Source organism: Enhydra lutris, unplaced genomic scaffold (genome assembly GCF_002288905.1).
Source record: "Enhydra lutris kenyoni isolate GAN:26980312 unplaced genomic scaffold, ASM228890v2 scaffoldscaffold11, whole genome shotgun sequence".
In the NCBI taxonomy this organism is placed as follows: domain Eukaryota; kingdom Metazoa; phylum Chordata; class Mammalia; order Carnivora; family Mustelidae; genus Enhydra; species Enhydra lutris.
This window is the reverse complement of record NW_019154095.1, coordinates 9,847,214-9,919,302: the sequence shown is the minus strand read 5'-3', so window position 1 is coordinate 9,919,302 and position 72,089 is coordinate 9,847,214. Positions and strand designations below refer to the sequence as shown.

At 34.5% G+C, this 72,089-nt stretch overlaps 1 pseudogene; it reads right to left on the bottom strand.

Moving 5' to 3' along the window:
• Positions 1-50,878: 50,878 nt before the first annotated feature.
• On the bottom strand, positions 50,879-51,358 carry LOC111144633 (annotated as a pseudogene).
• Between the last annotated feature and the right edge of the window lie 20,731 nt (positions 51,359-72,089).

The following is a 72,089-nucleotide window of genomic DNA, read 5'->3' as shown; positions in this document are numbered from 1 at the left end:
AAGTCAATGATATCCTCAAACCAATTCTTTTTTTTTTTAAAGATTTTATTTATTTGACAGAGAGAGAGAGATCACAAGTAGGCAGAGAGGCAGACAGAGAGAGAGAGGGAAGGAAGCAGGCTCCCTGCTGAGCAGAGAGCCCGATGTGGGGCTAGATCCCAGGACCCTGGGATCATGATCTGAGCCAAAGGCAGAGGCTTTAACCCACTGAGCCACCCAGGCGCCCCTCCTCAAACCAATTCTATTCAGCATTGTCTTTGAGGACCTACTCACTGCAATATTGCAAGAAAAAGAATTAAAAACTGTAAAGCTACACACATATTCTATTTGCCAAATTCCCCAAACTGACAACACCCAATGCTGGTGGGGGTATGGAGTAACATGAATTTTCATACATTGCTAGAGGGAGTGCAATGTTGTGCAGTCACTTTGGAAGATAGACAGGCAGTTTCTTGCAAAATATAACCATGCAGTCTTGACAAAACTCTTGCCATAAAATCTAGTGATTACACTCCTTGATATTTACTTAAACGAGTTGAAAATTATGTCCACACACACAAAAAAATGAATGTTTATATCAGCTTTAATTCATAATTGTCAACACTTGGAAGAAAATGAGATATCCTTTAATAGTTGTACTAATAAACTTTGCTACAGCCATACAATGGGACATTATTTAGTGATAAAAAATGAGTTATAAAAGTAAGAAGGACAAGGGAGAACTTTAAATTGCATATTTCTAAGTGAAATAAGCTAATCTGAAAAGGCTAAATACTCTATGATTCCAACTGTCTGACATCCTGAAAAGGTCAAAACTATAAACACAGCCAAAAGATCAGTGGCCAGCAGAGGTTCCAGCAGAAGGGGAGAGGGATGAATAGGGAGAGCACAGGGATTTTTAATGCAATGAAATTATTTTAGACAATACTGTAATGGCAGAGACATGTCACTATACATTTGTAAAAACACAGAATGTACTACATAAAAGGTAAACCCAAATGCAAACTACAAAACTTGTTTAATAGTAATGTATCAATATTGGCTCATCAAATGTAATGAATATACCACACTAATACCAGATGTTAATAATAAGGGGAACTGAGGGTGTAGAAGGCAATGTTTGTACAGGAACTCTGTAATTTCCACTCAGTTTTTCTGTCAAACTAAAACTGTTCAAAAAATTTTATTAATTTAAAAAATAAATATTTTAGTAAAAGAAATACACCTATCTATGTTAACAGGTGACAGGATTTGACATGCAGAAAATTCCTAAAGGTGTATAAAAAGGCATCTTAAACTAACAAGAGAGTTTAGCAAGATCACATGATGCAAAGTCAATAATAGTCAATTGCATTTTTTTATTATTATGTCATGTTAGTCACCATACAATACATCATTAGTTTTTGATGTAGTGTTCCGTGATTCACTGCCAGTGCTCCATGCAATCTGTGCCCTCCTTAATAACCATCACCAGCCTCATCCATCCCCCAACCCCCTCCCTTCTAAAACCCTCAGTTTGTTTCCCAGAGTCCATAGTCTCTCATGGTTTGTCTCCCCCTCCTATATCACCCTTCATTTTTTCCTTCCTTCTCTTAATGTCCTCCATGCTATTCTTTACGTTCCACAGATAAGTGAAACCATATGATAATTGACTTTCTTTGCTTGACTTATTTCACTTAGCATAATCTCCTCCGTCCCATCCATATTGATGCAAAAGTTGGGTATTCATCCTTTCTGATGGCTGAGTAATATTCCATTGTGTATATGGACCACATCTTCTTTATTCATTCGTCTGTTGAAGGCCATCTTGGCTCTTTCCACAGTTTAGCTGTTGTGGACATCGCTGCTCTGAACACTGGGGTGCATATGGCCCTTCTTTTCACTACATCTGTATCTTTGGGATAAATACCCCATCTTGCAATTACTGGATCATAGGGTAGCTCTATTTTTAATTTTTTGAGGAACCTCCACACTGTTTTCCAAAGTGGCTGCACTAACTTGCATTCCCACCAATAGTGTAAGAAGGTTCCCCTTTCTCCACAACCTCTCCAACATTTGTTGTTTTTTGCTTTGCCAATTTTTGCCATTCTAATGAGTGTAAGGTGGTATCTGAATGTGGTTTTGATTTTAATTTCCCTGATGGCTAATGATGATGAACATTTTTACATGTGTCTGTTAGGCATTTGTCTGTCTTCTTTGGGGAAGTGTCTGTCCAACAAAGAGGTGACCCATGAATAGGAGAAGATATTTGCAAATGACACTACAGATAAAGGACTGATTTCCAAGATCTATAAAGAACTTCTCAAACTCAACATCCAAAAAGCAAATAATAAATCAAAATATGGGCAGTCAATTGTGCTCTTATTTAAAAGCAATGAACAATTTGAGTTTGAAACGTATACACACACACACACACACACACAGATATATATATATATCTGTGTGTGTATACATTTCAAACTCAAATTTGAAAAAAAAAATATATATCCTTTACAATAGCACCAAAAGAAAAGGATTCATTTTGGTGTGTATCTAACAAAATATGTAGAGGATGAGTATGCAAAAAACTAAAAGTTGCTGGTAACAGAAACTAAAGGTCTCAATAAATGGTATGATATGCAATGTTAATGTTGGAAGTCTACATTTTTCCAGTTGGATCTACAGATTCAAGATAATCCCATTCAGAATCATAGCAAGCATTTTGCAGACATTGAGAAGCTGACTCTGAAGTTTATAAAGAAAGGTAAAGGAACTAAAAGAGCCAAAAAATTCTGGAAAACAATTCTAATAAAGAAGAACAAAGTGGGACTAACTCTACATGATTTTTGGTATTCCTATAAAGACAAAGTAAATACTATGTACAGTGTGGCTTTGATGAAGGAAAAGAGAAAAAGGTCAATGGAGTAATAGGCATAGCTCAGAAAAAGACAAACTTGAAAGACATCAATTTTTTTATAAAGTGAAAAAATATGCTTCAAGAAATAGTGCTGGAAAAATTGGATGTGTATATTCAAAAAAATCAATATAGACATATATACCAAACATTATATAAAGTTGAACTTAGATTATAGATGTAAAAGTTAAATATAGGGGCGCCTGGGTGGCTCAGTGGGTTAAAGCCTCTTCTTTTGGCTCAGGTCATGATCTCGGGGTCCTGGGATCAAGCCCTGCATCAGGCTTTCTGCTCAGCAGGGAGCCTGCTTCCTCCTTTCTCTCTGCCTGCCTCTCTGCCTACTTGTGATCTCTGTCTGTCAAATAAATAAATAAAATCTTAAAAAAAATTTAAATATAAAATCATAACACTTCTAGAAGAACAAAGATCTTTCAGAGAAAAAGACCAAAGGATAGAAAATAAGCATATGAAAAGATGCTCAATACCATTAATCAGGAAAATGCAAATTAAAACCACAATGAAGAACTATTACACCTCTATTAGAATTTTATATATATATTATATATAATATGTATAATATATATTTTATTATATGTATATATTATAAAATCTGAAAGTACCAAATGCTACCAAATGCTAGTGAACGTCAGAGTAACTGGAAATATTATTCATTGTTGAGGGGAATGCAAAATAGTACAGATACTATGCAAAATAGTACAGATACTTTGCAAAATAGCCTTGGAGATTTTTTTTTTTTTGGCAAAAATCAAGCATATGTTTAGCATAATACGCAGCAACTCCAGTCCCAGAAATTCACCTAAGTGAGTCAAAACCCCTTACCTGAAGACCTGTTCAAGAATGTTTATGGTAGCGTTATTCATAATTGCCCAAATTGGGATTAACAAAGTAGTCTTCAACAGGTGAATGGAAAACAAACTCTGGTTCATCCATACAACAGAGTCTGCTGAACAGTGGCAAGGAATAAAATACTGATTCTCATAACCAAATGGAGAATCTTGAGTGAAGGTTGCTAAGGGAAATGAGCCCCAAACCTACAGACTACAGTTGTATGATTTCATTTATATGTTATTCTTGAAATGACAAAGTATATGGATAAAAACAAGTCAGTCAGTTACCAGTAGCTGGGGAAATGATGTGGGAATTACTATAAAAGGCCAGACAAGGGAATTTTAGGATGATGGGGTAGTTCTGTGTGTCACTGTGACAATGAATACATGATTTTCTATATTTGACCATTATACTACAAAGTGGGAACTTTAGTATATTAAAAAACAATGTAAAAAACAAAAACCTCAAGCAGAATTCTGTCAAATATCAGTATGTATTGCAACTCTTATGCATGAGTCTAGCTCTATTTCAAATGTGACTTCAGCCGCACTGAGGGGAGTAAGAAAGGAAAGAGCTCACCAATGTGTATTTGGAAAACAGTGTTTTAGCTATGTCTGTAAGAATAAAGATAAAAGTATTACATGCATGTCCTCTACTTTAGTGGATATATATTTTTTCCTTACACAGATAAGGTAATTAATTGTGTAACTTCTTCAAAAATAGAAAGTGAACAATGAATCAATATTTCATAGCAAATGAGAGCTAGGTTTCTCACTATCAGGGAAAGAAGTTATAAATTACAGATTACAAGATATGGAGATGTGAATTCTGCAATTGTGTTTTAGATATTAAAATGTATATATACACATGGCATATATGTGTGTATATGTGATCTATATGTATATATATGTCATGTGTGTATATACTGTGTATGTGCATATGAACTGTATGTATTTCTTAACTGTCCTCTGAGAGTACCTAAAAGCAGTGACACCTGGTAACAAGGAGTATATCCATGACCAAATCTTCATTTATACATATAATTATTCAAAGAAAAAGGAATGAGCTCTCGTTGGTAAAATGCTGATTCTAGAGCTAAGACTGGGATGGATGAGTGTAGAGCATCTTGTGGTATCAGAAAATAAAGAAGAGTTAAAAACAAAATCAATGGAGCATGCCAAATGAACACAGGATCCAATCTGAAAGTGCTTTTAATGACCAAAGTTAAAACAATTAAAAAACAAATAGTGATATTGGTTTATAAAACAAAGAATAAAAGAAATATCCATGATTCCAGAAAAAGTAAATGGCAAAGAAGAAATAAATCCTCTTTATAGAAGAATCTCAAGTAACAAATACAGTAGCAATGAAAGAAATACACGAAAATCACCATTACAATATCAAAGCAAAAGAGGATTGAGAATTTTTATTTTTTTAGAAGAACAGTTTTACATAGCATGAAATATTAGGCATAACCAACAAGAAATAAGCAAGAACTCTATGTTGAAACTATCATTGATGAAAACAAGGACATGCATAATGGAAAGATGGACTGTTTTCATAGGTTGGACAACTTAATATTGTGGAGAAGTTAATTTTTTAAAGTTCATCTGCCAGTTATATGGAAGCAGAAGCAGAATTAGAAAAGCTAACATTATTGAAGAACCAAAATTTCAGATATACTTTGGTGGTTTGAAGTGTGCCAGAACAGGTACATTTTTTTTTTTAAGATTTTATTTATTTATTTGACAGAGATCACAAGTAGGCAGAGAAGTGGGGAGAGAGAGATGGGGGAAGCAGGGTCCCCGCTGAGCAGAAAGCCCTATGTGGGGTTTGATCCCAGGACCTTGGGATCATGACCTGAGCTGAAGGCAGAGGCTTTAACCCACTGAGCCACCCAGGTGCCCCAGGTACATTTATTTTTTGACGTAGGTTTGTAATTTGGTATAACATATGCTTGAGATCTATTTGGCAAATCTTGAAAAATAAATACATAGCACTTTTGATTGAACAGGTACACATCTAAAAGATCATGCCTCTAATATACTTATTACATGTGTGTACACAACAGGCTTGTAATGATGTCTGTTACAGTCTTGAAAGGAGAAAAAAGTCTAAGAATACCCAAAATGTCCATCAGTAGAAAATGATTAAATTATTAGTGCATATACATGCAGTTGAACATAAAACAGTCATTAAATTCATGGGGCACTATTATATGACTTGATATGAATGATTAGCCACATATAGTAGTAAATAAAAAAGAGAAATGGGAAAGAGTTTATTTTGATCAACATATATGTTATAAGAAAGGATAGGGACACCTGGAGGCTCAGTGAGTTAAGCATCCAACTCTTGATTTTGACTCAGGGCATGATCAAGGAATCCTGAGATCAAGCCTTGCATTGAACTGCCACTCAATGTGGAGTGTGGAGTGGGCTTGGGATTCTCTCTCTCCTTCTCCCTCTACCCTTACCCCTACTCACAAACTCTCTCCATAAATAAATAAGCATAAATCTTTAAAAAAATGAAAGAATACACTGGGCATAGAGTTTTCGTAAATCCCTTTGGGATACTATATATATTTATATTATGTATATATATTATCAATATATATGTTTATATTCGTATGTTTAGTAACATGCTTAAGTATATATTGATCAAAATAAGCAATTCATTATTTTTTGTTATGAGTGATCTTTCACTGTTTGTGCTTACGTCAGAGATTTGCAAACCCTCTCAGTTCACCATGGACTGGGAACGTGAAACAACCAGTTTGTCTCTGGAAATATAATTACAGATTCATTGAAAACAGAGATTAAAGGGTATAGAAATGGGAAATTTTTTAAAATGTTTTTCTTCTTCTATCTATGGTATCAAAGGAATAGATCCATATTTTCTACATCCAGCTCACCTTCCACCAGTTGACTTTCATAACAGTGGGAAGCATATTTCTAACTTCAGTCTCCTCATAAAATTAGCATCCTCTGCTATGTACACATAACTCATGCTTATGAGTGTTAGTAGCCTGAAATTTAAGTAGAATTTGGAATAACAATGTTCGGCAATATTCTTGAACTTCAGCTCCACTAACCGAAGGACATGGGTTTTAGAATATAGATGTAAATTCTCTGGTCTCCATGTTATTGCCCAAATTACAACATTGTTTTCCCCTCTCAACCCCTCAATTTGTGTGTGTGTGTGTGTGTGTGTGTGTGTGTGTTTTAAGATTTTATTTATTTATTTGACAGACAGAGATCACAAGTAGGCAGAGAGGTAGCCAGAGAGAGAGGAAGGGAAGCAGGCTCCCTGCTGAGCAGAGAGCCCGATGCGGGGCTCGATCCCAGGATCCTGGGACCAAGACCTGAGCCGAAGGAAAGCAGAGGCTTTAACCCACAGAGCCACCCAGGCGCCCCTCAATTTTTTTTTTAATTGATATAATCATCACATGGAGTGCAGAACTTGGGATCAAGTTTATTGGCTATGGAAGTAAGGAAAAGTAAAGGGAAAATACGCAGCTATCATTAGTCGTTCTGATAATTTTTGAGCTTTCAGGTTTTGATTCTTTCATAGTCCTGCAGGCCCTTCGTGTCCTCAACATTCTAGTGCATCCATCAACAGCCTTTCTTACATCCAACGGTAATTTATTTCTCCGATAACCCCACATTCACTTATAATTTATGATACTAGCCCACCGAACCACCTGGAATCACTATTCTATCCTCTTAAACACCAAATTCTCTATGTATTCATATCTTAATAATTTTCTAAGTAACAAGAATAGTAGTATTCATTTATTAATTGAACTTATCTTAGGATTCAACATCTTTATGGTACAGTGCTAGATGCTGGAGCAATGCTAACACACACACACACACACACACACACACACACACACACACACGTATGCACAATGTCGATGCCTTTATGTTATTCTAAATGGAAGCACCAGAGTCCTTGTCTTGAATATATACTTTCAACAGGTCGCCATGCCCCTAGGGGGAAGGATTTGAAGTATTTTGACAGATATCATGTGCCTCTCACTCAGATTTTATTCTGTCTGCTACCTCCATCCCACAAACCGCCCAATTCAGTGATTTTATGCATGAACACTCTGGGCTGCAGTTATTTGATGTTATGATCTGTGATCTCTTAGAAGATGAAAAATTCAAATGGGAAATAAATTAATGAGAAATTCCAACTATTAGGAAAATCTCAAAGGAAAGTACATGGGACTATGAAGATGATAACAGATGTGTCAGAGATTTCTTATAGAAGAGATTTTGTAAGTTCCATTTGAAAACGTGTCTGAGATTTCCTAGGTAGATTGGGCGATTGAAGTAGAGCAAGAGAAACAGAATAAACGTGAAAATTCTTCTCATGCAGTTTCTCAAAATGTGGTGTGTGGATCTGGAAGGGTCCCTGACAGTTTCCCAGGGCTTCTGTGAGGTCGAAACTAGGTTGTTTCACTGTGTTGAGGTTTGCAACTGATCATGCAAAAGCAATAATCGTGGAAAATATTACCAGCACCCCATACAAATCAAAGACAGGATGCCAAATTGTATTAGTAGGCATTTGATTCTTCACTATCACTTGCATAAAGAAAGTAAAAATGCCTCTTTCACTTAAGAATCTCCAGTACTTGACTTTTTGTTATTCTGTGAGACAAACTGAAGCCACTCAAAAAGCTCTTCTGTTGAAAGTAGAGTTCTGGGGCGCCTGGGTGGCTCAGTGGGGTAAGCCTCTACCTTCAGCTCAGGTCATGATCTTAGGGTCCTGGGATGGATCCCTGCATCGGGCTCTCGCTCAGCAGGGAGCCTGCTCCCCCCGCCCGCCCCTCTGCTTGCCTCTCTGCCTACTTGTGATCTCTCTCTGTCAAATAAATAAGTGAAATCTTAAAAAAAAGAAGAAGAAGAAAGCACAGTGCTTATGTTGAGAAACAACATTTACATGATCTTTTCTGTTGAGAATGCAACTAGCTACATTTTTAACCTACTTATAAGTAACAATGTGGTTAAAAGGAAGTAGAAATGGTTGGTAAGGGACAGTTTGCAAAGGACCTACATTAGACATGGTGCTCTTTCACATGAGAAGGAACAGAAGCCATTACCTGCAATAATTACAAAAAATAATTGACCAATTTCACTTAAAATGAATTATTTCAAGCTGAAAATTAGGCCTCAATAATACCCTTACGTCCAATATGTTTCTCTACCAAAGTTATTCCCCACTCCATTAGCTAACATTTGCTACCTTGTTTGATATTCTTATGTTTCCCAAGTGTTTCCCATATAGATGCCTACCTTTATTCAGATTTTTGACTGATAATCTCACTTGTACCCCAGTAAAAAATAATCCATCAGATAGCACTTCTTTGTCATATTAAGAATATAGTAGTGGTTCTGTAGAAACTATCTCTATACTCCTTTACAGATGAGGAAACTATAGGCCTAATTGCCTGCATTATTTAGTTGCAGATTTGAAAACCAGATCTAGGGAAACCTGGGCGGCTCGGTTGGTTAAACGTCTCCCTTTGGCTCAGATCAGGATCCCAGAGTCCTGGGATCATGCTGGAGTTGGGCTCCCTGCTCAGTGGGGAGCCTGTTTCTCCCCCTGTTCCTGTGTCCTCACTCACTCTCTCTCTTTCAAATAAATAAATAAATCTTTAAAAGCCAGATTTACTGTTTTCTAACTTAGCAACATTTGTGCCAAATATATTATAAAAATACTATTTTTATTCCAAGATATTTTTAATCCATAACTAACAAAAATATTTATGAACACACATTGAAAACTAGGAAGAAATATATTATCATTGTATTTTGAAAATCAGTTCTGTAGATAGTGTTTTTTCCCTCTCTAAACAATTTTGTCTTCGATGCCATTCCTAGCCTAGAGCTCATAGACCATTTAGAGACAGATGACACCTGACCAGGCCATTTAATAGATATATTTAATATCTCTCTGTATATATATGACTCCATTAATAAAGATGTTTTCCTTCAACAAAATTCTAGCCTAGAACTTTTTAAAGCCATCCCAATCAACTAGAGGGAAAAACATCTTCAGTCCTGCAGGGAAGTCAAGATAAAATTCTTCTTTGCCATCAATTATTACTGTTAAAAGTTACTCCTAACTTTCTCTTTACAGTACTTGAAGGTTTTATTTTCCTCATCTAATAATTTTTGTTACTAAACTGCATCAGACGACCCTGAAGACTTTCCTCTAACATGTTGCTGAAAGAAATCACATGCAATCTCCATATGAATGCCCATTTTATGTCTAGATAAAGGAAAAACACAGATGGATGGATATATGGTTTATCCCACAGAGGTCAAGTGGAAGATTTGTAAGGGACTTTGAGTCAGATTTGAATCAAGAAGCTCCTTTATGCTCTACACCCATTCTCAGGGATAAACACAGAATTGAAAGAAGCACTTCATGAAGCTTTTCATTGAAAATGAGCACAGTACCTGTGTGCACCATGGATTCATAATTTTGTACATCCTGATACCATAGCTAGAGTAAGGTATATATACTGTTTTCTATATATTTTTGTGTTAAAGATATTTATTTGATATATATAAACATTTCAGATATGTTTGGTATTGCCTTTTTTTTTTCAGTCCTTCATTTTTCTAACGTACCTGAAGCAGATGTAACTCTGAAAGTGTCAGTCTCTGAGAACCTCAGGTTGATAAATACACAAGGAAGAATCCTCAGTCCCATTTAAACTACTAGAATCTATGAGGTCAGTGAGAATTAAACATAATTTGGAAATTATAGCAGCATGAAATCAATAATCCAATATGTTTATCATAGCTATTTCTCCCATTTTTTTTCTAATGGAAAATTCTTCTGTTTCCGGCTGTGTTAAGTTTCAAAAACTGAGCAACTATTTCACTTCTTTCTTATCTATACACTTTACAACATGACTTGGCATTTCCTCCCACTGAGAGGTGGAATCTAGTACTCTTTCCCTTAAATCTGGTATATCCTAATTGTCTTTGTCTAATGGAACTTACCAGAATTAATGGTGTTGCAGTACTAAGCCTGGTTTGCTTCCACTCTGCATCTTTGGAATTCTGGCTCCCATGTGAGCTTCCTGGGCTGACCTGCTATACATAAAATGAGAGACGGATAACAAGAACCACATTGTTTCAATTAATGCATCCAAGGCTCCAGAAATGTAAGCGAGAGGTGTTAAGATCTGTAAAGCCAACACACAGCTGATATGCATTTGACAACAGAAAAATGAGAAAATCTAGCCTCAGCCAGAAAAACCGCCAAGCTGAACTCAGCCAGAAAATTCACAGAATCACAACCTAAATAAATCATTAGCCGTTAAATTTTGAAATGCTGTGTTATGGTATTATGTAGTACAATTAACTTATACCAAAACCCATATTGAAATGTGTTAACTCAAATGCAAGAATATTTTGCAAATTAATGTTTAACTACTAAAGCTGATGATCTTTTCATTTTACTTCAAGGAAAGTAGCTAAGATAGATACAATTAGAAAATCTGCAAATTATCTTATTTTCCTTGTATTATTATTTTTAGCATTTTTATTTTTACATGATTATATTTACAAAAAATATTCTTATTGTATTCTTATTGTAAGCATGAATAGATTCCATTACTTTAGATAGAAACCATTGACTATTTTATACAAATTAAGTGAACAAAATATTATTTCATATAAATATTTAAAAGTTTGTATTTATTTTGCATATTTATTATAAAATTCCATTAGTCATATAATTTATCTTTGCTTAGTTGCAAATGGATTTACCAATAAATGGTATAAATTTAATAAAAGTACATTAAACATTCATCTGTTGCAAATTGAGGCATACAGTGTACAATTATTAAATAGCTAACTTCTGTAAAGCTGTATTGTTTGCTTTAAAAATGAAATACAATAAAATACAGTTAAAATGTAACTTTAGATATTAGGTATTACTCCATTAATCTGCACTACTTTGGAAAGCCTAAAATCTGACAAAATAAAATTTATACAACTGAATAAAATGGCTTTTGTTCTGAAAACTTGGATTTTCCCTCAGCACTTATTTCAGTTACATGAATGTTGGGTAGAACTGACATTATTTAAGTTACATATGTCATATAAATTATCGTGCTTTTAATTTTTACTAAGAAATTCTTATTAGAGTATATAATGTATCCTATAATACTACATATTATAGTATACTATAGTATACTGTAGTATAGTATAGTATATAAATATTGGATTGCATACGTACCTAAGTATATGTACATGAGTCTTTATGTGCAATTTTTAAAAAGAATGCGGTATATGATGTTTACAACATATTCTCTTTAAAATTGCATAGAAACATTGAACTTCATATAGTTCCTATAAAAAGAATTTAATTTGGTGTTGTGTTCATAAATCATCTGGTGTCAAGTATGTAAAAGTGTAATAGATTCAAATAACATGAAGAGATATTTGCTTATACTTCAATTTATGCTAAAATTCCTGGTCATAGATACTCTTTGAGTGGAGAGAGTTCATCATATGTACCCTGTGTATAATTGTTTTCCTTTTGAGAAAGTTTCCTGATTTATAATCTGCATTTCAATTTGTTAAATATTTAATGCCACAAGATGGTGCTTGATTTAGCGAGAAGAGGGAAATTATAGCATAGAATGAAATTCATAGATCTCAGGGTTTCAGCCCATAATTAAAAACATTATGTCCATTTTAAAAATAAACTGGAATCCACTTTGCTCTAAGGCATAATTTATATTTTATCTTATTTTGTGACTAACATAATGACTTTTAGGTTCTATGTGTAATTTTTTGAAAATTAATATTTTTATTGTATTACACAAATAAAGATATAAGGATGGGGTGATAAATAACAATGCAGCAATATCACAAAGACTTGTTTTAATCTGAATAAAGCCAGAACATTTCTATCAGTGAATATCAATGCTAACAGTTTTTGATTTATTCTTGAGAACAATGCTATATTTTCCATTTTGGTTTCATGGTATATATTTATGCATTATATTGAAATGAGAAGGTATATTTAAAATATTTGTGATCAATGGCATTTTCTTTAATATGAGCTAAATAAAATGCTGGCATTTATTTTTTTAATTGAGATATCAATGACATATACCATTATATTAATTTAAGGTATACAATATAATGCTTTATATATGTATATCCTGCAAAATGATTACCACAATAAATTTAATTAACATCCATCATCACACATAATTATGTTTTTTGTGATAAGAACTTCTAGGATCTGCTTTCTTAGCAACTGTTAAATATAGAATTGTTAATAGCTACCATATTATACACTATATTCCTAGAACTTATTCATCTTATAAATAGATGTTTGTACATTTTTGCAGTCTTTCCCCATCCCATCCACCACTTACTTGCCCAACACCTACCTCTGGCAACCACCAGTCTACTCTGTTATCTATTTGTTTTTTGTTTGGGTTTGGTTTAGAATCCATATATAAGTGAGAACATACAGTATTTGTCTATATGTGCCTGACTTATTTCACTTAGTGAAATGTCCTCAAGTTCTATCCATGTTGTTGCAAATGGCAAGATTTCTTTCTTTTTTCTGGCTGAATAGTATATCTCACAACTTCTTTGTCCATTCATATTTGAAAATGCTATATCCTCTTGTAAGATTGACCCCATTTTCATTATGTAAAATTACTTTCCTTTTATCTAATTATCTTCTTTGTCTTAAGATGCTGAACTTATTGTAGGATTATAATATTTAAACAAAATTACTTAATTCGGTATAATTAATATGAAAGGATTACACACTATAATTAGAAAGAACATTATATGATATATCAAAAACATATTCTAAATCCCAGAATGTATAATTACTAATAAGTTTTACTTTTGATTTTGTTTTTTTCTATATCCTTTTCCATTTTCTTCTTTTTTCATTTATTTTTTTTCTCACCATAGTACATACCCTCCCCAGTGACCATCACCCAACCACCCCGTCCCTCCTCCCCTCTTCCTCTCCTCCCCTCCAACAATCTTCAGTTTGTTTCTTGAGATAAAGAGTCTCCTATGGTTTGTCTCCCTCTCTGGTTTCATTTGTTTCATTTTCCTCTCCCTTCCCCTATGATTCTCTGTCTTGTTTCTCAAATTCCTCATATCAGTGAGATCACATGATAATTATCCTTTTCTGATTGACTTATTTTGCTTAGCATAAAACCCTCTAGTTCCATCCATGTCATTGCAAATGGCAAGATTTCATTTTTTGATGGCCACTTAGTATTCCATTGTGTATATATATTTATAAATATATATAATATATATGGTGTATATATATATATTATATATATTAATTGGTATAATTATGTTATAATTAGGTATAGTAATATTTATATATAATATATGTTATATAATTTTAATATATATATCCTCTTCTTTATCCATTTATCTGTTGATGGACATCTAGGTTCTTTCCATAGTTTAGCTATTATGGACATTGCTGCTATAAACATTCAGATACACGTGCCCCTTTGGATCACTACATTTGTGTCTTTAGTGTACATACCCAGTAGTGCAATTGCTAGGTTATAGGGTAGCTCTATATATTTCAAAATTTTGAGGAACCTCCATGCTGTTTGCCAGAGTGGTTGCACCAGCTTGCATTCCCACCAACAGTATAGGAGGGTTCCCCTTTCCCCGCATTCTCACCAACACCTGTTGTTTCCTGACTTGTTAATTTTAGTGATTCTGACCAGTGTGAGGTGGTATTTCACTGTGGTTTTGATTTGTATTTCCCTGATGCCGAGTGAAGTTGAACACTTTTTTCAGGTGTCTGTTGGCCATCTGGATGTCTTCTTTGTAGAAATATCTGTTCATGTCTTCTGCCCATTTCTTGATTGGATTATTTGTTGAGTTTGAGTTTGATAAGTTCTTTATAGATTTTGGATACTAGCCCTCTTTCTGATATGTCATTTGCAAACATCTTCACCCATTCTGTCAGTTGTCTTTTGGTTTTGTTGACTGTTTCCTTTGCTGTACAAAAGCTTTTGATCTTGATAAAGTCCCAATAGTTCATTTTTGCCCCTGTTCCCTTTGCCAGGTCTCTGTGGATAGGTCTGCTGCCAATGTAGTATTTCTACCATTGTTGGTTACAGACCTCTTGTCCTGAGCTGCTTTCAGGATTTTCTCATTGTCACTAAGACTTGTAAGTTTTATTATTAGATGATGGGGCAAGACTTATTTTTATTGATTTTTGAGGAAGTTTCTCTGTGCCTACTGGATTTTGATGTTTATTTCCTTCCCCAAACTAGGGAAATTCTTTGCTATAATTTGCTCCAATATACCTTCTTCCCCTCTCTTTCTTCTTTTTCTGGGATCCCTATTATTCTAATATTGTTTTGTCTTATGGTATCACTTATCTCTTGAATTCTCCCCTAGTGGTCCAGTAGTTGTTTATTTCTCTTTTTCTCAGCATCTTCATTCTCCATCATTTGGTCTTCTGTATCACTAATTCTCTCTTCTGCCTCATTTATCCTAGCAGTAAGAGCCTCCATTTTTTATTATACCTCAGTAATAACTTTTTTGATTTCAACTTGGTTAGGTTTAATTTTTTTTATTTCTCCAGAAAGGAATTTTATTTCTCTAGAAAGGGATTCTCTAATATTTTCTATGCTCTTTTCAAGCCAAGCTAGCATCTTTATAATTGTCATTCTGAATGCTAGTTCTGACATCTTACTAATGTCTGTATTGATTAGGTCCCCAGCAGTCGGTACTGCCTCTTGTTCTTTTTTTGGATGAGGTTTGTTCTGCCGTGTCATTTTGTCCAGAGAAGAATAGATGAATGACAAAACAAAATGCTAAAAGGGTATAAATGACCCCAGAAAAATGCACACTAACCAAATCAGAAGAGACTGGGGCTGGGGTGGGGGGGATAATTAAATAAATAAAGATAAAAATAAAATAAAAAATATGATAGGCTGGTGAATAGAATAGAGCCACACACTTGATTTTTGGTGTATTCTGGTCTGTTAGAAGAAACTGCCTCCCAAAATTTTAAAGAAAGAAACACACACACACACACACACACACATTAAAATAAAGGTAAACATGATGAAGGGATAGAATATGACTGTAAAGATGAAAATTAAAAAAGATTTGAAAAAAGAATAAGATAAGAAGTTGGTTGAAAACAGAAAAAAAAAAAGAGAATATGATCAGGCTGGAGACTAGAACAAAGCTATATGCTAGATTTAGGGTATATTTTGTTCTGTTAGAAGAAACTATATCCCAAATGTTAAAGAAAGAAAAACTTATATGTACATAAAACATAAGGTTAACTACAATTAAGGGATAGAATATGATTATAAACATGAAAATTGAAGATTTTTAAAAGATACTGATAAGATAAAATAGGTTAAAATAGGAAAGAGGAAACATTCCAAAAAATAGAGAAAAAATAACAAAATTTAAAAAAATTTAACTTTGAAAGATTAAAGAACCATGGGGAAAAACCATGAATTCTATGTGTTGCTTTCCCCTAGCTTTGAAGTTCCGCAGTTCTCATTGATTCGTGTACTTGGTCTTGGCCGGATGTTCTTGCTAATCTTCTGGGGTAGAGGCCGGTTGCCGTGATTCTGAAGTGTCTTTCCGGAGGCGGAACTGCCCCGCCCTTGCCTGGCGCTGGGCTAAGTAATCCACTCAGTTTTGCTCTCGGAGCTTTTGTTCCCTGAGCGCTTTCCGTAGAGCTCCAGGGAACGGGAACGAAGATGGCGGCCGCCCAGTCTCCAGCTGGAGGAGCTGAGAGCTCTGTCCCGCTCCTCAATACACTCTCGGAGAAAAGCCGTCAGTCCCTCCCATCTCTTTCGTCTCCGGCCTCCCTCCGAGCTCACCGGCCTGTGACTGAGCGTCTCTGTCTGTCTCTGGCACTCGGCCCCGTTTGGAGTCTCCAAACCCAGCAGATTCCTGCTGTGCTCCCGCGCTGCTCTTCCCAGAGGAGGAGGAGGGTCTCTCCGGATCTGCCCCCTGTGGGGTCCGTGCCTGAAGAGCAGTCCCCGACTGTGCTTGGCTCACGGTTTAAGGTAAGCCCCAGCTGAGAGCTCACTCCTTGTTTCCGTCTCTGCCGCCGGCTTCCCAGCTCCGACCCCTGGCAGCTCTGCCACACTCAGACACCCCCATCTTTCTGTGACCCCGCGGGACCTGAGACCACACTCTCCCAGCAAGGGCTCCACCCCCATTCAGCCTCCGGAGCTATGTCTTTCCATGGAGCAGACTTCTATTAGTTCGGATTTTGTGCTCACTGCACTCTTGCTTCCCAGGAGCCAGCCCCTCCCCCGCGGTCTGTCTTGTCGCATATCACCTCGAATTCACTTCTCCGCACGTCCTACCTTCCAGACAGGGGTCACTTTTCTGTTCCTAGAATCGCTGCTTTTCTTCTCTTTGATCTCCTGTTGAGTTTGTAGGTGTTCAGAATAGTTTGATATCTAGCTGAACTCCCGGGATCTGATAAAATTTAGGTCTCCTACGGCTCTGCTGTTGTACTCTGGCATCTATACTAGTAACTAGTTTTTAATGTCAGCTGTATTCCAGGCACATGTTTGTTGGTTCACAACCTCAGGAGTTCCCTGGGTAAAACTGGATATTCACCTGCAAGCACAGAGGGGAGGGAGAGACTGAAGAAAGAAGCTGACCACTCCAAATGGGTTGGTGGCATTTTTAATAAGCAAAGAAATTTAGCTATGATGCTTGCCTTGGGTGCCCACAAGATGAGAAGATTTCAGCACCCACTCAATAGAAACGTAACAGTTTATACAGAGACTTTACTGGAGTTCAGTCATATATCTGGCCCAACGGTGTCAACAACCCATTACTTTGTTCAGGCTATTTCCTTAAAATGCCTGTGAGTGTGGAAGTAGTAGGCGGAACATATATTCCAGGGACAGAGGAGGGGGTAAAGAGCCTTGAGTTGCCCGGGCTGAGCTCGTGAGTCAACACACACGCACACCATCACACACACACTCAAAAACAGAAACGGAGAGAAAGGTTAAATCTATATAAAATTTAAATTATAAAATTTATTCACAATGAAAGGGTAGAACATTATACCATTGTGCATTTTTCTTTATAACATTCTAACCAAGGATTAGGTGTACATTGATACCTAAAAGGTACCACAATAATCATCTAGTTTTTCGTCATTTCACACAATCGTCATTTCACACAATAAATTAATTTACTGGAATAATAGAATCACTATCTAAGATTCTCTGTTGAGACTCTGGATATAGACATAAATGCTAGTTTTAGGGGGAAGATCTGTGAATTACTTATTTTATTTATAAATCTCAACTGCATGAACATTTTCACTTTTAAGTTTTAATGGTATGTTGGGGCACTGGGGTGGCTCAGTTGTTAAGTTTTAATGTTACGTTTAAGCCATATGTTTTGCTGGTTTTTTATCTGTAGATAGAAATATGATTAATATGTATATAATCTAATGGTTAAAACAAGGCAAGTGCTCGATGAAACTAAAAAAGTCACTTGTCTATGTTGATCATCCACAAAGGCATCCTGAAAAGTTAAACATTTCAAAGGGCGCTGCAGGTGAGAGAAACAATGTTAGAGGATAAAAATGAAGACGCAAAGCCAACGGATATGATGTTTTATGCTGTTAGTACAATGTTAAAAATAAGTAAGGCACTAACATGTAAACTGTTTTAAGTAGACACACTTGTTTAACCAATAGAGCCACCCAGGTATCCTGTTTGTTTGTTTTTTTCAAGATTTTATGTATTTATCTGTATTTAGACACACTTGTAATGATAGTTGAATAAGCACCCACTTAAGTCAAAGATATTGCATAGCATCTTTGCTATTTTTTACATGATTGATGAAATATATTGGTGGTGTTAATATTTTTAAAAAGAGTACAGGAGAATGAATGTGAATGATTTGAGAGTCTGAAACGTTTCTCAACATGTTTAGCATTTGAGAGACGTAGATATTAGCTGACTCTATAAGCCAAGATATGTAGCTCTCTGGTCGCTGAGATGGTCTGTGTCATGCTGGGTCAGTTTATTCATTCATAACATCAACTGATTTGTGTCAATCGACAAAGATACTAAGGGGCAGTACACAAAACAACCAAGTTGCTGCTTTTAAAAAGAATGCATTTTAATGGGAGGTACAAGTAATTAAAAAAAAAAAACATAGCAATTGTAAGGAAAAAAAAAAGGTGTACCAACTGTGAAACCTAACTTAATGGTACAAATTATGAAGATAATGAATAATGTGATAGAAAGTGATACCAGGGAAGTGCTATTTTAGATACAACTACCTCTCCAAAATATGACTTTTTGCATAGAGACCTGAGTGATGGGATGGCGTGAACCATAAGAATTCCTAAATAAAAGGCACTGCAGCCAAAAACTTTATCCAAGGTAGATGTCTCTGGTGGGAAAGCTCTCCGAAGTGGATGGAACAGATCTGTCCACAACCAAAGGAAAGGAGTAGGTCAGAGTAAGGGCACTGGACCCTGTGGAATCTTAAAGCCAAGAAATGGATTATTTTATTCCAAAAAAGGTTGGAAAACACGAAGAGAGCTAACATTATGACACAGTTATATGAATATATTACAAGGGTCAATCTAGCTGGTGTCTACATAACAGAATAGTGGGGTGTAAACTTGGAAATAATTTTGACAGTTGCAAGGCTATTGAAATGAGTTGATATGAGAGACGAGATGTTGGAGACTATAGTGCGAGCAGTGGAGGTATTGAGAAGCAGGTGTTCCTGGGTATAATTTAAGACAGAGCACAAGGGTGCTTGTGAAGGAGAAAGAGGGGGGAGGGGGGAGGAGGGGGAGGGGGGAAGAGGGGGAGGAGGAGGAGAAAAAGAAAGAAAGAAAGAAAGAAAAAGGACTTTGGCTAGAAACTGGAAAAATTAGGTTACTTTTCATGAAGATGTTCAGTACTACAAAAGATGTCAATTTGAAGGTGAATATCAAACTTTATACATGTGAATTTAGAAGGGCCTGTTAGAAATACTGGAAATGCTATAATGCTATCAAGCAGGGAGTTAGTTGGGTATTTGAATTTTCAGTCCAAATATGTAGTCAGGATAAGGGGTAAAAATTTAGGAGTCATAATAATACATATATTTACTAGCTTTACTAGATGCAATGGACATACAATAAAGAGCACATATTTGAAGTGTTCAATTTCATATTTTTCTATATATAGACCCACCAATCCATTGTTGTAATTAAGATAATGAGCATATACATATACATACCAACCCCTTAAAGGTTTCTCATGGCACATTGTAATTCTTCCCTCTCACTAAAAACATTCAGTACACAGGGAAGAAACTCCCTTTTCTCCCCCCAAAAGAATTATTTGGACCAATGTCAATAGTGCTGCGGTTAAGAAATTCTGGTCTACATTCAAGGGAATATTATAGGACATCAAATACAGAATAAGAACCTTACTACAGTGTGCTTCCGTTTTCTCCTTCCAGCCTTTGCTCAGTGTTATTATACATTTACTTCATCTGTATTACAAGCACTGCCTTGCAAATGTCATTATTTTTGCCTTAAATATCCAGCTACTTTTTAAAAATCTATTATGGAGAGCACAGATTACATGGAGACCTGGGTTTATATGCAGGCAATGAATATATCAAAAACTAATGATGTACCATATGGTGACTAACACAACACAATAAAAGAAGAAAATAAATTTAAAAATCTATAAATAATAACAAGAAAGTATCCTTAGGGATGCCTGGGTGGCTCAGTTGGTTAAGTGTCTGCCTTCAGCTCAGGTCATGGTCCCAGGGTCCTGGGATTGAGTCCCACATCAGGATCCTTGCCTGGCTGGGAGCTTACTTCTCCCTCTGTCTACTCCCCTGCTTGCTCTCTTTCTCTCTCTCTCACTTTCTTGCTCTCTCTGACAAATAAATAAATAAAAAATAAATAAATCTTAAAAAAAAAGAAAATATCTCTAAGTTTTTAGTCATCCTAGGAATTTTGTGTATAGACATTCCCAGCTGCATATAGGGATTTCTCTTTATAACTCTTTTTAGTAATATGATTATGATATGCCACAGTGTGTGTCTTTTTCTTTTCTGGTTATCTTTCTTTCTTATAGGTATTTTTTGTTTTGTTTTTGTTTTTCTTTTATTTATTTATTTATTTTTTAAAGATTTCTTTATTTATTTGCCAGAGGAAGAGAAAGAGTGCATACATAAGTAGGGGGAACAGGAGGGAGAGGGAGAAGCAGGCTCCTTGTCAAGCAAGTAACCCAATGCTAGACTCCATCCCAAGACCCTGGAATTATGATCTGAGCTGGAGGCAGACAGTTAACTGACCAGGCCACCCAGGTGTCCCTCTTTTTGCCTACTCTTGGTTGATATTTTAAACCACATTGGGGAAGAGTTTGGCCATTATACTGAAATAATACTTTTTCCCTTACATCATTTATTCTGGATCTCAATTACATGTATGGTACACCACTTGATATCATCCTACAAATCACTGTAATTCTGCTTTTAAAAAATCTTTATTTGTCTGAATTAAATTTTTAACAGTTTCTATTGCTGTCTGCAAGATCGCTGATTTATTGTCTTACCCATTATAGTTATCAATCACCCTGGGTAAGATTTTAATTTCAGATGTTAATTTTGTCTCTAAAATTCTCATTTAGTTCTTTATTTGAATATAATTCTCTTTACATTGTGAGGAACATGTCAAACATTAAAATGTGTTGAAAATATCTATAATAGCTTTCAAAGGTTCCTTGTGTGGTAATTCATTATTTCTGTCATTTATGATTGTGTTAGTATTGGCCAGTTTTTTAGCTTTGTAAAGATGTTCTAGATTGGTCATTACTCCACAGTGTACTTATTTTACAGCTAGATCAAAACTTTGGGTGTTTTACTGAATGCTCTAGTTGTGTGACAGGGATTGTCAACGTCAGTAAGTCACATCAGGGATATGTCTCCCTCAAAAGTGAGACAAGAGTTGCTGCTCCTTGAGTTGGTCTTTAAGAAACTTGTCCTTCAGGGCACCTGGGTTACTCAGGTGGTTGAAAGTCAGACTTTTGATTTCAGCTCAGGTCATGATCTCAGGATTATGTGACTGGATGAAGCCCTGTGTCTGGCTTCCTGCTCAGTTCGGTGTCAGCTTGTCCCTCTCCCTTTCCCTCTGTCCCTCCTCCTGATCAAGCTCTCTTTTTCTCTCTCTAAAACAAATAATTCTTTAAAAATATATTTAAAAAAAAGAAACTATGTCTTTCAATAGATGAATGGATAAACATACCATATTATAAAATAATATTCACTAATAAATGATCTATGGAGTCACATAACAACACAAATGAATCTTAAATGGATTTTGTTAAGTGAAACAAGCAAAATTCAAAAGGCTATGTGCTGTAAGATTCAATTACTATGAAATTCTAGAAACTGCAAAATTTACAGATAGAACACGGAGCATGATTGCTTGTGGTTGAAGTAACATGGAAGGGCTAACTACAAAGGTGGTTCTGGGGATATTTTGAAGTAAGGAAACTGTTCTCTGTGGTATTGGTATAGCGGGTACATTACATGATGAGTTTTTTAACATCGGCAGAACTGAGTAGGCAAAGTGAAATTTAATGCATGTAAATTTTTTAAAAATTCATCCAGAAAGTCAGAGGATCCCATGATGAAGTATAGACTGTGACAAGTGAATCTAATACTGTTAAAAAATTTAAGATTAACCTCAGTGAACTGGTGGGAGAAAAAAGCAAGCTGACCTAAATAACTTTACAAAATAATATTTTAACTATAAACTCTAAGAATAAAGGCCTTAGAATAAACAAAAATAAAAAGAAGAATAGTACTTAAACACTATATTATTGTTTGTAATTTTGTTTTTCAAAATAATCTGGATTAACATATTGAGATCAATTTACATATATTGTTAGACTGAAAGACAAGTAAACGTGGAAGAAAATAGGGATCAGGGTTTTCACTCTCAGAGAAATTGCAAGCAGCCCAACTAAAGACAAAAATGAACTTTGTGGTTTGAATTAGAGTGGTAACATCAATGTGGATTCATGTTTATATTTACAGACATGCGCACGTGGAGAAACAGAAAGACAGAGGAAGATATATACACAAATAAACATACGCACATATGTGTGTGTTCCTGTCTCTGTGAGTGTGTGAGTAAAGCTGGCTCTGTAAACTGATAGTCCTTGGATACACTGAGACCCTAGCAGTAATGAGAATGAACAAAGCCCAGATTTGGGTTTCTATATGCCATTCTTTATTAAAAGGCACCAGGGCTTCTTTCAGAAATGGGTGATGCTAGAGCTCAGAGAGGGAAAATACAAGATGAGCCTGGAACATCATGCATTGCTATAAAGTAAGGAAGTGTTGAAGACCAAACTAATGGAGATACATCAAAGTGATACAAGAGTCAGCCTAAAAGAGTTCACAATGGCCAAAATTGGAATAATTTGAGCAATGCAATAGAAAATGCAGTATTGGATTGAAACCTAAATTGTGAAATTAATATCATTCGGTCATTATTTAGTATGTAAATAAATGGGAGAGATAGGAAAGCTTCTTTATTCAATAATTCCAAATGGTATATTGATGTGTGTTTCTTTCCCTTCCAAAAGATTTGCCTCTTCTCAAAGATTGGTTGGCATGAGTGATATTTTTCTGAAGAATGCAATATGAAAATGGGAAAATAGTAACATACAATGGAGAAATCTTACAAACATTATCCTTACCAAGTGATCAGGGTTAATTCCCTCAACAACAATAAGCCATTTTGATATCAAACATTTTGATACTGGACATATTGTGGTGGTAAGGGCACCTCTGTGACATTCTTCCTCAAAATTCATAACCAAGTGCATTGATGGGAAAAAAAAAAAAAGAGAGAGAGAGACATGTCCAAATTGAGAGACTTTCTATAACTCTTCAAAACTGTCAAAATCATGAAAAAAAAAAAAAAAGGCTGAACAACTGTCACTGAACAGTAGAGAAAGGACACATGACAACTAGATCTAATGTGGCATCTCTGCCTGGATTCTGGTGCAGAAAAGACATTAATGGAAAAACTAGTGAGATCCATACAAAACCTCAAGTTTAGTTAATAGTAATGCAACAGCACTAATTTTTAGTGTTGTCAAATGTGCTATACATAAGGTGTTACACTAGGAGAAAATGAGTGATACATACGTTGAAACTCTTGGTGTTATCTTTAAATCTTTTTTTATAAAGCTAAAATTACCCCTAAATTTTATATGTATAGATATAGATATATATCATGTATGAAAAAACATGGAAGAAAACATGAGAGAGACTTCATAATCACAGGCCATAAAGGATTCAAAACTTGCAAAATAAAAATTTTCATGGCTGCGTCAGAAGAACGTCATTCAACCAACATGTTGGTAGACACAGTGGGAGAAAAATGACATAGATGCTATAAGAAGGAAGTTAGGACAATTCAGGGCGGATCCAGGACAATTTATGAATTATTACCCTAGCAGCTATATTTTATGTGAATTAATATTTTTTTACTCTCTTCCTTCCTCCATATACTTTATTTGAAGCTTGTTTTTATTTTGAAAGTGAGACTATAACATAATTAAAATCGTGCTTAATAATACAATGTCTGATGCAAATTCATGGTTTTGCTGCCTTGGGATAAAAGTTTTTCATTCAGACAAATGAATGGAAAAGAGGCCAGCTGTGCTAAATGGATGTATACTTTCACAGCTACACTTGACCCTGGGACTTTGATGGTGGACTGTGTTGACCAGACTCCTTTATCACTTCTGTTTGACTTCAGCTAGGGAATGAGAAGGCAAAAGGAAAGTAAAATGGTAATTGGTAATGACTACAAAAGGCTCCTGTTGGGCAGTTTTCTCCTATAGGTCAGTTTTCTAAAGCTTCAAGCAACTACTCCCTGCTCTAGGTTTGAATTGTGTCTCTCCCCAGTTCATATGCCAAAGTCCTAAATCCCAGTACCTTGAACTGTGACTGTATTGGAAGCAAAACTGTTTAAACTGATGATTAAGATTAAATGAGCTCCTTGGGTTGGGCCCTAATCCAATATGACTGGTGTCCTTATAAAAAGAGGAGATTAAGACACAGACATCCACAGAGGAAAGACCATGTGAAGACACAAGTAAGACTATAAAGTATGGAAGTGTTGAAAACCAAATTAATGGAGATACATCTAAGCCAAAGAAAGAAGCCTCAAAATGAAACTACCTCTGCCAATACCTGATTTTGGACTTTTATCCTCCAGAATTATGAGAAAATAATCATCTGTTGTATAAGCCACCAGTCTGTTGTAATTTGTTGTGCAGCCCCAGTGAACAAATGCACTTGCAAATCTTTCTCTTTTAGACATAATGACTTCTTACCACTGTTGCTACCTCTGAGATCTTTGCCATCCTTATGGGTTTCCCTTATCCCTGAAAAATTGTATAAGTTGTTTTTAATCACTGTTTTAGTATATTTTAAATAAATGTTGTCCATGAAACACACCTCTTCAAATGATGAAACTACCAAAAGAGTAAGACAACATTTCTTTGCCCAATGTGTCAACTTGATTTTGAAACTTATTTGGAATCACCATTTTAAGTCAAACATAATCATTCTTAGTATTGTGTATTATATCTTGCTTTTGAAAAAAAAATGATCTTCACCTGGATTACTCTATTAAAAAAAATGAGTCCTACTGTCTTCCAGTGATGATGATTTGTCATCACAGGAGACTGTAAAAGAGAAAATCTTCTAGGAATGTCTAAAATTAAATTTAAAAGAAGTGTGTCAAACTGGCTATATTCAGAGAAAGTGATGTCATCAGGATGGTAACATAGGTCGTTTCTTGACTTTGCTCCTACTTATAAACAACTAACATCTATTCAAGAATAAGACACCGACTGAGAAAATGTTAGAACACAGGGGTGAAGACGAAGCATGCCCTTGCACCTCAGAGACCAATAAGACAGACTGTATTAGAAGGTTAAAAGAAATACCTGGGATGCCTGGATGGCTCACTTACTTGGGAGGTTGCCTTCAGCTCAAGTCGTGATCCTGGAGTCCCAGAATTGAGTCCTGCATTGGGCTCCCTGTTCAGCAGGGATTCTGCTTCTCCCTATTCTCCCTGGTTTCTCCATCACCCCTCTCATGCTCTCTCTCTCTTACATAAAGAAATGAAACCTTAAAAAAAAAAAGAAAGAAAGAAAGAAAGAAATGGATACACAGCATCATATGGAGAGATCCCCTCTGAACCTCCATGACCTCCAATAGGAAGGGTGAGGGGCAGCCAGCCTTTCCCAAATTCATGGACCACATTGTGGGCCCCAGATCTGATCTTACACCACAGGGACAGCAGGCAATTCTATAGGGCTCAGCTGGGAGTCTGGCTTTGACAGAGATGGGAGAGGAGTCTACAACAACCAGCAGATAAATCTTGGCAGACCCAGGACATGCCTGCAGTGCCCAAGTAGTAATCCCAAATAGTGGCTTTGCTCATCTGCAAGTCCAAGTTGGGACCACACTCTGGCCAAGAAACTCAGCAAGGTGCAGAATTGCTTGATCTGGATCCTCAAACAGAGAGTTTTCCCGCCAATATAGTATTAGTGGTACATAATTTACAACTCCAGTTTAAAAATTAAAAAAACTAATAATAATAGTAATCATAAATAGGGGATACCTGGGTGGTTCAGTAGGTTAAGCAGAAAACTCCTGATTTCAGTTCAGGCCATGATCTCAGGGTCATGGGATCAAGCCTCATGTTGGGCTCTATGCTCAGTATGGAGTCTGAGTCTCTCCTCCCCCCTCCCTTAGTCCCTCCCTATCCCCCCAACACACTCTCTGTCAAATAAATAAGTCTTTAAAAAATAACCACAGATACAATAAACCTACTATTATTTACTCAATATTAAAGACATGTAGATTAAAACAGTAATTACCTAAAATATGAGGAGGAAGAGAAATAAAAATGAAAACATACAGGCTCTACAGAAGTTAAGTTGTTACCAATTTGAAAAGGAGTGTGAATAAGTTTCAGATGTTTTATGTAAATTTCACGCTTACCACAGAGGGAAATTCTGTAATAATCACACAAAAAATATGATAAAAAAAATCAAACCAAAGGACATCAAAACGTGCAGATATGCACGCATGTACACACACACACAAAGACAGCAGAGTAACAAGAACAATGGATCTACAAAACACAAGAAAATAATTAACAAAATGGCAATAGTAAATAATTAATTATCAATAATTAAATATAGATTAAATTCTCCAATCAAAAGATGTAAAGTGCCCCAAGGGATTAAAGAAAATAAGATCTCAAAATATGCTGCCTACAAGAGACTCACTTTACTTTTAAAGACACATATAGTCTGGGGGTGAAAGAATAGAAAAAGACATTTCAAATACATAGTAACCCAAAAATTTCAGGGGTAGTTGTACGTAGATCATACAATACAGACATTAAACTAAAAATGGTAAAAGGTGACAGAAAAGGTAATTATATAATGATAAAAATGTCAATATATAAAAAATATCTAACATTATAAATAAATATTTATGTGCCCCACATCAGAGCACTTAAATACATAAGGCAAAAATTAACAGAGCGAAAATGAGGAATAAACATTAAAAATGAGAGTTATGGACTTTAATACCCACTATCAATGATGGATAGATCATCCAGACAATCAAAATGAAACTGGATTTGCACAGCACTGTAGACCAAATGGACATAAAGATATATATGTAGAATATTGCACCCAAACAACAGCAGAGTACACATTGTTATATGAACATAAAACATTTTCTAGAATAGACCATGTATTAGTCACAAAACAACTGAGTCCAAGGAGATTGACATCATATCAAGTGTCTTCTCAAATCACAATGGTATGAAACAATACCAATAACCTCAATAACAATACCAAGTTCCTTAATAACAAGAGGAAAACTAGGACTTCATGAACATGTGGAAATAAAACAACACTCTTCTGAACACTCCTCTAAGAAGGAAGTTAATAGCAATAAGCACTTACATTAAGAAGAAAGAAAGTGCCCAAGTAAGCTACTTAACATTATGCTTTAAATAATGAGCAAAAGCAGAACAAATGGAGCCCAAAGTTAGCAGAAGAAAGGAAATAATATAGATTAGAGGAGAAATAATTAAAATAAAGAAGAGAAAAAAGCAATAGAAAAAATTAACCAAACTAAGAGTTAGTTCTTTGAAACAATAAATAAAATTGGCAAACCATTAGCCTAACTAACCAAGAGAAAAGATCCAAATAAATAAAATTGTAAATGAAAAAGGAGATATTATAATAGATACCACAAACATTCAAAGGATCATAAGAAGTTACTATGAACAGTTATATGCCAAACAGCTGGGCAACCTAGAAGACCTGAAAAAAGCCTAAGAAGCATAAACCTTACCAAGACTGAATCAGGAAGAAATGGGGACTCTAAATCGATCAATTACTTTTAAGGATATTGAGTTAGTAATAAAAAAAATTCCCAATAAAGAAAAGCCCAAGATGAGATGGCTTCACTGTTGAATTTTACCAATCATTTAAGGAGAATTAACACCAATCTTTAATCTTGCTATCACTCTTCCAAAGAATTGAAGAGGAGAGAGCACTCCCAAACTCATTCCATGAGGACAGCATTGTTTGATACTAAAACCAGAAAGAGGTGCTACTTGAAAAGAAAACTACAGACCAATATTCCTGATAAATACAGGTGCAATTTTTTTCAGTAAAATACTAACAAATCCAATTCAGTGGCAAATTTAAAGAATAATTCACCATGATCAAGTGGAATTTACCCCTGGGCTGTAAGGATGATTTTAGATATGCATATCAATCAATGTAATATATCAACCTAATGGACTAAATGAGAAGAATCATATGATCTTCTCAATAGATGCTAGAAAAGCTATTTAACAATATTCTACACCCACTCATGATAAAAACTCAGCAAATTAAGCACATAAGGACAATATCTCAATATAATAAGAGCCATGTATGTCAAACCCACAGATAAAATTATACTCAATAGTGAAAGGATGAAAACTTTTCCTCTAACATTAGAAACAAAAGAATGTTCACTTTCTCCACTCCTATTCGAAGTAGTACTGAAATCTTAGCTAGAGGAATCAGGCAAGAAAAAGAAAAAAAAAAGGTATTGAATTAGAAATAAAGAAGTAAAATTGTTACCATTTTCAGATGACAGGATTTTCAATAAAGAAAATCCTATAGATTCAGTAAAAAAAAACAAAAAAACAAAACAAAAAAAACTGCTGGATTTAATCAATGAATTCAATCAAGTTTCAAGATACAAAATTAACATACAAAAGTCAATGGCGTTTCTAAACACTAACAGATTTTGTGAAAAAGAAATCAAGAAATTGATCCCATTAACAATAGAATAAAAAATAGAAATAAATTTAGCTAAGGAGGTGAAAGATCTTTGTGCCGAAAACCACAAGACATTGATGAAAGAAATGGAAGACAGAAATTGATGCAAGATCATCCCATGTTTATGGATTGAAAGCATTAATATTGATAAAATGTTAATACTACTGAAAACCATTTATAGATTCAATGCAATTCCTATCATGATTCCAATGGAATTTTTTACAGAAGTTAAGAAAACACTCCTAAAATTGATATGAAACCACAAAAGATTGTGTATAGCCAAAGACAATCTGAGAAAGAACAAAGCAGGAGGCTTCACCCTCCCTGATTTCAAGCTATACTATAAATGCATAGTCATCAAAACAGTATGGCGCTGGCATAAAAACAGACAAATAGAGCAGAAGAACAGAATAGGGACCTCAGAAAGGAACCCTAGCATATACAGGCAACTACTATTTCGCAAAGGAGCCAAGAATACTCAATGTAGAAAAAAGTCTTCAGCAAATGTTGGTGGGATATTCCTCTATAAAAGAATAAAACTAAACCCAGTTCTTAATACTGCTTACAAAAATTTACTTGAAATGGATTAAAGACTTAAGTATAAGACATGAAACCATGAAATTCCTAAAAGAAAACATAAGAACAAAGACTCTTGATGTAAGTCTTGGTAATTTTTTTTTTTTTGAAATTTAAAACACAAATCTAAACACAAGCAACAAAATATAAATAAATCAATAAATCAATAAATGGAAGTACATCAAACTAAAAAGCTGCACAGCAAAAGAAACCATAAATGTGAAAGTCAGTCTATGAAATGGAAAAAAAATTTGCAAACCATATATCTGAGGAAGAGTTAATACACAAAACATATAAAGAACTCATACAACTCAAAAACAATAAAACAACTTAGTTAAAAACATGGGCAAAGAAACTGAATAAATAAATAAATTTTAATAATTAATTTAATATTAATTTTAATTTAACATTTTAAATTTATAAATATATTTATTATAAAAAATAATTTAAAATTTAATAATAAATTTAATAATAAAAAGCTAAATAAAATATTTTTTAAAAAAGTAAATCCTAAGAGTTCTCATCACAAGAACAAAATTATTTTTTCCTTTATTCTTTTATATCTTTTCTTTTTATTGTATCAATTCAAGAAGATGGATTTTAGCTGAATCTATTATGATGGATGTTAGCAATCATATTACAATATATGTCAATCAAACCATCATGCTATAGGTCTTAAACTTGTACAGTGATGTCTGTCAATTATTTCTCAATAAAACTGAAAAAAACAGATTATATTCAAAAAATCATTTTAGATTAAGTATATTATATAGCCTGATTATTCTAAACTACTGCTTATTTATATTTATAAATTTATATGTATTTTTACATTATTATTTTCAGTGTCATCAGAATATATTTTACTCTATGTTCTATTTGTTTTATTTTAATTAAAAATAATTTTTAAGTAGGCTTCAGGCCCAACATGAGGCTTGACTTCATGACCCTGAGACCAAGAGTTGGATGTTCTACCAACTGAGCCAGTTAGACACCACTATGTTTACTTTAAAGAAACATGGATTAAGTACTGACAAAACCTGGGTTAAAAAGAAATGTTCTTTATATAAAGAAAGGAAAGAAAAACATAATTAATTTTTTTAAAAATATTTAATTTATTTATTTTAGAGAGTAGAGAGTGTGAGCAGGGAGTGGAGTAGAGAGAGAGAGAGAGAGTCCCCAAGCAGAATCCCCTGAGTGTGGAGCTCCTCACAGGACGTGATGTGAGGATCCTACGATCACAACCCGAACTGAAATCAAGAGTTGCCGCTCAGGCAGCCCGCATAATTAATTTTTCTAATAAATTCAAAATTTTGAGAATCTAGTATTGGCTTATTTAGGCAGCATATTTTTCATGTATTTATATAAAGCATTTTTTATATATAGAATGTTTGACATCTTCAAAGAAATTACTACACGTTTTCACTTGGATCTTGCCAAATATTATGGATATGTGGACAAGTCTTTGTAATTAACATGATTAAAGTTGATTTATATGCCTAGAATATATACTTTTCCTATGGCCCCACATTAAAGAATGCACACCTCCTGAATCTTCCATAAATATTCACTAGCCATTATTGCTTCCAATTTTAGAGAGAGAAAAAATTATTTCCATTCTTTTTTTTTTTTTTAAATATTTTATTTATTTATTTGACAAGCAGAGACCACAAGTAGGCAGAGAGGCAGGCAGAGAGAAAGGAGGAAGCAGGCTCCCCGCTGAGCAGAGAGCCCGATGCGGGGCCGGATCCCAGGACCCCAGGATCATGACCTGAGCCAAAGGCAGAAGCTTTAACCCACTGAGCCACCCAGGCACCCCTCCGTTCTTTTTATGAAAACACTGTTCATCAGGTTGCATTTAGTTAGAATGGTACAAAAAGGGTGCCTGGATGGCTCAGTCAGTTGTGTCTGCCTTTGGCTTAAGTCATGATATTAAGGGTCTAGGAATTGAGCCCCGCATCAGGCTCCCTGCTCAGTGGGGAGCCTGCTTCTCCCTCTCCCCTTTCTCCTCCCCCTGCTCATGCTGTCTGTCTCTCTGTCAAATAAATAAATAAAATCTTAAAAAAAAAAAAAACTACAAAAAAATGCATCTGAGGGGAAAAAAACAAGTCTGTCAATTAGATTAAAATGGATACACTACATTTCAAAAAGAATCAAAAAGACACAATTGGGGGTGCCTGAGTGGCTCAGTTGGTAGTGCACATGACTTAATCTTAGGGTCATGAGTTGGAGTCCCATGTTGGGTATAGGGTTTACTTAAAAATAAAATCTTAAAAAAAAAAAAAGAAGATATAATTTCCCAGCGGATTGTAGGACAAATCAGTGAAGCGTCTTACAACACGTGCTGAAAGTTAAGTGTTTGCTTATATAAAGCCTGACTTATATTCACAGCCATCATTCAGAGGGGTCCTGACCAGTATAAAACCCACTGTTCATAGATGAACATAGATGAACACAAACACCAGAGACTAGTGTTGTATTTTCAAAAAGCTCACTTTTTTCTCTTGCACCTCTGAAAGATTAGCAAATAATGCCGTATTCATTTTCAGATTCCAGGACATAGATTAAATCATTTTGATGATCTCAAATAACTATATATATATATATATATATATATATATATATATATATATACACACACACACACACACACACACCAAGCTTTATATGTATAGGTAATAATGATATTTATATTGCTTAGCAATGAATAGCCTTCTTGATTCCTGTCTTTAAGTTGTAGAGTTAAAAAGATACTGAAAAAAAGAGGGAAAGATTGAGAGCCTGGCCATCATCTTTACTGAAGATTTCCATGTGGCTGGTTTGTGCAAAGGGGCCACAATTAGTCACACATGGGCCTCTCCAAACTCCATTTACAATTTTCTCTGGTCTTTAAATTTAACTCTATTTCACTTCTATTCCATCACCTAACAGAAATAGATATATTTTAGGAAGGTTATAAAAGTCGTCTTTTAGATTTACGTGTCCTGATAAGTGTATCTTAATAAGATCTACCTGGAAATGTAGGATTAAATTAATTATATCTGAAATGTACTTAGTGTCTGACACATATTAAGAAATAAATATTACCTATTATCATCATTACCACCACCATCATTATCAAAAGAGTAATTTAGTTAGCAAGAGAGGATTATAGACATCTACTTTGCTTCATATTCAAAGTAATGCAGTAGCTTATTAACCGACAGGATAACCTAAAATTTGATTCCTGAGTGATTTGAGCCCTTGATATTTGGGTCTTCCTCAGAGGAATTATCAGAGGATCTTCTAGAGAATTCTCTGGACTCCAGATACCTTTGTCTTTGCACCTAAGTTGTCAGCATCCCTATTAATCTTGATAGTTAAGATTAATCATCTCACCCATCAAGATAACTTACTACTGCCTACTAGTTAAAAAAACCTTATCTTATTAAAGGAATCCACATGTGTACACCAATGAAATACTTTTCACTCTTAGAACAAAAATTCTAAACTAAATAATTCAAGTAAGCCAGGTTGGGGTGGGGGGAAGCAGAAATGTTTTTCCCAGTAAATCATCAGATGTAATAGTAAAAAAAAAATAGGATTCCTTTTTCCATCTATTTTTTCCCCCTTTCTCTCTTGTTTCTGTTTTTTGTTCTGTTTTTGTTTTTGTTTTTTAGCTCTCCTTTCTGAGAGAGGAGACACCATTATGTGTTGGTACTTTATACCTTCAAGTCTTCAACTGATCCCTGAATATACTATCACCCAACTGGCTTCATTACTAAATTTTCAATATGTCATTTTATATAATATGGGCCAGTGTTCCAATGTGATAGGGAATATGATAAGCCCAATAAAGAGGTTTTTTTTTTTTAAAAATGTATTTATCATATAAATATGAACATTCTCAAGATTCTGATAGAGAAATGAAGATAGTATTAAGTATGCCACAAAAATTGGTCAAATCCAGGACTATCTCAGACAAACCTGGATTTAAATCCATGGACCTCAACTCATCATATTAAATATATGTTTGTACAGTGAATTATTTGCATAAAATCACTAATTACTTGCCATTTTAAGGTTTTCATGATTTGTATAAGACATTAAGCAATCCCAAGTATGCTCAGACTGAAAGTTAAGTAAGAAAGAGAAATCCACATCCCAAATAACCATTGTTTCAAATGAGAAAATATTATATTATTCCAGATGTAATCAACTTTCATGATGTGTCTGTTTTGCATCCGAAGATCCTTCCTTGCTTTTATTTCTACGTGATGAAAGATGGTCAGATAAGCACACCAAATGTGTTTTTTCTTTTTATGTCTGTGTCTGTGTCTCTTCCTCACTTTGGATATGGTTATTTTACATGTAGTACACAAGGCTGACAGAAATTTTATTTAATGACAGACACCTCATTTTTATAGAATTAATCTCCTACATTATGCCCCCCATAATTCTTAACAACATTTATTATACCTAATATCCTAGGTTCTCTATCCTAGGTTCTCTATATGCTATCAGCAGGAAGAGATAAGAAATTTATGCCATAATGCCCTATAGAATGTTAGACAATTAAAGCCCTTTTATTCTATCTTGTTTTATAGAGCCAAATGATGACTACAACCCAATGTGATAAAATGAACATATACTGTTACCTCTGCTTTCGAGTTCTGGAATTCTCTAACTACTGGAATAGGAAGGCAAAAACCCACATTTGGCAGTTTAATTGTTGTTTATCAGATCCTAAATTTGTATTGGCTTGTTCAGTTAAAGAGCACATGCCAGATAATTTCTCTGAATTTGAAACTGCCAATTGATAGTCTATGCTTCTATCTTCTTCCCCAAACCACCTGACTTCTTTTAAGAGTAAAGAGAGGATCATATTTTATGTCTTTGATGGTGAAACTAATCTCTGTGATTCCCCAGGTGAAGTAGTATTGCCTTTGATTTATTATTTTAGAAGAAAAATACTTCAAATTTGTCCCTCATGTTCAAATAATCATATAAGAATTAGAGCTGACATGAGAATTCTGTCAAGTGCCATTATAAATATGTTTTTAAAAAACAGTAAAATAATTTTAGGTGAGATTAAAAGACTTGCTAAGTAAAATATTTATCACTTGACAAAGTAAGCTTCACTCTGAGCAGTGTACCACAGAGGTATTCAGTTTGCCCAGATGTCATGATTGGGCTCAGAGCCAGGTTCAAACAGTTTCTGTAAAGTTAACGTCTAGGTATTTTTTTGTTTCTTTGTACCTATTTATTCTGAAAAAAAAAAAAAAATTAGCAGCAATTACATTTGAGGAATTCTAGTAACAAGATTTAGGGAATATGGCTGTGATGTTTTATGAAATGCTTTTTCTCATTTTGTTATCATGGGAATCCAGAAATTCCAGTTGAACTCAGAAAGTCCATTTAATTGAAGTGTCTCCCTACAGAGAACAATTAATCTACAACCACTTTTTAAAGACCATGATGGTCCCTCTTTAGTGGTTTTCATAATGATTTGTTGAGTGAAGTCAACTCTGAGACCATTCAGAGGGCGTTGTTTGGGGGAACTGAGTCTCTTACATCTGATAAATCTACTGAAAATTTTTATTACTTTATGTTCTTAAAGTCTATTCCCTCCATTGTAACCAGGAGCTTCTGGTGTCTCAAATTTGGTTTTCATGGCCCACTACTAAATTCAAATGTGTCAACTAAACAACAAGAGTGACTATAGACACTCCTATGTCTGTTTGATCTAGCACAGTGCATGCAGAATATCTGCCAAATGCACTTTTTAAAAATATTTATTTATTTGACAGAGAAAGAGAGATAGTGAGAGCAGGAATACAAGTGGGGAAAGTGGGAGAGGGAGAAGCAGACTTCCCAGGGAGCAGGAAGCCCTATGAGGGGCTTGATCCCAGGACCCTGGGATCATGACCTGAGCTGAAGGCAGACACTGAATGACTGAGCCACCCAGGTATCCCTGCCAAATGCACTCCTATTCATAAGTTCAGATCAGGCTAAAATTTTGCCTCACCCTAATTTAATACAGCTTTCAGAAATTATGCACAGGGATACTTATCATGATTTTATCCTAACTAATAGAAATTAGAACTAATTTATGTTCTTATATGTAAGTCTTCTGCTCCTAGGTTTGACTTTGTAATTGATCCACAGAGCATAATCTAATCTAGTTCTGGAGAAAAGAGAGAATGTGAGATTGATGCTTGAACATTTCTTTCTCCTTGCAAATTCATCTTGTAGGAGAGGTTGCTAGAGGATATTCAGAAAGGAAAGGAAGAAGTGATTCTGCCAGCTAGGGAGACTCTTCATTATAAGATAACTTTCATGATGGAGTAGTGTTGTTTTCTTCAGTGTCTACAGTAAGGTGTAACACATAATAAACTCTCAAAAAAATTTGTTGAATGAATGAATGAATCTAAACTTTCAGATGTGTGCTCTTCAACACATTCTTATTCAATCACTTTCCAAATGTGACATAGAAAACTAAGAGGATATGAATTCAAATAAGACAACAGAGGATGCAAAATTTGAATTTTTGGTCAGTTATTTTAGCTTTATGCCTAAAATAGGTAAGACATTCTTTTAGCATGATCATGGAATGTTTCTGGAATGTAGTCCAATCAGAGAATTTGGAAATGTGAAGTTTATATCCTTTTTATTTAAGCAAATTATTTGAAAGGATCATCTTTCCTCTATAGTCTTCGAAATAATTAAATAGAAATACGTTTTCCCCATGTTTTTATGTCATTTATCCATTCAATACAAAATAATTGTTGAGCATCCATTCTCTTCCAGGCACTGTCCTAGGCTAGAGGGATACAGCAGTGAGTAAAAGATATATCTCTGTGCTATGAAGCTAGTATTTTAATAAAATGAAACAAGTAATAAATTGAGTGAATGTATGACATGTCCATTGATGATGTATGCTATGGAAAGAAAGAAAATAGATTAAGTGGGATAAGAGTGCTGCCAGGGAGTGTGGGTTACTACAGAGTCCATTTTCCAGGTGATAATAGCAGAAGATTTCATGAATTGCTTGATCACTGCGCTCTTTCAACTATGATAGGTCATCCCTTATTTCTGACTGGATCTTCACTACTTTCAATCTCCAGTCCAGAGTTCTTCCCTCAGATTTGCTCAGATAGCCTACTTGTTTTTTTGTTTTTTTGGGGTTTTTTTGCCTATAATTACTTTATGCACCCATTGCTCTATCATGTTTTGTTGTGGAATAGAAATGTAAAAAATACTGTCAAATTCAAGGAAAATAAAAGTACTAGAAAGTATTTGGTAGATCAATGAAAGCCCAACATTGTTAGAAAAATAAGAATATGGTTACCCAGTTGGGGATGATACCCAAAATAATAATACAAAATGAGTCTATTGTGACGTCTCACAGCAACAGTACACTGCAGTTTCTGCCCAAATTTCACAGTGGTGGGATGCTAGATACTGCTACCAAAACTTACTACCGCTACATCTAAAAATAGCGCCACTACCACAACCCTTGCAAAAACTGAAATCTTCGGATTCTGTTCACATGAGTGGATGTGTTTATCTCATTTATTCACATATGACACGACTGTGACCTAGCTTCAAGGAAGCTAAAAATTGCGGCCTTTCTTGGTCAGGGTTTGGTCAGAGGATAGACTCAACTAAGATACTTAATTCTGAAGATTATAAATACAGAGGATTAGAAGCTTACCGGATTAAAGTGGAGAAGGCATGCCGTGTAAGAAGTGCTCTAGAGCTGCAGGACCTGTAGGAAGCCACGTGAATGGTTTCAGCTGCCTGATGCAATGAAAGGGCTCGTTCATAAGGAAGACCCATGAGGCTTGTGTAAAAATATCTCACTGGCTATCTGCCATAGGTCACACAAGGTTTCTTTGTATATTCGAACCACTCTTCTCAGATGTAACTGATATGTAAAAAGCTACAACTGTTTAATATGTACAAATGATGAGTTTGGACATATGGAAACACTTGGGACACCATTAGTGCAATCAAGATGGTAGATACATCTGAAACCTCCCATAGTTTCCTGTGTCTCATTGTGGGTTTTCTTTATTTTTGGGGAGGGATATGAGGGTTCGTGGTCTAGTTTTGTGGTAAGAATACTTGTTGTGAGATTTACCTTCTTAACAAATTTTGAGGTGCACAATACCATACTGTTAGCTACAGGCACCGTGTTGTACGGCAGATCTCTAGCACTTGATCATCTAGCGTAACTGAAAATCTAAGGCTCAGGCCTGGTTTAATACTGGGTTGGAAGTCCACACACTTTCTATCACTGTAAAGGAGTAGCAGATTCGCCTCTTATTTGGGTATGTAAATTTCAAAGCAGTGATTTTCATTGGTAAAATCTAACTGACTGTTGTGGCTGTAAACAATGTTAGAGACTACTGTTCTAAAGTTTCCAGACATTTTGATGAGGAAAGAACATAGAAAACACTGTGACTGGAACACAGATGACAAGAGGCAGTCCAGGAGATTCACATAATCAGTCTCTTTGAAAGCACATTTACTCTCTCTGTATGTCATTTTTAACTTAAAAAAAAAAAAGTAATTATGTAGGGGCACCTGGGTGGCTCAGTTATTAAGCATTTGCCTTCAGCTCAGGTCATGATCCCAGGGTCCTGGGATCCAGCCCTGCATCAGGCTCCCTGCTCAGTGGGAAGCCTGCTCTCCCTCCCTGACTCCCCCTGCTTGTGTTCTTGCTCTCACTCTGTCTCTCTCTGTCAAATAAGTAAATAAAATCTTTTAAAAAGTAGTTATGTAATCACTGTTATAAAGAAGAGCATAAAGAGGAACTCTAAAAATCGAGGGAATTAAGATTAAAATGGAATATGAAAACTAAACTGATGGATCTCAGGAAAGAGTAAAAGAAGGAAAAAAAATGATAGACTCTAGGTGAACATGAAAGCAGCATAAAAACATGTAGCACTATTAACATGGCAAGAAACATAAGAGGCACAATCAAGAGCAGTGAGTGAAAGGAAACAAAAAATTAGAAAGTGTTAGAAAAATTCTGAATGAAATAGTAGAAATAGAAGGCAGAAAAGGAGATCCAATATCTGCCTTGGTATCCTTGAGGAAAGAATTAAGACAATAGATTAAAAAAAATAGAATATTGAATACAGTGAAAATTCTAAAAAATAAAAAATAATATTTACACATGCAAATTAAAGAAACATATCTTTTCTAACAAGATAAAGATTTGGCATAGAATAATCAATAATTAAAAGTAGTAAAATTTTCTAATATAAATAATTCTTGAAACAGAGAAGCAAATATTTATAGTAATCTATACTGAGAAATGTTGGTCTTCTATCCTGCTTCTCCATTGCTACATCTAATGGCAGAAAATAGTACAACAGTGAGATATTACTTTAAGAAGCTCTAGTAAACTTTATTATAGTATTATCTAGTATTACTTTATTATAGTAAAATACAAACTGTTTGGAGTAAACAAACTATTGTTCAAGAAAAACCAGTAGTGGAAAACGTGTTTGATTATATAAAAATTACTTCCCCTAAGTGCTTCTTTTAGAAAGTACTAATACTGATATTAAAACAAGTCGGAAATTGAGGCGCCTGGTTGGCATCTGACTTGCTCAGGTCATGATCTCAAGGTCCTGGGATCAAACCCCTACCTTGGGCTCCCCATTTAACAGGGAGTCTACTTCTCCCTCTCCCTCTGCCTCCTACCCCCCCACTCCACATCATGCTCTCTCTCTCTCTTAAATAAATAAATAAGATCTTTTTAAAAAGCAAGAAATTAATGAAGTGATTTTGCCAAAAAGCTTAGAGGTGACCATTGAGTCTATTTCCATAGGAATAATAAATACGGTTGCAAACAAGCGTTTTAACAATATAAATTTGCATAGGCAGAAATAATGTAAAGTCTATGAATAAAGAAAATATATGCAGAAAATCATGAAACGATGATGAAAAACATTTGTGAAAATCTAAATACATGAAAACACAATTCCTGGGGCACCTGGGTGGCTCAGTGGGTTAAGCCTCTGCTTTTGGCTCAGGTCATGATCTCAGAGTCCTAGGATCGAGTCCTGCATCCGGCTCTCTGCTCAGCGGGGAGTCTGCTTCCCCTCCCCCTCTGCCTGCCTCTCTGCCTACTTGTGATCTCTCTCTTGGTCAAATAAATAAAATCTTTATTAAAAAAAAAAAAAGGAGAGCATAATTCCTGTATGTGGACTGGAAGGCTCCATATTACTATATGTTAATTTTTCCCAACGTTATGCACAGAATTGGTATAATAAAAAAAAAATCTCAGCAAGTAATTCCGTGGATATAAAAAAACTGATTCTAAATTTTACCACGAACATAAAAAAAAAAGACAAAAAAAACTAGAATATCAACACAATTTTGAAGAAGAAGAGCATTCACATTACCTGATTTCAAGCCTTACTTTGCACCAATGTGGCATTTGCAAAAGGAAATATAGACAGATCATGTATACGTGTGTGTGTATGTGTGTGTATTATCTCCCAGAAATAGATCTACAAAAAATACAGTCAACTGCTATTTGATAAAGAAGCAAATTTTTTAAAAAAGGAAATTAAGGAAACAATTTCATTAATCATTTAAATTATTAACTTCCAGGAATTGGTAGTTTTCTCATATAAAAGCCTCAGATAGAAAGATACATCAAAATAAAGACCCACTAGCAGTTGTCAAAACTATTCACATCTCTAGGTATAAACTCAATATGAAATGAGCTTGATCTATGTGAAAAAATATTTAAAATATTATTCAAAGACCAAAGATGGCATAAACAAATACAATATATATCATGTTCTGCATAGTAATACTCAAAATAATACAAATGCCATTTCTCCATATGTTTATCCATAAATATAAAATTCCAATAAAAATAAAAATGGTATTTTGTGGGAAGGAGCTAAAATAGCAGATCTGGTTTTAAAGGTCATGAGAAAAAAGTTGGAATGATCAGCCAAGAACTTTCTAAAAAATAGATTAATAGTGATAGGGCAGAGGGGGTTAACCCTGCCAGATATTAAAGCATAATATAAAGGTGCATAGATCAAAGTCAAAACTCTAGAAATAGGGGCGCCTGGGTGGCTCAGTGGGTTAAGCCTCTGCCTTCAGCTCGGGTCATGATCTCAGGGTCCTGGGATCGAGCCCCGCATCGGGCTCTCTGCTCAGTGGGGAGCCTGCTTCCTCCTCTCTCTCTCTCTCTCTCTCTCTGCCTGCCTCTCTGCCTACATGTGATCTCTGTCTGTCAAATAAATAGATAAAATCTTTAAAAACAACAACAACAACAACAAAAAAACCTCTAGAAATAGCCTCTGCACAATTCCAGGATTTAGCATGTACATTTAAAATCAATGGGAAGAAGAGATGGATGATTTCATAAACTATGATGAGGAGACTGGACTGTCAGATGGAAAGAGAAGTTTTTTTTTTTAAACGGATGATTTTCAGCTTTTTCTTTTTAAAGAAAATATTCACCATGTGTAATTGATAAAGGTAAAACATATAGGTTATGCTTATAAACATAATTTATATAAAACTTATATCATTACAAGAATTTTTAAATTTATATATGTTAAAAAGACTATTACATTATATTTGGCCTAGAAACTAGACATATTTTAAAGTTTAGACAGAAATGTAATACTATATTGCAGGCTCAGAAACTGAGCAGACTTCTTGCATGATCTGATGTTTGGATAGTTTTTGCATTTTCCAGTCTATAAATTCATCAGTAAAGTTGCTTGTATAATTTCCATTTTAGTTATAAATGATGCAGTGAGAGGAGGGTATATGACTTCAATTTGTGAGATGTTTTTCAGCAATGCAGTTTGATGATGAGAATTTATTAGCAATTAATAGTCCTATTGAATGTTAGTCACTACATTTTCTCACCCTAATATTGATTTTTAAAGTTTTTGAAACATTTAATGTTGCTACATAAAAGTATTGATCAAACAAATACGAGTTATATACCTCTAAATCTTAAAATAATCTATAGAATAATTAAAATACTGGTTTTCCTCATTAACTTCTACTTTGACATAATGTCACTTATTTCTGGTTTGTCTATATGTCAATTTTGGACAGAATTAAATAATATACAATACAAATAAAAACAAATTACAATAGTCTACTAGTTAAAACTACCATGATAAAATTGAGACATTTACGTGAAAATTAAAAGAAAAAAAATGTGTTTCACACATTGAGTGAATTCAGTTAAGTGCTTATTAAAAAAAAGTAGAAATCAATGGTCTTCTAATATAGAAGCAAACACCAGTTAGCTGATAAGGCCTAGATATATCAACTAGTTGAATCCTAAGCAATTGATCTGATCCTAACTAATCTTTACATGAGCTTACTCAGTACGTGTTCAGAAATTCTTAAATGTTTCATTTTTAAATTTTAAATTTCTTAAGGGTTTCTTTTTTTAAAGATTTGCAAATTATCATATTGCTAAGGAAATAGAAATTTGATACCTAGGCCACTATTACCTTAACAAAAGAGCCCCTTTTAACATTAGCTTTATGCCTAAAATAGGTAAGACATTCTTTTAGCATGATCATGGAATGTTTCTGGAATGTAGTCCAATCAGAGAATTTGGAAATGTGAAGTTTATATCCTTTTTATTTAAGCAAATTATTTGAAAGGATCATCTTTCCTCTATAGTCTTCGAAATAATTAAATAGAAATACGTTTTCCCCATGTTTTTATGTCATTTATCCATTCAATACAAAATAATTGTTGAGCATCCATTCTCTTCCAGGCACTGTCCTAGGCTAGAGGGATACAGCAGTGAGTAAAAGATATATCTCTGTGCTATGAAGCTAGTATTTTAATAAAATGAAACAAGTAATAAATTGAGTGAATGTATGACATGTCCATTGATGATGTATGCTATGGAAAGAAAGAAAATAGATTAAGTGGGATAAGAGTGCTGCCAGGGAGTGTGGGTTACTACAGAGTCCATTTTCCAGGTGATAATAGCGGAAGATTTCATGAATTGCTTGATCACTGCGCTCTTTCAACTATGATAGGTCATCCCTTATTTCTGACCGGATCTTCACTACTTTCAATCTCCAGTCCAGAGTTCTTCCCTCAGATTTGCTCAGAGAGCCTACTTGTTTTTTTGTTTTTTTGGGTTTTTTTGCCTATAATTACTTTATGCACCCATTGCTCTATCATGTTTTGTTGTGGAATAGAAATGTAAAAAATACTGTCAAATTCAAGGAAAATAAAAGTACTAGAAAGTATTTGGTAGATCAATGAAAGCCCAACATTGTTAGAAAAATAAGAATATGGTTACCCAGTTGGGGATGATACCCAAAATAATAATACAAAATGAGTCTATTGTGACGTCTCACAGCAACAGTACACTGCAGTTTCTGCCCAAATTTCACAGTGGTGGGATGCTAGATACTGCTACCAAAACTTACTACCGCTACATCTAAAAATAGCGCCACTACCACAACCCTTGCAAAAACTGAAATCTTCGGATTCTGTTCACATGAGTGGATGTGTTTATCTCATTTATTCACATATGACACGACTGTGACCTAGCTTCAAGGAAGCTAAAAATTGCGGCCTTTCTTGGTCAGGGTTTGGTCAGAGGATAGACTCAACTAAGATACTTAATTCTGAAGATTATAAATACAGAGGATTAGAAGCTTACCGGATTAAAGTGGAGAAGGCATGCCGTGTAAGAAGTGCTCTAGAGCTGCAGGACCTGTAGGAAGCCACGTGAATGGTTTCAGCTGCCTGATGCAATGAAAGGGCTCGTTCATAAGGAAGACCCATGAGGCTTGTGTAAAAATATCTCACTGGCTATCTGCCATAGGTCACACAAGGTTTCTTTGTATATTCGAACCACTCTTCTCAGATGTAACTGATATGTAAAAAGCTACAACTGTTTAATATGTACAAATGATGAGTTTGGACATATGGAAACACTTGGGACACCATTAGTGCAATCAAGATGGTAGATACATCTGAAACCTCCCATAGTTTCCTGTGTCTCGTTGTGGGTTTTCTTTATTTTTGGGGAGGGATATGAGGGTTCGTGGTCTAGTTTTGTGGTAAGAATACTTGTTGTGAGATTTACCTTCTTAACAAATTTTGAGGTGCACAATACCATACTGTTAGCTACAGACACCGTGTTGTACGGCAGATCTCTAGCACTTGATCATCTAGTGTAACTGAAAATCTAAGGCTCAGGCCTGGTTTAATACTGGGTTGGAAGTCCACACACTTTCTATCACTGTAAAGGAGTAGCAGATTCGCCTCTTATTTGGGTATGTAAATTTCAAAGCAGTGATTTTCATTGGTAAAATCTAACTGACTGTTGTGGCTGTAAACAATGTTAGAGACTACTGTTCTAAAGTTTCCAGACATTTTGATGAGGAAAGAACATAGAAAACACTGTGACTGGAACACAGATGACAAGAGGCAGTCCAGGAGATTCACATAATCAGTCTCTTTGAAAGCACATTTACTCTCTCTGTATGTCATTTTTAACTTAAAAAAAAAAAAGTAATTATGTAGGGGCACCTGGGTGGCTCAGTTATTAAGCATTTGCCTTCAGCTCAGGTCATGATCCCAGGGTCCTGGGATCCAGCCCTGCATCAGGCTCCCTGCTCAGTGGGAAGCCTGCTCTCCCTCCCTGACTCCCCCTGCTTGTGTTCTTGCTCTCACTCTGTCTCTCTCTGTCAAATAAGTAAATAAAATCTTTTAAAAAGTAGTTATGTAATCACTGTTATAAAGAAGAGCATAAAGAGGAACTCTAAAAATCGAGGGAATTAAGATTAAAATGGAATATGAAAACTAAACTGATGGATCTCAGGAAAGAGTAAAAGAAGGAAAAAAAATGATAGACTCTAGGTGAACATGAAAGCAGCATAAAAACATGTAGCACTATTAACATGGCAAGAAACATAAGAGGCACAATCAAGAGCAGTGAGTGAAAGGAAACAAAAAATTAGAAAGTGTTAGAAAAATTCTGAATGAAATAGTAGAAATAGAAGGCAGAAAAGGAGATCCAATATCTGCCTTGGTATCCTTGAGGAAAGAATTAAGACAATAGATTAAAAAAAATAGAATATTGAATACAGTGAAAATTCTAAAAAATAAAAAATAATATTTACACATGCAAATTAAAGAAACATATCTTTTCTAACAAGATAAAGATTTGGCATAGAATAATCAATAATTAAAAGTAGTAAAATTTTCTAATATAAATAATTCTTGAAACAGAGAAGCAAATATTTATAGTAATCTATACTGAGAAATGTTGGTCTTCTATCCTGCTTCTCCATTGCTACATCTAATGGCAGAAAATAGTACAACAGTGAGATATTACTTTAAGAAGCTCTAGTAAACTTTATTATAGTATTATCTAGTATTACTTTATTATAGTAAAATACAAACTGTTTGGAGTAAACAAACTATTGTTCAAGAAAAACCAGTAGTGGAAAACGTGTTTGATTATATAAAAATTACTTCCCCTAAGTGCTTCTTTTAGAAAGTACTAATACTGATATTAAAACAAGTCGGAAATTGAGGCGCCTGGTTGGCATCTGACTTGCTCAGGTCATGATCTCAAGGTCCTGGGATCAAACCCCTACCTTGGGCTCCCCATTTAACAGGGAGTCTACTTCTCCCTCTCCCTCTGCCTCCTACCCCCCCACTCCACATCATGCTCTCTCTCTCTCTTAAATAAATAAATAAGATCTTTTTAAAAAGCAAGAAATTAATGAAGTGATTTTGCCAAAAAGCTTAGAGGTGACCATTGAGTCTATTTCCATAGGAATAATAAATACGGTTGCAAACAAGCGTTTTAACAATATAAATTTGCATAGGCAGAAATAATGTAAAGTCTATGAATAAAGAAAATATATGCAGAAAATCATGAAACGATGATGAAAAACATTTGTGAAAATCTAAATACATGAAAACACAATTCCTGGGGCACCTGGGTGGCTCAGTGGCTTAAGCCTCTGCCTTTGGCTCAGGTCATGATCTCAGAGTCCTAGGATCGAGTCCTGCATCCGGCTCTCTGCTCAGCGGGGAGTCTGCTTCCCCTCCCCCTCTGCCTGCCTCTCTGCCTACTTGTGATCTCTCTCTTGGTCAAATAAATAAAATCTTTATTAAAAAAAAAAAAAGGAGAGCATAATTCCTGTATGTGGACTGGAAGGCTCCATATTACTATATGTTAATTTTTCCCAACGTTATGCACAGAATTGGTATAATAAAAAAAAAATCTCAGCAAGTAATTCCGTGGATATAAAAAAACTGATTCTAAATTTTACCACGAACATAAAAAAAAAAAGACAAAAAAAACTAGAATATCAACACAATTTTGAAGAAGAAGAGCATTCACATTACCTGATTTCAAGCCTTACTTTGCACCAATGTGGCATTTGCAAAAGGAAATATAGACAGATCATGTATACGTGTGTGTGTATGTGTGTGTATTATCTCCCAGAAATAGATCTACAAAAAATACAGTCAACTGCTATTTGATAAAGAAGCAAATTTTTTAAAAAAGGAAATTAAGGAAACAATTTCATTAATCATTTAAATTATTAACTTCCAGGAATCGGTAGTTTTCTCATATAAAAGCCTCAGATAGAAAGATACATCAAAATAAAGACCCACTAGCAGTTGTCAAAACTATTCACATCTCTAGGTATAAACTCAATATGAAATGAGCTTGATCTATGTGAAAAAATATTTAAAATATTATTCAAAGACCAAAGATGGCATAAACAAATACAATATATATCATGTTCTGCATAGTAATACTCAAAATAATACAAATGCCATTTCTCCATATGTTTATCCATAAATATAAAATTCCAATAAAAATAAAAATGGTATTTTGTGGGAAGGAGCTAAAATAGCAGATCTGGTTTTAAAGGTCATGAGAAAAAAGTTGGAATGATCAGCCAAGAACTTTCTAAAAAATAGATTAATAGTGATAGGGCAGAGGGGGTTAACCCTGCCAGATATTAAAGCATAATATAAAGGTGCATAGATCAAAGTCAAAACTCTAGAAATAGGGGCGCCTGGGTGGCTCAGTGGGTTAAGCCTCTGCCTTCAGCTCGGGTCATGATCTCAGGGTCCTGGGATCGAGCCCCGCATCGGGCTCTCTGCTCAGTGGGGAGCCTGCTTCCTCCTCTCTCTCTCTCTCTCTCTCTGCCTGCCTCTCTGCCTACATGTGATCTCTGTCTGTCAAATAAATAGATAAAATCTTTAAAAACAACAACAACAACAACAAAAAAAACCTCTAGAAATAGCCTCTGCACAATTCCAGGATTTAGCATGTACATTTAAAATCAATGGGAAGAAGAGATGGATGATTTCATAAACTATGATGAGGAGACTGGACTGTCAGATGGAAAGAGAAGTTTTTTTTTTTAAACGGATGATTTTCAGCTTTTTCTTTTTAAAGAAAATATTCACCATGTGTAATTGATAAAGGTAAAACATATAGGTTATGCTTATAAACATAATTTATATAAAACTTATATCATTACAAGAATTTTTAAATTTATATATGTTAAAAAGACTATTACATTATATTTGGCCTAGAAACTAGACATATTTTAAAGTTTAGACAGAAATGTAATACTATATTGCAGGCTCAGAAACTGAGCAGACTTCTTGCATGATCTGATGTTTGGATAGTTTTTGCATTTTCCAGTCTATAAATTCATCAGTAAAGTTGCTTGTATAATTTCCATTTTAGTTATAAATGATGCAGTGAGAGGAGGGTATATGACTTCAATTTGTGAGATGTTTTTCAGCAATGCAGTTTGATGATGAGAATTTATTAGCAATTAATAGTCCTATTGAATGTTAGTCACTACATTTTCTCACCCTAATACTGATTTTTAAAGTTTTTGAAACATTTAATGTTGCTACATAAAAGTATTGATCAAACAAATACGAGTTATATACCTCTAAATCTTAAAATAATCTATAGAATAATTAAAATACTGGTTTTCCTCATTAACTTCTACTTTGACATAATGTCACTTATTTCTGGTTTGTCTATATGTCAATTTTGGACAGAATTAAATAATATACAATACAAATAAAAACAAATTACAATAGTCTACTAGTTAAAACTACCATGATAAAATTGAGACATTTACGTGAAAATTAAAAGAAAAAAAATGTGTTTCACACATTGAGTGAATTCAGTTAAGTGCTTATTAAAAAAAAGTAGAAATCAATGGTCTTCTAATATAGAAGCAAACACCAGTTAGCTGATAAGGCCTAGATATATCAACTAGTTGAATCCTAAGCAATTGATCTGATCCTAACTAATCTTTACATGAGCTTACTCAGTACGTGTTCAGAAATTCTTAAATGTTTCATTTTTAAATTTTAAATTTCTTAAGGGTTTCTTTTTTTAAAGATTTGCAAATTATCATATTGCTAAGGAAATAGAAATTTGATACCTAGGCCACTATTACCTTAACAAAAGAGCCCCTTTTAACATCTTTTTTTTTTTTAAGATTTATTTATTTATTTGAGAGAGAGAGAGAGCACAAGTGGGAGGAGAGGCAGAGGGAGAGACTCTTCAAGCAGGATCCTCAGTGACCATGGAGCCCAATGCGGGGCTCACAGTCCATGAGATCATCACCTGAGCAGAAACCAAGAGTCAGACATTTAACCAACAGAGCCTCCCAGGTGCTCCCCGCTTTTCACATCTTAATGAAAGGGTTCACAAACCAAAAAAATTGGCACATGCTACGTTAGACTGAACTGCCACAAGCGTTTGTTCAGTTATGCTCCTAGAGCTTAGCCTAGAGCATTGAATAAATGTATGAGGGATATATGAATGATAGAAGGAGGAAATAAAGAAATGAAGCTTCACGAGTATGACTTGACATACAATAATTAATTACAAATTAAACAACGTAAAAGACAGTAACTTCTCCTAAATAGAATTTTATTATCAGTTACAGAATTTAAAATACTAATGTGTTCCTAATGATTTTCTTTATAGGTCCTAAGTTTGCAGTGTAGTAATGAAGCAAATAATGCCCTAAGCTTTGAAAAAAGTTGCTGAATGGCTCAAAGCTTATGTGTAACAGCAACAGAGCCAGGACCCAAATTTTCACAATTTATTTTTAATATACTTTAATGTTTTTAAGGATAATTACTAAGTATTTTGAAAAGAAATTAATTTTATACAGAACTCATATTATTTCATAAAGTTTTAGTTCATATCTATTTGTTTTATTGTCCTCATTATCTATTCTTTTTTACTTCTTTTTGTTTTACCATATAAAAAAGCAATTAAAGTTAAAATGCAGACCAACAAGTAACACATTTCTTGTAAACATTGATTCATAATATTGATTATGTTTCAAGGTCTTCATATATTAAGGAATTAAAAAGTAGAAAAGGAGTTTTTTTTTCTTTATCCCCAGTTATCTTGCATGATGGATATAGTGCCATACTTTATTGATTAAGGAAGGCTATAACAAGAATTCATATTACACTTTCTATTTTAAATAGTCAACCTGAAATTATTTGTTATATGTCTTTGTTATTTACCAAGCACTGTTCATGTTCAGAGACTGGTTACGTTATCAGAGGCTAGTCTGATACATAATGCAAAGGCTGGTCCAAAGGGAAAGAAGTTGGATATAGACACTTCTGCTAAAAAGCAAATTTTCTGAAATACCGTAAATTAGTGAGCAGGTAGTTTTGAATGGGATTCTGTTTGGTTTTTTTTTTTTCATATTTTTAAAAAGATTTTATTTATTTATTTATTTATTTATTTATTGACAGAGAGAGAAACAGTAAGGGAGGGAACACAAGTAGGGGGGTAGTGGGAGAGCGAGAAGCAGGCTTCCCTTTGAGCAGGGAGCTAGATGCCGGGCTGGATCTCAGGACTCTGGGATCATGACCTGAGCTAAGGCAGATGCTTAACGACTGAGCCACCAGGTGCCCCTTTTTAAAATATTTTATTTCTTGAGACAGAGAGAGAGATAGAGACAGGAGGGGCAGAAGCAGAGGGAGAGAGAGAGTTTCAAGCAGACTCTGTGCTGAGTGTGAAGCCAGATGTGGGGCTCAGTCTCACGACCCTGAGATCATGACCTGAGAGGATATTGAGAGTCAGAAGATTAACTGACTGAGCCCGTCAGATGCCCCAGGATTCTGTATCTTTCTATTGAGATCTTCTTAATAACACATGGCATGATCTTTATAATAACAATTGTAGCTGAAAGAAATTTCCAGAACTTTAGCACGAAAGAGACAATATCATGACAAATGAAGGAAATGTAGTGCTATACAACAACTTCCACACTGTTCATAGAATCCCTTCCCTTTTTTTTCTTATAATTAGAAAACTACTTATTGTATCTAATAGAATTATAAGTCCAAAATCAATGGAAATATATTGCTATGATTAAGCTAACTGCAATAGTAATTTCAGCTTTGTAAACCTTATTAGTGACCCTTAATTTTTCATGCATGTATTACTTTAACACATATTAAATTGTACAAATATATCAGTGTTATGAAAACAGCTTTTCATGTAAGATTAGACTATGACCCATGAAGAAAGCCATCATAATTAAAAGTTAAAATTGCACTAATTTCTCTTTAATCATTGTATAACGTTTCTCTTCTTCAGTACTTCATGAACTAACTCTGTTTATTTCATAAAAATAATTATACTCACATATGGTTCTCATAATAAAAGTTATTATATATCCTTTTTAAAAAATGGTACCAGCCAGATATTATCTGGGTAATTCATACTCCTTTATGTTTAAGTAGGATTGACTCAAAACTTCAAATCCCATTGCAAATGGACATCCACATCCATCGTCAGATTTTCTGCAGATACTCAAGGATATTTGTTCTCTTGCTTGCCTTTGCCATTGGATTATTTTCGTATGAATGTTATCTCTATTATATGTGTGTGTCTGTATATACATATACATATGTATATATATATGTGTGTATATATATATATATGTATTTTTTTTTTTTAGGAGAATTAACTCTGTTTTCTTAAGGGATGTGGGCAGATGTCTCATCTCAGAACTTCAGAACTTCTGGAATTGCTTCCTGGTGCTGGTGGCCTTCCTGACTTTGAACTCATTGAATCATACAGTCTTATTTAAGGACTGGCTCTCTGTCCCACTGTGACAATATCCCCAATCTGGACAACCCTGAAGTAGGGTGACAGGTGCACAGACATGTTCTTGTGGTGTTTCTCACAGTGGTTGTACTTTTGGATGTAGTGGTGGTAGTCATTGTGGATAACAGTGGTCCTCTGCATTGTCATCATCTGGGTCACCACACTAAACATAATCCATATTCGGGTGGCGACATCACCAGGAAAGGGGCATTTCTTGTCAATATCCACGCCTTCAGTGGCCTCCTTGAGCTCTTGAAGTACAGACCGATGTTTTTGTAGTATCACAGGAACTCCTCCTTGCCATTTCCTATAGCAGGACACTCTTGTTATTTTGAAAGATGGTTGGGTGCTTTTGGTGGGCCTACTCAGTCTGCATGTTGGTCATCTTTCTGGCCACCTGAAGGAAGGATGTCTTTTATATTGTTGATGTAAACCATAATTCAGCTTTTTCATTAACCTATGAACCTATGGACTATGGCCTTTTGCATATTCATCCATTTAGTAACTATTAAAGAGGGAAGAAGTTTTTCAATATGTGAATAGTTACCCACAAGATATCAAAAAGGTAAACAACTCATATCTAGAATATGTAAGAAACTTCCAAATCAATAATAATTATTCCTAATTAGATAAGTACATATTTTAAAAGGAGTTTTCACTCTATAGCCATGGGAATAGCAAAACGCAGGGGTACCTGGGTGGCTCAGTCGTTTGAGCATCTGACTCTTGATTTTTGTTCAGGTCATGATTTCAGGGTCCTGGAATCCAGGCCCCCATCTGGCTCCATGCACAGCAGGGAGTCTGCTTGTGGACTTCAATCCCTCCCCCGCTTCCCTGTTTATTTCTCTCTCTCTCCCTTTCAAATAAATAAATAAATACTAAAAAAAAAGAAGAAGAAGAAGAAGAAGAAGAATAGCAAAACACAGACATCTGGGTAATGCCAAATACTGTTAAGGATTTAGTGATTCAGGAACATACGCTTGATAAAACAGTAACCGGTAGAGCAAATTTGCAGAGGAAACTGCCCTAATAAAGTTGCCTGACACCAATAAGACAGAAAAATAAGTTGAATCAGAGAGAGACAGAGACAGAGATAGAGAAGTGAAAGATGAAAGAGAAACTAGGTTTCTTATGCTTATAAAATCACGTGGCCACTGGAAAAGCAATTTACTGCAACCGTCCTACCCATATGGTTCCTGGCCTCATATCCATCCCCTTCTCCCCAGTCTTTTATCTTTTGTCTCTTTGTGTATTGTCTGCTGCACTACACCTCATTGCAATTTCTCAAAATTTCCTGCTAGGAATAGCTTTATCAATTCTCTTCCTTTTTTTTTTTTCTTTTTAATTTTTTAAACGCCCCTTGGCTTATACTTTTGGTCTTTCTCCTTCTGACAGAGTTTATATGGTACTTTACCAAAGGAAAGTAAGTTCCTTCTTAAAAAATCTCTCAAGTGTCATGTAAATAGAAATTTTACTATTTTGAGGGTTTTTTCATGAAAAACATTCTTCCATTCATTACTGGAAAGTTCTCTAAGGAATTAAAGATAGTTATTGTAATTAATATAAAGAAGCTATCTATAACACAAAGTGCCAAAGTACTGATTTAAAGTTTAGGAGCATTCTATAGAATTAAATTTTTGTTTCATTTTTAAACAACTAAAAAAATATAATCTATTAAGGAATTGCTTTTACAGGACAGGTTGGAATAGAGATATTCATTCTGTTATATCCTAGAAGTATATTTGGGGAACAAATGAAGGATTTTATGTGTGACTGTGCACTAAACATAATTCAATCAAAAGATGCTAGGGTTCCTTCATAGGTCATTGTCCATTCCCTCCCTTACACTTAATATAAAGAACTACAGAAAGCCACTTAAATTCTAAACTGGAAGGCCTTCTTCCCTCCTAGACAGGAAATAAGAGTTAATTAAAATATACATTCCATTGGTATAATGATTATAGGACTGCAAAGGTTAAATCACTCAGATTTACCCAGCCTGGTATCCAGCATTAATCAAGATTCTCAGGAAAGCAATAGAGCTTTTCAAAACTCACCAAAATTTTGAGTCAGCCTTAAAACAATATCATATCTTTCCTTTAGATCAGAGCTACTCCAAATTCAAGGTGCATTTCAACCTTTTGTCAGAGTGGAGAGTCTCACTGTGGATATCCAATTACTCTAGCATCATTTATTATCCCTTTTCCATAGAATTGTTCTTGAACTTTTGGAGATTATCAGGGTGCCATAATTCTGTGAGCTATTGATGAATTTTCTGTTTAGTTCCACTGACCTATAAGTCCATTCTTCATCTAATACCATACAGTCTTAATTACTGTAGCCATATAATAAATAGTGAATCCAGAGTGACTCCTCCTAATCCTTTTTTTTTTTTTCAAAAAGATTTTTAGCAACTCTAGTTCCTTCATCATTTCTTATGTATTATTAAATCATATGGTCTATATCTTGCTGGGATGTTAATAAAAACCTGAATTAAAGGATGGCTCAGTTGGTTAAGGATTCGGCTCTTGATTTTGGCTCAGGTCATGATCTCATGGGTTGGGGGACTGAGTCCCATGTTGTGAATCCATGTTCAGAGAGGGGTCTACTTGAAGATTCTCTCCCTCTGTCCTTCCCCCCGACTCACACACATATACTCTCTCTCTCTCTCACCCTCTCTCTCTCAAATAAATAAATAAATTTTTAAAAAATAAAAAAAAATATGAATTAAATCTTGATCAATTAGGGGATATTTGACAGCTTAACTATGCTGAAGCTTCTGATAAATGAACACATGTGATTATCCATTTATTTCTCTATCTCAGCAGCATTTTATATATAAGACTTGTGCACATTTTGTGAAATGTACACCCAAGTAATCCTAGCTTAAACAATTGTGATACTATACTTTCAATTTCATTTTCCACATACTCACTGTGAGTATATAGAAATATATGTTTTATATGCTGATCTTATATCCTGTGAACTTTCCTTTCTTTTTGTACTGCTTTCATTAGCTTTTTTGTTACTGTAATACCAACTTCATAGAATAAGTTGAGTGATGTTCCCTCCACTTCATTTTTTCTAGAAGAAAATATGTAGGACTTTTAAAAATATTTTATTTATTTATTTGAGAGAGAGAGAGAAGAGAACATGTGTTGGGGATAGACACAGAGGGAGAAGCAGACTCCCTGCTGAGCAGGGAGTCCAATGCAGGGCTCAATTCCAGACCTGAAGATCATACTTAGAGATGTTTAATAGACTGAGTCACCCAAGCACACTGAGAATCCATAGGATTAATGTTCATTTTATTTAATGCATTTGGTAGAATTCTTCAATAAAAACATCAAGAATTGACTATTTTTTTCAGAAATATCAAAATATGTATTCAGTTTCTTTAATAGTTATAGGTTATTCAAGTTATTTATTTTATATTTAATGTTATGTTGAAATAGTTTGAACTTTTTGAGTAATTAGTCTCTTTCATCTAAGTTGTGAAATTTATATGTGTAGCATTGATTTTAGCATTCCCTCATTATCCTTCTGATGTCTTCAGGTCCTGTAATGATATCCTCTATTTTTTTTTTAAAGATTTTACTTATTTATTTGACAGAGAGAGATCACAAGCAGGCAGAGAGGCAGGCAGGCAGAGAGAGGAAGGGAGGCAGGCTCCCTGCTGAGAAGAGAGCCTGATGAGGGGCTCTATCCCAGGAGCTTGGGATCATGACCTGAGCTGAAGGCAGAGGCTTTAACCCACTGAGCCGCCAAGGCACCCCTCTATTTTGTTTTTAATATTAATAGTGTGTCTGCTCTTTTTTCCCTCTTATATCTCGCTTTAATTTTGACAATTTTATCAGTTTTTTCAAAAAACTAACTTTTGTTCTTAGTTTTCTTTTTCAATTTCATTGCAATTCCCACTCTTATTTTGATTACTTCTTTCCTTCTGCTTCACTTTGACTAATTTTTTTTTAACTTACTTGAGACCCTTAGTCTTTGCTAATGTAAGCATTTAAGGCTATAGGTTTCCAATTTTATACCTCTTTGGATGTGTTCTGTATATTTCGATATATCATATTTCCATTTTCATTCATTTAATATGTTTTTTTAACTTCTTTTGATTTTTTTTTCTCTTAACCAATGAATCATTTAGAGTTTCAAACATTTGGAAGGTTTTCTATTATCTTTCTGTGAATAATTTACAGTTTGATTTATTGTCGTTAGATAACACAGTCTATAGATTTAAACTCTTTTAACTTTGTTGAAGCTTGTTTAATGACCCAGGAAATTGCCTATCCTTGTAAAACTTCTGTGATCACTTATTTTGAATGCTTACTTTGTTGTTGGTGAATGGAGTGCTTATAAATCTTGACTCATGGTGTTTTTGAGTTGATATCACTGTTGATTTTCTGTCTAGGTGTTCATTTAGTTTTTGAAAAGAGTGCTGTGGAAGTCTCCAATTAGAATTTTGGATTTTTCTAGTTATTTTTTTTAGTCCTATCACTTTCCATTTTGTTTAGTGCTTAACACTTAGGATTGCTTTGTCTTCTTAGTTGGTTGAATTTCTATGTCTCTAGAAAATTTCTTTGCTCTGAAGTCTAATACAGATGTTAATATAGCTACTCCTGCTTTCTTTTAGTTAGTTTCAATGGTATATATATATATATATATATTCCATTCCTTCATACTATCTATGTTATCATGTTAACTTTCTTGTGTATAGCATCTAGTTGGCTCACTTTATTAATGTATTCTCTCAGTCTCTCTCTTTTAATAACTGTGTGAAGATCTTTTACATTTCATGCAGTTATTTATATGCTCAAATTTAAATCTGACATTTTTTTCCTGTCCATCCTCTGTATTTTTTTTAATTTTTGCTTTATTTTCACCTCTTTCTTGGAGTTACTTGATTATTCTTAGAATTCCATTTTTATTTATCTATAGTGTTTTTGAGTATCTCTTTTAATGGATTTTGTAGTGGTAGCTATAGATATTACTATATATATTATATAACTACATATATATATATATATACATACATATTTTTAATAAGAGACTTTAGAATCTAAATGTTAGAATGGCAAATACAATGAAATTTATGTGAGGCAAGAATCATTTCAAGTGAGTGGACTATTAATAATTTCAAAAATTATCTAAAAATATTATTGTAAGTATCAGTGTTTAGCAACTCTAAATTCCAATTTATTTGGAGTACTTGTACTTCATTTTCCCATTACTGTGGTGCTCGGGTGGTTAAAGTGATCTCTGATCCATAATGTCTTCGGGAGTCTTTGCCTTGAGATAGTCTTTAAGATGGAAAGCGCTTAAAGAAAAAAAAAAAAAAAGAAGAAGGAAATATTCCACTAGAATACTCTAATATATAAATCTGTAAATCCTCCCAAGGCCACAGAATGCCATCTAAGTGACATCTGTCCACTACCAAGATATCTGAAAGTATAGTTTCCTATTGTTTCAGCTCTTGCTACTGATCTGCTCTAAAATATGCACACGGACTGCTGTTCATTGTCCCATCCAGCTGCATGCCTATGGCTGAGATTCATAGACCAGATTGACTTGTCCACATTTATTACAGCTTGGTTTTACAGCCATAGTCCCTTTCACTCATTATCACTTTACGGCAGAAAATACTCCCATTACTTCAACTCTGGGAAATTGTCCCTGCCAGACCTAAGCTCACATCAACCATGTGCCATTTTGGTCATTCTTTCATTTTAACTCCCTAGCTACAATCAAAAAAGAAGAAAAAGAAAAAAAAAAAACAGTAAAGTTAATTCTTTGGTTTCCCTGCTCTAAATAGTTTATCACATCACAGAGGTTGAGAGACTGATACATGTAAGCTAAAAGAACTGGTACTTTTGTGAGTTCTCATACCTCTAAGAAAGAAATCTTTTCTTTGCCACTCCCAATTTTTTTCTTCCTCTGAGTTGGGTTTGCACATTTAACTTTAATCTTTTGTTTTTTTTTCTTAAAATTTTCCTCCATTTAAATCCAATAAATGATTCATAAAATTACATTCATTCATTTTAAAAACAGTTCCTCCAATGAAGGCATTATACATTATCAAAGATATGAAAATGAGCACTGACACTTTTTAAATTAATAATGAAAAAGAAGGTGCCTGGGTGGCTCAGTGGGTTAAAGCCTCTGCTTTCGGCTAGGGTCATGATCCCAGGGTCCTGGGATCGAGCCCCACATCGGGCTTTCTGCTCAGTGAGGAGCCTGCTTCCCTTCCTCTGTCTCTGCCTACTTGTGATCTCTGTCTGTCAAATAAAATTAAAAAAATCTTAAAAAAATAATGAAAAAGAAAATAGTAATTTGCACATTTATAGGCACTTCATATATCAAGTAGAATTAGACCTGATGACTATATGTCAAAACAGTGTTTCTCAAACTTTCTTGTGAGGATGCTATTAAATGCAAACTCTGTTTTATTAGGTATGACATAAGGCCTCAGACTTTCCATTTCTAGAAACCAGTCAGAGTGATACAATTTGAGTGGCAGGGTCTTAGGAAATTTCAATTGAATGTATCATCTTTGGGCAATCTATGTTATTATTATTATTTTTGATACCTGACTACTTTAACAACACTTAAAAATAATATAGAACAAGTAAACCACTAACCTGGAAGAAGAGTACACTCCGTAAAAAGTAAATAAATATTTATTTTGTTTTTAACTGTATCACCACCATTATTCTTTCATTTTATTTTTTTAATTAATTCCCCACTACTTGAATTAAGAATTCATTGCTTTGAAAAAAAACAAAAAAACAAAAAACAAAAACAAAAAGAGAGGGAATTCACATTTTGGCTACCTGGGATATGTCTCCATGAAAATGAACAATGTAAGAGTTTGATTGTTTAAGTAATATTCTCTTGAAAGAGTTCTCTGAAATATATTATTTAAATCTTGCAGGAGATATAGGTATATTTTAATTTATTTTAAATACCTGATGTATATTAACTTAAAAAAAGACCAGATTTTTTTGTGTAAAGTTAAATTATTGAAATTCAATTATTTAGACCATTCAAGGATCCATTTTCTCACTTGTCTACTAACCTGTCATTTTTAGACCATTTATCGTTTGTTTTAACAATTTCTATGATTTTGTTCATAATATTTAATTGTATTACAAATTATAACTCATTATCTGTATAAGGTTTTTAAAAACAAACTTCAGATTTCCTAATGACACTATAGCCATAATTATACTTCAAAAATGACAAGACCACTTAGAAATACTAGTAAAATATATTGAATATTCTCTTGTAGTCTGCTTATCCAAAGGAGAAAATTGCTCTTTATACTAAATATTTCTGCATCCTGCTAGAAGTAGAAATATATACTGGCTTATTAAAAAATACATCTCTAGAAGGGTGTGGTGAGGGGATGAGTGAGCCCAGTGATTGGTATTAAGGAGGGCACAGATTGCATGGAGCACTGGGTGTTATACACAAACAATGACTCATAGAACACTACATCAAAAACTAATGATGCACTGTATGGTGACCAACCTTAATTAATTAATTAATTAAAATTAAAAATTTCAAAATTGAATGTGATATCTATCTATCTATCTATCTCTCTCTTTAGGGGCACCTGATTTTAGCTCAAGTCATGATTTCAGGGTCCTGGAGCCCACATTTGACTCCCCACTCAGCAATGGTGTGCTTGAGGATTTTCTCTCTCCTTCTCCCCTTACCCTTCCCCCTGCTAGAACCCTCTCTCTCTCTCTCTTTCCAAAATAAATAAATAAATATTTAAAAATATTTATGTCTTTAAAGTCATTTGCAAGATCTAAGTTACATTAAAAATTTAGCTTTTAAGAAGAAACTGAAATTAGCCATCAGCTCTAAAATTTTGCATGGCACGTAATTCTCAGATAGATTGTGCCCTTTCTAAGTTGAATTTTTATTGCTATACTAGCCATGTTCAACACCAACCAGGCAGCAAAAGTTTACTCATCTTTTATCCCTATAATTCTACTCCAAATACCCCCCAGGGTGGTGGATTGATGAAATGCAGTTACACAGTAGTAAATTTTTAAATAGAGACACTTAAATAGTGCACTTTGGGAAGCTTTCCATTAATTTCATATAAAACTTTGCAATCCATTGTCTTTTATTTCCTTTGGTTACCACAAGGGTCAGAGATACAACTTTAGTGTAAATACAGTTTTCTTATTACATTCTGATATTCAAATATAGTCACCCTCTTAAAAATAGTTCAAGCAAAAAAAATTGTTCATGCATAACATAAGTAGCCAAGAATAATGCCACAATTTTCTAGTTCTTATTATATAATGGTGTCTTGATGGGCATTAGATTTTTGTTGCAGTATCAAATAATAAAGAAGCTAGTAGTTTCTTATTAAATAGAAATTCCACTATTCTCAGTATTTCAGAAAATTTTCTTTGGGAAATATTTGCAATGCCATTGAAAAACAACATAGTAAAGTTGATCTCATTAATTTATAGTTTCGGGGCACCTGGTTGGCTCAGTGGGTTAAAGCCTCTGCCTTCAGCTCAGGTCATGATCCCAGGGTCCTGAAATCGATCCCCACATGAGGCTCTCTGCTCAGTGGGGAGCCTGCTTCCCTCCCCCCGCCTACTTATGATCTCTGTCTGTCAAATAAATAAATAAAATCTTAAAAAAAATTTATAGTTTCAATTCATCTCTGATTTCAGATATTCGGACCCAACTTATTCATCATATTAACTCCCATATTCTAAAAGAAATAGCAACAATGAGTGTTAATTTTCCTATACCTATCTACATGCAGACATTTAACTGAAAGTATAGGGTCCTAAGTCTAAGACATTAGGTGAAGCTCAAAATCCAGAGGCACATCTCAAGAGTTCATGTATGTCAGAACAGAATTCAAGATTTTATGAGTAAGAAATAGGAATCTAAACAAGAAAAATTTCGCAGTCGAGATCATTAAGATGACTAGAGTCCATAACAAAAAGTTTGCCACTTCTAATAACCCATGCTTATTGATACCTGTGCTGTTTTTTTTCATATTGTGGAATCCATCTCCTTGAACTGCTTTCCATTTCTGATTATACAGTTGCTTTATCTTATTCATGAGTGACTGAAGTGTCAGTACTTCCTCTAGGGGTCTGATGGGTATTAAAATATCTCTTTGGTCAAATATTACAATAAGGATACCATTGTATACTAAATGTTGCCTAAAAAATATGTATTAACTTACTCGTTACAATTGGATTTTATATTGATTGTTTTTTAAATATTCATAGCATAGAGAAGTAGAAGTAGGCACAGAAGTAGGCACATGCTAGGTATAATCAAAATAATAACTGATACATTGTATAAATAAGCAGCTGAGACCAATGACTCTGCAGCCAAATTGCCTGGGTTTGAATTCCAATTTTACCATGCTCTTGGCATTAAACTTCACCTCTCTGTGGTTAGTTCCTGCATCAGCAAAAATGAGAGTAGTCTTACCTTTTAGGTTTGTTGTCATGGCAAATGAGCTACTATATTCAAAAACTTATGCCAGTGACAAAAAAAAAAAAAATAGTCAGAAGATGGTAGCTATTATTATCTAACAATAACATTTGTGTTGATGATATTTTCATGATATCAAAAGTTATTGCTTACATATATATGTGAACAATTAGGTAATTTATTTTTAAGATTCTGAGATATTAATTACAATCATCTGAACATTTTTTTTCTAAATAGTAAATGATAAAATATCCAAATATGTTCTAATATTTTGGTTCAGATTCACTTCATTTAAAAATAAACCTAAATTGATTTCCTCAGTAAGTCCTCTTTATTTAGACAATATCACTTTTATTTGAGTTCTGTGAACTCATTCTGTGTAATTCATATACAATGATTAGAACTAGTATCTTGTCCCTGAGTATCATTGGTCTGTTGCCAGATTATACTTCTACAATGCAAAATTGAAAAAAAAATGTTTAATGAGTCAGTGATTCAGCAATTTTCTTGGGGAGAGGATAATTATTGACATATACTTTCATCATCCATGGGATAATTAAAGGCAAATTGATTGTGGTCTCAGATAAGAGCTACCAAAGTAGTCACATCTAAATTCATACTTGGGAAAGCTCATGTTCCTTTGACTTCAGATCTGCATACACATCCACAGAGTAATGAATGCAGAGCATAACAGTTGACAGTATGGAACTGTCAGTGTCTTTGTGCCTGACTAAATACATGAGCAGGCTAAGTAGATTACAAAGCTAAGGTTGGATATTTGAAGGAAACTGTGTAGTCGGTTGAATATCACATGCAGAACTCAGAAATTATGGCATATTTTAATCCAGTGTGTTTGTCCATTTGCTTGTTGTTTTCCAAACTAGAATTCCCTTAGCTGAAGGAGGAGGGAAAGTACTTTAAAAATGAATAACTATGTAGGACTTAGCTATATATTATCATAAAAACAAACCATGATGCAGAATGGGAGGTGGTGTTAATCAATACATAAGGGATGTACTGAGCAGTATGATTGTTTGAGAAACCCAAATAATTGATAGAAATAGTAGAACACGGCTTTGTGTTAGGCTGAAACAAAACAAAAAAAAAAAAAGAGAAAGAAAGAGAGACTGAGAGAGAGAGAAAGAAATTGTGACTGGGAGATAATGATTTTTCCAGATTCTATAGAATAAAGTATAATTTTAGAAAATATATTATGGCCCCTGTCTAAATTTATAATGTACTATAGACACTATTTTGACAAAATTGGAATTTATAGCTACTATCTATTCCAAAGTAGTTGAATCATTCTTTATTTGTGTTATCCTTTTAAAGAAGTCTAATATGTATTCCATATATATTTTCAAAAAGATTACATAGCTAGAAAAATGATATTTAATGGGCACTTTCCCTAACAATGTTGTGTTATGTAAATTATAAAGTAAATGTATATAGTTGTAAGTATAACTTTATATTTTTACCTTAATACTTTATATAGCAGGACTCTGTGTAAATATCTACAAATAATCAAAATTAGCTTTGTGAGGTATCAGATTGAAGAACTAGATAACACACTACTGTATGTGAGAAATTAAAACCTCAAGCTAAAATCAGATTCTGTGTATTGTGAACTCTAGTTAACTAAAATTTCACAAGCATATCACCATCTCTGAACTACAGAAGTTTCCTTTTTTATTAAAAAAAAGGACAATCAGAAGTTGAACAATCTGAAACTACCATTTTGTATGTCAAAATGATCAAACACCAGCAAATTCATATATTCTAAACTTTAACTTTCCAGTTTTTTTGAGAATAGAAAATTGATACATTAGTAACACTTTCAAATGTTAGTTTTTATTCAAGTCAGCATTGTTGTAATAGTGAAACACTATAAACAACTCAAAGAATATCATAGGAAATTGTTCAATTAGATTATGATATCAAAACTATGCCCTAAGATAATAATAATAATAATAACAATAATAACAATAATAATAAATATAGATATAGTATTAAATACAAAGAGAAAGTAAAATGTGGGTTTTTTTTTTACATTTTGTGTTATAAGGGAGTAAAAATAAATATATGACACTCATATTTTTCCTTTTTCGGTATTAAAAAAAAAACTTTGGAAGCATGGAGTTTCTGTATGGGGAAGAATGATAACTTATTCTAAGGTGTGCAAGAAGGAAGTTGTGTTTTCTTTTCCTTATGGCTCTCTTTTACCTAGTCTTTTATCTCACTCTAACTGTATTTATAGTAATACACTTTTCCTGATTTGTGTTTAGTATGTTACTTTCCTTTAACTTTCTTAATTCTTATAATATTCAGATTTCCAAAACTGCAGTACATTCCAGAACTCATACTGAACTCCCTCAATGGCTCATCCTGTTCCAAGATGCAGCAGAAAAAGTAGTAGCCCAGTTTACAGAGGCACATCCCATTTTTACCCATTTAAGTTCCTTCAAATTCCTCCCTTTTGCTTCTGTGTCCCTTGTACATCTGTGTCCCTTGTACATCTCTCTTTTTCAAGAGAGAAACCCTCACTGGGAGCATCTCATTAACATTTAAGGAAGCATCTTCAGTGAGAGGTATCAAACCCCCTGCATATGTACATATCCTTACCAGTGTCCTGTCCACAGATTCTTGCTTTGGCTCAAATATCAACCCATAGAACAGTAAACTGTGACCATTGCAGCATGGTCACATTGCATCAGACATGTCACACCTACATAGAAAAATCCACCTGTGAATATTTGTCCAAATTGGACATATATTTGGACATAAGCTCTGAGTGTAACAAAATCTCAGTTTCTGTGAATATCAATTACTTATACAAACACCAAACTTACCTTATACAGTCTATATTAATTTTCCCACAGCTTGAGTGACTACATCATGTGGACCTTCAAGAAAATGATAAACCATTTATTGAAGAAGATATATTGAAGGATTTGAATAGAATAATGGTGTAAAAGTGATTTACATTTTTTAAATGAACCTCTGGCTTCTCTGTTGAGAACATAATTGGAGAGGGAGAAAATGGAATTGAGAGTATTGGTGATAAAGTTCTTTTCAACAAAAAACCAAAAGGAAGCCAAGTGGCCTAAATTGTTCACTTTCTGACTAGGTTGATGTTTGTTCTCAAAATTGAGATTTGGGACGTGAAAGGAGGAGAGAATTTTTGGTAGCGTTTATGGGATAAATTTGGACTGTATTGAGTTTTTTGCCCCTAGGACATCCAAATTGTATTATAGTAATAATATTTTGCTACACTAGGGAGAGGACTCAGATGAAGATATAAATTTAGGTATCACCACAGATTAAAAACATATACATAAGTATTCTTTTCAAAATATACATTTATTCCTAATATAAATAAAACCAATCATTTTTTAAAGTTTCATTTATTTATTTGAGAGAGAGAGAGTGAGAGTGAGTGAGAGAGAGGATAAGAGTGGAGGAGGGAGGAAGGAGAAGCAGACTCCCCACAAAGCTGCGGAGCCTGATATGGGACTTGATTCCTGAACTCTAGGATCATGACCTGAGCCAAAGGCTGTCGCTTAACCAATTGAGCCTCCCAGGTACCCAGACTTAAATCATTTTTTAAATACTGCCATTTTAAAACAGAAAGACTTCTTTTACTTTATTCACAAATTTAAAGCCCAGTTCTGATTATACTGGACCGTCACGATTGTAGGAACACTCATTTGCTATTCCTGGTGAATTGTTTTGAGTGTGGACTGATACAGGAGCAATAATCTATGGGCCACAGTCTTGGGAGAGGGACCCACACTTTCACTGACATTACCTCTAGGAGCCTCCACCAGGTTCTTATCGTGAAGATTCAAGACAATTCCCTTGTAGATCTGGTTAGGAAAAGGGAAAAACAATCACTGTGAAATATATCCACCACCTTCCCAATTATACGGGCTACTCTCCAGATGCTTATCCCAGCTGAGGGAAGGACACTCTTCCTCTCAAGTTACCTCTAGTCTTTCTATCTCCCCTAAAATATGATAATAACATAGTCAGAAGGGGTCTGGACTTCAAAGAAATAGATTGAAAATATAGTAGTCAGAGAAGGGAGTAGGGGGATGGTAGGAAAAAGTGATACCACTGGACAAATACTTGTGAGGATCTCAGCCAAGAGACACAGTCTCCCCTAAAGAACATTAGAGATTTAATCACAAAACTATACAACACCCCCTCCCAACATACCTTATTACCATAGCAACAGGGTCCTAGTATATTAACAGTAAGTTACAACTGAAAGAGCTTTATGATATAGATTTTGTATGAGGAAATGATAAACAAGAATACTAGAAGAATTTGAAGGTTCTGGAACTCACAGCTACAGCAAATTAATTACAGCCCAACTCATAGCCAGAATAACACAGAACTTCACACTACAGTCCTATTTGCTTTAGTTCCTTTAACCCAAAATATCATGTCTTTCAAAGAAAATTAAAAAACAACAACTTTATAAGGCATGCTAAGAGATTAAAAAAAAATGTGACGATCCGAGGTATGCATCAGAAGAAAACTCAGATATGACACAGATTTTGGAACTGATAGGGATTAAAAATAACTATAACTAACATGTTAAAAAAGCTAACGGAAAAAATAAGACAACATGCAAGAACAGATAGGCAATATAAGCCAAAAGATGGAAAGTCTAAGATTGAGTAAAATCAATTCTAGGTATAAAAAATACTTTAACAGTAACAGAATTTCTTTGATGAGATCATCAGTACACTGGACAAGACAGAGGAAAGAGTTACTGTGCTTGAAGGTACAAACTGAATGCAAAGAGAACAGAAGGGAGGGGGATAGGACAAAAAAAAAAAAAAGAAAAAATATTCAAGAACTGTGGGACAATTTCAAAAGTAGTAACATGTGTAATTTAGAGAAGTAGAGTATGGAGAATACAGATTTGAAATAATAATGATGAAGTCTTTCCATAATTAATAACAGACAACAAATCACAGATCCAGGGAGTTCAAAGAACACCAGTTGGGAGATATGTAGAAAACAGACACAAAAAATTAGGAGTATCATGTTCAAATGTAAAAAACAAAACAATACAACAAAGCAAAAATATGAAGAAAATTCTTTAAAAAGCCAGAGAAAAGGTACAGAAGAATCATGGTAAGAATGGTAGCCAACTTCTCATCCAAAAGCATGAAAGCAGGGCCCCTGGGTGGCTCAGTCATTAGGCATCTGATTTTGGCTCAGGTCATGATCCCAGGGTCCTGGGATCTAGCCCTGCATCAGGCAGCCTGCTCAGCAGGAAGCCTGCTCAGCAGGAAGCCTGCTTCTCCCTCTCCTGCTCCCCCTGCTTGTGTTCCCTCATGCTGTGTCTCTCTCTGTCAAATAAATAAATAAATCTTTAAAACCAAAATAGAACAAAAAACAAAAAATGAAAGCAGATGAGTGGAGTGAAATAAAGTGTGAAAAAAGAAAAGCCACATCAGCCTAGAATTCTATATCCAGCAAAATAATCTACCAATATTTAAAGAGAAATACTTTCTCTGTTTAACAAAAACTGAGGGCATTCACTGACAGCAGACATTTCCTGCAAGAAATGTTAAAATCTCCTCTGATAAAAGGAAAATGATATATGTCTGAAACTTGGATCTACATAAATAAAAGAGAACTATCAGGGAAGGAATAAATGAAGATAAAATAAAAATTGTTATATCTTAATCACAAAGTGGTCTAAAAGATAACAGTTATCTTTTAAGTATATAAGTAGTAACTATATACTTATAACTATATACTTGTAATTCTATAATAACTATATACTTTTAAGTCTATAAGTAGTAACAATACATTGGGTAAATACACCATGTGGATAAGTGGAATGAGTGAAAACAATGTCATAAAGGGCAAAGGAGAGGAATTGGGAGGTACGTAGAGTACACATGAAGTGTTATAATAGTATTTGAAGGTCTGCTTAGATGAGTTTAAAATGTATATTTAAATACTGTATCAGTTGATACAGGAAAAAAGAAGTAGTTGACAAACTCTTTAAATACAAACTATAAGGAACACCCTCAGCCTAATAAAAGGTTACCTCTTGGTTATTTTACTAGAAGATATTTCATGACAAATTATATATGATGATATTCTTTGGAATAATAATAATATAAGGCATAATAATAATAAAAGGCAGCAACAAAAAACACAGCTAACATCCTCCTTAATGAAAGAATGAATGCTTCCACTGAATTCAGGAACAAGACAAGGATGACTGTTCTCATCACTTTGATTTATTGTTGAGCTGGGAAGTATAGCCAGTGAAATTAGACAAGATAAAAGTAATGAAAGCCAGCAAGTTTGGGAAGGAAAAAATAAAAACTGCTTCTCTTCTAGGCGACATGATCATGTGTATAGGATATCTTAAGGAATTCACTAAAAGAAACTATTAGAATTAATAAACAACTTAAGCAAATTTACAGTATATAAATACAGTATACAAAACCAATTGTACAAAAACCAGTAAATTTTTTATTTGTAAATTGGGAAAAATTAATTCCAAATGAAATTAAGAAAATAATTTCATTTATTATAGCACGAAAAAGAATAAAATATTTAGGTATAAATTCCAAAGTAAGCTTAAGATTATACAGTAAAACAACAAAATATTGCTTAAAATAAAAAAGATGGGCACCTGGGGGGCTCATTAGTTAAGCATTGACCTTCTGCTCAGGTCATGATCCCAGGGTCCTGGGATCAAGCCCCATGTTGGGCTCCCTGCTTTGTGGGAAGCCTGCTTCTCCCTCTCCCACTCCTCCTGCTTGTGTTCCCTCTCTCGCTGTGTCTTTCTCTGTCAAAAAAATAAATAAAATCTTAAAGATATGTAGATCAATGGATTAAAATTAAGAGTCTAGAAATATATCCTTATATTTTTAGTCAACTGACCATAATTCAGCATGAGTGGTAAGACAGTTCAATGGTGGAAAACTCTTTTCAACAAATTGTGCTGGGACAATTAGATTTCCACATGTAAAAGAGTAAAGTAGGATCCCTGCTACCTCTTACCATACATAAAAATTGACTCCAAATAGATCGTAGTTTAAATTTAAGGGCTAAAACTACAAAACTCTTAGAAGAAAACAGAGAAGTCTTCATCCATTAGTTTAAAAAATTTTTATTCGATATAACCCCAGAAGCACAAACAACAAAAGAAAATGAATAGATAAATCCTACTGCATCAAAATTAAAATATTTTGTGTTGTAAATAATGCCATAGAAAATGAAAAAACAACCCATAGAATGGGAAAAATATTGCAAATCATATATTTAAAAAGGAACTTGCATCAAGAATATATAAATAACTTTTAAGACAAATAATAAGTGGACAAATATATAAATAACTTTTAAGACAAATAATAAAAAGACAAAGACAGTCAAAAGATTTGAACTGACATTCCTTAAATGGAGATATGCAAATGGACAGCATGCACATGAAAAAAATGTTCCATATCATTAGTAATTAGCAAAATGAAAATAAAACCACAAATGAATCCTCATATATTATTGGTGGGAGTGCTTTACCTTATGACCCAGCAACCCTACCTCTAGATTGTATCAGTTTCCCAGGTCTACTATTAAAAAAATACCACAGATTGGATCCTGACAATGATAGAAATGTATTATTTCACAGTGTGGCAGCCACAAGTCTGGAGTCAAGATTTCAATAGGGTCACAGTTCCTCCAAAGGCTGTAGGAGCGTTTCCTTCCTTTCCTCTTCCCGCTGTCTTGAGGAATTCCTCAGCATGACTTCCATCTCTTTCCCCCTCTTCATGGTTTTTTCCTCTCCATCAAAAATCTTCCTCTACCTTTCTCGTATAAGGCCTTCTGTTTTTTAATTTAAGACCCACCAGAAAATCCTGGTTATTTTATCTCATAATCCTTCACTAATTATATCTACTAATACTTGTTTTCCCAAACAAAATGCCATTTGTAGGCCAGGGCATGGAGATATCATTTTGAGGGTCATCATAAGGGCACTTGTCATGACATTAAGGGGGCAGACAAATAATTTCAGATAACCTCATCTCAGGATCTTTAACCTTAATTATATCTGCAAAATCTATTTTACAAATAGGATCCTGTTTACAGTTTCCAGAGAGTAAGACACATAACATTTTGGGGAACACCATTTAATCTACTACATATTTATATATACAAAAGAAATGAAAAAACACTAAAACAAAAACGTAGGAAATGTTCGAGATAATCAAACATTAGAAACAACCCAAATGTCTAAAATAAAATATCTTAAGTACATACAATGGAATATTATTCAATAATTAAAAGGATTGGAGTATTGATAAAATGTTACTACATGGAGGAACCTTGGAAACATGCCAAGTGAAATAAGTATCAAGATTCTATATATTACATGATTCTATTTATATGAAAAAATCCAAAATAGGTTATTACATAAAGATAAAAAGTAGATTAGTGGTTTCTGAGGGCCTGGCCTTGTCAGTGGGGAAGGGATGACTGCTAATGGATATGAGCTTTTATTTAGGGTTATCTAAAATTAGATTGTGTGGAGAGTATTACATAATCTTCTGAATACACAATATAAATTAGATTGTATAATTTAAATAGGTGAACTATATAAGATGTTAATCATATGTCAATAAAGCTGTTAAAAGATGGAATGGATGCTCTAGAGTCAGAATAGTGTGGCCAAATTATTATACATCTCCAGAAATCTTTGGCATCATCTATATAAATAAAGTGATACTGTTATTCAAATTAACTCTACAAATAACACATGATAAAGATATATAGAGAAAGCACTGAGATAAGTGGCTAGTATATAACACAGAATTATTAGTGATCAGACATATCTCTTAACTTTGAATATAAAGTCTCATATTTAAAATTTTCCATAAAAGAAGAAAAATCTCAGAAATTTCAAATTCACATTTGAATGAACTTGTGGTGGAGTGCAACATAAAACTAGTAAACATGAGGATGTCAGGGTCTCTACTTACAAATCCATTGTGGTATGCAGCATTGTCTATCTCTTCACTTAACTAAGAAAGTAAAATTAAAGACTAAGGAAGATTAGTACGAGGGAATCCCACAAAAACAAAAGGTTTTAGGAAAATGCATTGGAAAGACACTAGGTAGAAATGCAGAGACCAGAGTCAGCCATATCTAAGACTTTAAATGTTACCCCTAAGTGTAAAAACTGTCTGCAAAGGAGCATATTTCAGAGAAATATTTTCTGTCATCAAGATCTGCTGAAAACACTCTTTACTAATTAAAAAAGTTATGGAAAATAGGATCATTGACTATGATATAAATAAGTCTGAGTTGATGAAGGGATATAGAAAATGTTTTATAAGAGGAAGAAACTTATTCAGAGGTTTAAAAAAAGTGTTGAAGAAATGCATATATGTGTATTGTATGTTTATTTCTGAAAACTAAATATAGTCAAATCAGTTAGGTATACCATATGTTTTAAAGGATCTGTAAAATAGATCCTAAGAGAATTAACTAGAAGAGCTTTTTGATGATGTTTAAAGTTGAGATGATGGTTTAACTCAGTGCTGTCCAACACTAGCTAAACAATAAATCGTTGCTGGCACTTTCAAAAACATAAAATCTTGTGAAATTTAGTAAATCAAAATTTCTGGCGGTGGGTATTAAGGAGGGCATGTAATGCATGGAGGACTGGGTGTGGTGCATAAACAATGAATTCTGGAACACTGAAAAGAAATAAAAAAAAAACAGAAGAAAATAAATGAATCAAAATTTCTGGAGGTTGGTCGTGGATACGGAGGAATTGTTTTTCTTTTCTTTTTTTTCCCAAGTTCTCCCAATGACTCTAAAATCCATCAGTTTTGAGAATTACTGATTTAAGTAACCCAAATGGTAGAGGGATTATATAATGTTAATTAACAAAAATTAGTACAAATGGAAGCTACAATGGCTTACATAGCACATTTTAAGAAAATATTTTCCTTTGTATGAAATAATATTTCAGAATTAGAATGAGTGTAAATCAATGAATAAATATTCATTGTGTCTTTTTCTATGGATTCAAAATATTTTATTTGGTAGATGCAATGAAATCAATAGCAGTTATACTCAGAAATCTAGGAAGTAATTTCTTTTTGTAATTGATTCTAAAGTATATATAAAGATATACTCGATAGTATATCTTTGTTTTAAGACAAATCATTAAAAATTTCAGATTAATTTTTATTTTATATCATTTCTCATTTTTAAAAGAATGAGCATAAGAGCGGGGGTGGCCGGAGGGGAGAAGGGCAGAGAGAGACAGAGAACCTTAAGCAGGCTCCTCACCCAGCGTGGAGCCCAGCTTGGGACTGGAACTTCAGACCCTGAGATCATGACCTGAGCCAAGATCAAGAGTCAGGCACTTAACCTACTGAACCACCCAGGCAGCCCCAGAGTAATTTAAATATTATAATTCCTTAATGACAAGGAAGTAAAAATTGGGATCTCTTGAAATTCCCTCATCATTTTGATATTGGTCATTAGGTCAAAAGTTGGCAATCTTTAGTAAAGTTAATGATTTGGGGGAAAAATATAGGATTAGTAAAATGCATTGGAGGAGGGGCGCCTGGGTGGCTCAGTGGGTTAAAGCCTCTGCCTTCGGCTCAGGTCATGATCCCAGGGTCCTGGGATGGAGCCTTGAATCAGGCTCCCTGCTTGGCGTGGAGATTGCTTCCTCCTCTCTACCTGCTTTTCTGCCTAATTGTAATCTCTGTCTGTCAAATAATAAAATCATTTTTAAAAAATTAGAATTGAGATAAGGAGTCAAGATGGTGGAGAAGTAGCAGCTGAGACTACTTCAGGTAGTGGGAGCTCAGCTAGATAGCTTATCTAAAGATTGCAAACACCTACAAACCCAACGGGAGATCGAAGAGAAGAAGAACAGCGACTCTAGAAACAGAAAATCAACCACTTTCTGAAAGGTAGGACTGGCAGAGAAGTGAATCCAAAGCGACGGGAAGATAGACCGCGGGGGGAGCAACGGAGCACAAAATCGGGACTTTTAAAAGTCTGTTCCGCTGAGGGACATCGCTCCAGAGGCTTAACCGGGGTGAAGCCCACGCAGGGTCAGCGTGGCCTCAGGTCCCGCAGGGTCACGGAAGGATCGGGGGTGTCTGAGTGTTGCAGAGCTTACAGGTATTAGAACGGGGAAGCCGGCTACAGAGACGGAGCCAAGGAGTGAGCTCTCAGCTCGGGGTTACCTTGAACCGTCGCAGGCTCGGTCCGCTCAGAGCGCGGCCGGAGGCAAGGTGACGAGAGTCATTGGGCGCTGTTCTCTGAGGGCGCACTGAGGAGTGGGGCCCCGGGCTCTTGGCTCCTCCGGGCCAGAGACCGGGAGGCCGCCATCTTCATTCCCGCCCTCCAGAACTCTACAGAAAGCGCTCAGGGAACAAAAGCCCCGAAAGCAAACCCGAGCGGATTACTCAGACCGGCCCGGGTAAGGGCGGTGCAGCTCCGCCTGGGGCAAAGATGCTTGAGAATCACTACAACAGGCCCCTCCCCCAGAAGACCAACAAGAAACCCAGCCAGGACCAAGTTCACCTACCAAGGAGTGCAGTTTCAATACCAAGGAGAGC